General features: G+C 41.3%; 1 protein-coding gene and 1 non-coding gene across 2 annotated transcripts; one reads left to right on the top strand and one right to left on the bottom strand.

Moving 5' to 3' along the window:
- The first annotated feature begins 1,256 nt into the window (after nt 1-1,256).
- LOC121149548 lies at nt 1,257-1,363 on the top strand. Its single transcript, XR_005882704.1, has one exon. It is a non-coding gene; the product is annotated as a U6 spliceosomal RNA (small nuclear RNA).
- Nucleotides 1,364-23,818: 22,455 nt separating this feature from the next.
- On the bottom strand, nt 23,819-54,014 carry LOC121148961 (aromatase). The gene is made up of 9 exons (XM_040969346.1): nt 53,835-54,014; nt 47,706-47,856; nt 39,156-39,310; nt 35,870-36,046; nt 34,256-34,370; nt 32,014-32,128; nt 30,209-30,371; nt 27,037-27,278; nt 23,819-25,269 (listed from the first exon to the last, which is right to left on the bottom strand). Exons 1-9 carry the CDS (start codon nt 53,983-53,985, stop codon nt 25,021-25,023), a joined length of 1,518 nt encoding a protein of 505 aa, XP_040825280.1. The 5' UTR covers nt 53,986-54,014; the 3' UTR covers nt 23,819-25,020.
- Between the last annotated feature and the right edge of the window lie 18,075 nt (nt 54,015-72,089).

Genomic DNA, 72,089 nt, shown 5'->3' on the forward strand with positions numbered 1-72,089 from the left:
CTCTGCTTCCAAATCAGCTCCTTGCTTAGAGACTGGGAAGGCAACAGAGGATGGCTTAAGTTCTTGGGCCCATGCACCCATGTGAGAGACTCTGAGGAAACTCCAGGCTCCTTGTTTTGGCATGGCTTGGTTGTGGCCATTTGCAGCCATTTGGGGAGTGATTCAGTGGATGAAAGTCATCCATCTCCTCTACCATGCCTTTTAAAGAATTAAATAAATCTTTTTTTTAAAGATTTATTTATTTATTGGAAAGTCAGATATACAGAGAGGAGGAGAGACAGAGAGGAAGATCTTCCGTCCAATGATTCACTCCCCAAATGAGTGCAACGGCTGATCTGAAGCCAGGAGCCAGGAACTTCTTCCAGGTATTCCAAACGGGTGCAGGGTCCCAAAGCTTTGGGCCATCCTCGACTGCTTTCCCAGGTCACAAGCAGGGAGCTGGATGGGAAGTGGAGCTGCCGGGGTTAGAACCGGTGCCTGTATGGGATCCTGGCGTGTTCAAGGCGAGGACTGTAGCCACTAGGCCACGCTGCCGGGCCCATTAACTAAATTTTGAGGGAAAAAAAGTCTCCTCATCTGGCCTCTGAAGGCAGAGGGTTAGAAAATGGTAATGGAAGGACAGCAAAGGCTGAGAGAAAGCTAAGGAAAAATATGTGGTACATGGTTCATTTCCTCCCCTGGGAAAAGAGATTGAGCACTGGCAGCAAGACTGCAAACATTTCTTACTACTGAAGTTCTTCAGCATGCATGGGTGCTGAGCTGATTTTCTATTAAAAAATAATTTTCTGAAATGGTAAAACTGAATGATTTTTTTAAAAAGCTGAAATGGTAAAAATGAATGTATAGGGTTGAGACAGACTTTCTTAACTTGGCCAACAACACTAAAAGTCATTTAGCAACATTTTTTACAAATATTAAGCATGCATGTCCCTTTTCTCTGGTTCTGCAGTTAGGAATTTATCTTGAAGAAATTATATGATTACAGATTTTTTTAAAAATAAGGAACCTTTAAAATTACTTCCTAAATGTCCAACAACAGGGAAATTTTTACTCATGTTAAATGCCTGAATATTAGTGTTCATTTCTAGGTGTGATACGGAAACACAGTCTCTAACTTAGAGCCTGTTAAGCCCAGTGTGGTTTTAGAATTCAGAAATGTTTGGAGGTTAGAAAAGTCATGTTCACTAGTGGGATAGGGAAAAGTACCCTGTTTTCAGACATCTTAAAATTTTTTTCTTTAAAAAAAAAAAGACTTAGTACTTGCTTTGGTAGCACATATATTAAAATTGGAATGATACGGAGAAGATTAACATGGCGCCCATGCAAGGATGATACTCAAATTTGTGAAGTGTTTCGTATTTTAAAAATAAAAGATTTTTTTTAAATTAGAAAGGAAAATTTACAGACAGAAGGAGAGAAAGAAAAATCTTCCATCCCACTGGTTAATTTTCCAAATGGTCACAACAGCTGGAGCGGAGTCACTCCAAAGCCAGGAGCCTCTTGCAGATCTGCCATGGGTGCAGGGTCCCAAGGCTTTGGACCGTCCTCTACTGCTTTCCCAGGCCACAGCAGACAGCTGAATTGGAAATGGGGCAGCTACGACACAAACTGGCACCCATATGAGATGCCAGCACTTGCAGATAAAGGATTGGCCTGTTGAGCTACCACGCTGACCCAGACATCTTAATATTTTTGCAGTGAAGTGGTTGATATTTACATTGAGTAGGATGTCTTAATCCACTTTGTGCTGCTGTAAGAGACACTTAAAACTGAGTAGTTGTTCAAGAACAGACATTGTTCTTACAGGTCTGGAGACAGAAATCCCAGAGCAAGACAGTGGCCTCTGCTGAGGTAGAAGGGGAGGGAGGAGGAGGCCAAACACATTGCTTTGTGAGAAACCTACTCTCCTGACGATGGCATGGATCCATTCATGAGGGCTAAGTCGTCATGCCCTGATCATCTCTAACGTCCCACCTCTCTGCGTGGTTACATTGGGATTGAGTTTTCAGGACATGAACTCTGGGGAACACATCCAAGCCACAGCCTGGGGCAAATCAAAGTGACAGACACATCAGCGCAGGCGCAGTTCTGCAACAAGTTCTTCATCTTCAGAGTTCTTGCGTTTCCCAGCCTGTGTAAGAGGCACACCCCAGGCCAGGCCTCTGTAGCCACCCGCCTCGGCATGTATACTATACAAGCTGTCAGTCAGGAGACTGACGGTCTTTTCTGGAGCCCAGGTCTGGCAGGTTTTGGGAAACGACGTGAAACACAAAGAAAGGGAACTGGTTCATTTCACATTTAGGGTGTTATCTGGAATTGGTGGTTCTTTCAGGGGAGAACCCCGGAGGGGACAATCTGAGTGCTCATCCCAAACTCCCATAGACCTTTTGGTTAATTTTTATGAAGGCTTGTTTTGGGTGCTTGCTCAATATAATTTGTTAGTTTTTCATCAGACCACTATCTAGAAACACCGGCTCTTTTGCTTCCTCTATTTCTCCACCCTCCGCCCCCGCACATGGGTCACTGTTACCATCTGCCATTATTGTGCTTTACTCACTAGGTCATCCTGCCCTGAACATGTTTCCCTGACACATATACACATTGCGCCTCAGTCTAATTTGGTCTCGTTTTCACATTTGTCTGTGGTAGAATTGTTCCTAGAATAGAGTTCACTTGCCTTCTCTAGGAGAAGGTGATTCTGTTGAACTTACTGTTTATAGTCATTAAGGTGCAGGATTTATAGAATTTAAATATTAGATGCTTGCTTGGTAGAGAAGGTGACCTCAGGAGGGGTGGTTTTGTTGCTTTAGGGGGCTTTGCTTAGTTTTATGTGTAATTTGATCATCTTATTCCCTTGTTCTTTTTATCTGGCTCTCTCTGTATGGAATTTTCCAATCTTATCCTTTGAGCCTGCTTTTTCATCCCTTTTCCCTCATTAATGAATTATGCAAACAATTTTATGCATTCTCCTAATATATTTGTGTGAAAATTGTATTTTTAGCATTTTGAAAATTATACTTTGATAACACCAAATGTGGCAGAGATTGAATCTCTCACTAATAGTCATCAAATGATAAAAGTGAGGTACTATAAAGTTCTTGCTCCTCAGCCTGGGGGCTTAAGCACCAGCTTTAGCAGAAGAAAGCATCAGGCTAGATAGTATTTCTCTAAATATCACTTGAGATAAATCTTTACACCTTAAGAAAATTAAGCATGGGAATGGTGCTGTGGGGTAGTAGGTTAAACTGCTTGCAGGACTGGCGTCCCATATCAGTGCAAATTTGACTCCTGGCTGCTCCACTTCTGATCCAGTGCCCTGCTTATATGCCTGGTTAAGTGGAAGATGGCCCAATTCCTTGGGCCCGTTGGCTTCAGACTAGCCCAGCTTTGTCTGTCTCTCTTTCTTCCTATAACTTTGCTTTTCAAATAAAAATGAATGAATAAATGGGTCTTCTAAAGAGCATAAGCTGTTTTGATAAGAATATGAAATGGAATAGATAAGGTAGTGCATAGCATATGTCCATTCATTTGTTCAGTAAATCATCTATTCTTCCAGCACACATTTATTGAGCATCTGCTATTTTCTAGACATCACAGTAGGCTCTAGGTGATGGGATTGGGAATACAGAAGTATCAGGGGAGTATACTGGAGTATGCAAAACTTCTGCCTTCAGAAGCCCTTGGAGTAATGAGCGTTGATGAATAAAGAGTGAGCCATGGTTGCTCACTCACAGTGTTCCAGAAAAATTGCACAGTGTTCCAGAAAAATTGCACAGTGTTCCAGAGTGGGTAAGAGCATGGGACATTGTGGAAGTATCCAGAGGTTATTGCTACTGACCTGAGAGATTATTCCAATTGAATATTTGAATTATTTTTTAAAATTTGACAGTTTATTTGAGAGATGCAGGGAGTAAGGGAAAGAAGGAGAGAAGTTTGAGAGAGAGTGACCTCATTTGCTTGCTCCCTCTGCAGATACCCACAACTGCTGCAACTGGGCTGAATCTGGGAGCCAGGAACTCAACCTAGGTCTCCCTCCTATGTGGGTGGCAGAAGCCCAGTTACTGGAGTCATAACCTGCTACTTGACAGGGTCTCTGTTGACAGGAATCTGGAGGCAGAAGTGGAGTTGGGTGTCAAAGCCAGGAACTTGGATACACAAGCAGCGTATTAACTGCTAGGCCAAATTCATGTCCCTAAATGAGTCTTACTGGATCAGGAGTCCTGAGCCAGATATGGCAGTAAGAAAGATCACTCTGGGCAAGAGAGCATGGGAGAAGAGGAAGCATGGTTTGTGTAGAGAGGTCCTTGTCCCCAGAACACCACATGATAGACAGAGAGTGACATGTGCTCCATAGCCAAGCTTTATTTGATCATTAATTTTATGTTGTAACTGGACTGGGCAGGGGGACACTCATTAGATAGTTAAATGGTATTTCTGGGTATATCTCTAAGGGTGTTTCCAGATGAGTTTAATATTGAATTGATTGACCTTAAAAGGCAGTGGATGTCATCCCATCCATTGAAGGCCAAAGTAAAACAGAATATTGGAGGAAAGTTGAATGCTCTGTCTTCTTTTCTGTGGAGCTGAGAGGTTGATCTGCCCATGGACTGGGACTTAAACTGCCAGTGCTCCTAGTTCCCAGGGCTCTTGGTTCTTAGAGCTTTGGACTTGGACTAAAAAGTCTTTTTCAAGATTTATTTTATTGGAAAGGCAGATTTACAGAGAGAAGGAGAGACAGAAAGATCTTCCATTTACTGGTTCTCTCCCCAACAGCTCAACAGCTGGAGCTGAGCTTTTTCAAAGCTAGGAGCAGGGGCCAGGAGCTTCTTCTGGGCCTCCCATGTGAGTGCAGGGCCCAAGCTTTGGACCATCCTCCTTTGCTTTCACAGACCACAGGCAGGGAGCTAGACGGGAAGCAGAGCAACTGGGATGCTGGCACTTGTAGGCAGAGGATTGGCTAGTTGAGGCATTGCACCAGCCTCTTGGACTAAAATTTAAGCTACTGTTTTTCTAGGTCTTCAGCTTGAAGAGAGCAGGCTTAACTTTCAGAACTATGTGAGGGAACTCCTTATATTAATCACTTTTCTAAATGATCTATCTGTCTATCTATCTATCCATCCATCCATCCATCCATCCATCCATCCATCCATCCATCTATTGTCTACTTTATCCTGGTTCTGTTTCTTTGGAGTGCCTCTGCCAATATAATTTGTGTTTACAATATGAATTGACCTTTACCCCTACTTTTACCCTGTGTGCGTCACTTCTCTGCCCAAAAGTAAAAAGAGAAGAATTAGCTTTCTCTTTGAGGGGAAGTTATTACAGACTCAGAGGAGAAGCAATAATAAATTTCTGGTCATCACCTTCAAAGATATCAATTTGTAAGAGAATATTTTTCAAACATTGTGTGAACACATTTTTCTTTCCTTAAGATTGGAAACAATTTCCATGGTTTTGGGAAGAACAACTGGAATAAAAACATCAAGAAAGTCCTGAGAAGCCTATTTTTCCCAGCTTGTTTTCTCAGGTTCCAGGAATAGGGAGGGAGCCAGTTTTCATGAGCATGTCTAGGTGTCGACTGATGAGGCCAGAAAGTCCAGTCCACCAGTGACAGTCAGCTCTAGGACACCCTTTGGTTGGTGAAGAAGAAAAGGAGATTATGTGCAGAGGATTCCTATTTTGCTGCCCTACTACTTTCAGCCCTTGCCTAGGTCTTGGATATCACAGGTCCCCTCCTGCTATCAATCCTCCTCTCTCAGGGTGCTTGCTGTAGACTCAGAGCTCAGTGATGCTTACCTAGCTCCTAAATCCATGTTGCTAGCTATAGTTTGGATGTGACCTGACAAGAGTATTGCCTTTTGGAATCTTCTGGTTTGGCTGCCGAACTGTAGAATCTGGGAGCTGGAAGTTCCCTCATTTAGTCATCATTACATTTGCACCTGGGGGATGCCATTGGCCTTATTTTCCAAATAAGGAAGGAGACTTTCATCTGGATAAGTGTGAGCCAGAACTTAACTCTGGTCCTTTCTGGCTCCAAAAGAGGTGCCCATCCCACAGCAGTAATCTCTGGACTGGAATGGTTCCTTCCAGAGCGGCACATGGGCAGTGGCTAAGAGGTGGTCACAAGCTTGCCATCATGTAGTCTGCATGGTTGGAGTACAGTCAGTCTGTTAAGCAGGCTTTTATAATAGTCTTTTCCCAGATTTTAATAGATTTATACTGAGCTATTCCAAAAGTTTTTCTATTTTACTTTCTTCAATGGAAATTTGCTGGTTCGACCTGATTGTGACAGACTCAAAGCAGAGATGCAGAGCTGCCTGAACACTGCCTGAACACTGAACCTGAACTCTGGACTGAACACTAACCATAATGGCATAGTTGGAGCTGGTTTGGCTATCGGATGACAGGGAGAACATAGTCAGGACATTGCTTCTTGGCAGGAGCCGGCTTGAGTTATCAAGCTATATAGGAAAAGGCTTGGGGTCGGGGAGAAGTGAGGTGGTATTTCTGGAGTAAACAAATGCATACTGTTTTATGTATTACTGTTTACAAACCATTTTTTAAAAAGCAATACCAATAAATAGATAAAATTACTATGTGATTTTGGAAATGGTTCCTGGCCTCAAGGAGTTCACAGTTGCTTCTTCCCTTCTCTGGCGCTTCTACTGGCTACTTAGGTCCCTCTCTGGTGCTTCTGAGTTCCAGGTGGCATAATCAGAATATTCTTGGAGAAACAAGGTCTTCCAATATTGTCCATCCCACCACCAATTCTGTGTATGCTTGTCTAGTTTTCTCACTCATCTGGCATTATTTTCAGACATGGTGATTCTGTTGTTTGAAAGAGATGGAGAGAAGTACTTGATCTTGCCCAATGAGACCCAGATGGATGCCTGGTAAAGTGAGTTCTGATGGGGGGTGGTGCAGGCTCAGCACCTAGGAGCACTTACCTTGTGCTCACTTCTACGATTGGGTCATGGATATCATCCATCTGGGTGTGTCCTGCTCCTGCCCCTCCTCAGACGCACCCCAGGGCTGGCAGAGATAGCTTTGCCATAGCTGTCTGCCTGCTTTCTCCTCAGATAGCCCTGGCCTATGTATAACCTCTCCTTGTGATTGTGGTTCCAAAGGTCTGCGTGTACCAGCTGCTCCAGGGCTCACAAAGTTCTCTGTGTTAGAGCCTGCTTTTCCCTTTGGCTCCTGCATCCATATGAGGTTGACCGGGCTGGTCCCCTGAGACACTGTCTTGTTGGCAGCTGGGCTTTCTGGTAACTTTCCACATGGTCTCCTGCTGTCACAGCCAGCCACCCAGAGCTCACCATGCTGCTCTTTCCTTCAATATGATTAGCTCCTTGATGAGAGATCCCTGTTGGGTTCTCTAAAAGTCATCCCTCTCCTAAGACCCAGAGTGACAATCCTGGAACCAGTTGTTGTTAGCCCCTATTTCTTAGTGTTACAAACCACAGTTGCGTTCCTGCACTGGAAATAGGAGTTGCCATTTAGAGGAGCCTGTGATGCATCAGGCACTAGTATTTCCATGTTCTTATAATCTTCAAGTTAACCGTAGGAAGCAGGAGCTGCTATTTACAGTTGGGGAGATTGAAGATCAGAGAGGTTAAATGAATTATTGAGTAGCAGTTAGTAAGTGATTGGCTAGGAAGCTCAGTGTTTCCTGACTGCTGCCAGGCCCCTTGCCATGCTGTGCAGCTGCTGCCGCACGTGACGTTGTCACAAGCACAATGCATCCTCTGTAACAAGAAGCCCAGGAACAGTGATACTGAGAGTCCTCCTCAGGACCTTAGGCAGCAGCTGGTCTGAGCACCTTTTTACATTGCCCTCCTTTCTCACCATATTGGACCTCGGGAGAATGTATGACAGGGAAGCTGTGAATGAAAGCTGGCCTTTCTGCCTCCCTTGAAACATCACTGAAGGTTTTCAGGTCCTTGTGTGGGCACAGTCATCATGTGTTTAGTGGGTGGGACAGGGGAGAGAAAGAAGCCATTTGATTCTCTTGATTTCCTCAAGGGATGGAAGATGGTGTTGATCCCACCTCAGAAACAGCCTCTGTCTCTAGTGTTTTCCTATCAGCCTGGCCACCAGTCAACACAGGTAGATGTCACATAGCCACTTAAGGACAAGGCCTGTCAATACAAAGATATTATTCCAAGTTGCTTGCACTTTAAAGTCCAACATATATTTGATTATGCTAGTTTCTGATTCTGTCTTTACTAGAGGAAGAAGGGAGGTTTGTCAAACTTTCTCAAGAGCTGAATTGCAGCCCAGAGTTCTGCTGACCTGGGTTCAGTTCTCTCTTGAAAATACTAGGCTGTCAAAAGCAGGCAGCTTTTCCAACCCAGCTGCGTTGCCCCCAGCAGCAGGACAACAATAACTCCCCGCCACCCTGCCTGCACAGGCGTTGCTTGCGGAGTCTTTGTATGTGTATTTCTTATTCTATTTTTCCATCTGGTGACTTTTGTTTTCTTCTAAATGGTGCTGTTTAAATGCTTTTCACAAACGCAATCTTGAAAATAAACACAGTGAATGGAGAAGAATAAAAGGGAACCCGTTCTTGCTGCTGAGCACTGTGGGGCGAGGGGGGTGAGGCAGGGTGCTGTCGGGATTGAAATTCACGCAGAATGGCGTTAATGGTGTCCTGACCCCTGTTCCTGCTGCAGGCCTCAACAGTGGGGTCCTCACAGGGAGCAATGGGCCGTGAAAACCCAGGAGCCCCACCGCCCTCATCCCCATTTGGTGCTTCACAACCACCCCAGGCACCTGCCTTTCAGAGCTTGCAAAAGAGAAGACAGTGGCCGGATTGTTGCTTCAGCCCTCACACATCCCCTCTGCTCGCTGTTTGAGTTGACGCCACCATGCCACCTTGTCAACCTCTGTCACTAAGCTGTGGGTTGGTATTTAATACAACACTAGAAGCTGGGCCACTGCTTCTTGTGGCTCTTAGAGAAGAATCTAAGCAGAAATCGAAAGGGCTTGTGATGTTTGGTACCTCCACATCTCAGAGAGACAGGCTCAGAACCCCTAGGGGACAGAGAAACGGCAGACACGGGAATGCTGCTTCCCACTGGATCGTCCTCTGCTATCCAGGAGACACTCAAAGACTACTCTCCCAAGAAGCCGCATTAGCATATTCCTCACTGGAGAGTCTTCAGACAATTCAAATATCTTTTTTTTTTAAAGATTTATTTTTATTATTTTTTCATTGGAAAGGCGGATATACAGAGAGGAGAGACAGAGAGGAAGATCTTCCATCCAATGATTCATTCCCCAAATGAGCGCAACAGTCGATACTATGCCGATCCGAAGCCTGGAGCCTCTTCCGGGTCTCCCATGCGGGTGCAGGGTCCCAAAGCTTTGGGCCGTCCTCGAGTGCTATCCTGGGCCACAGGCAGGGAGCTGGATGGGAAGCGGGGCTGCCGGGATTAGAACCGGTGCCCATATGGGATCCCGGGCGCGCAAGGTGAGGACCTTAACCACTTGCGCCACCGCGCCGGGCCCAATTAAAATATCTTTTTGACTTTACCTTCAAAATATGTCCAGAATCTGATCACTTTTCAAAATATGCACAGCACCACTGTGCTAGAACTGCTGTGTTACCTCTTGCTGGAATTACCTCAACTGCTACTTGGCAGTCTCCCTACTTCTTCCCAGTCCCATGACGTGCCCAGGGAAGTTCTTCGACATGAATCAGATCTTGGTCTGCTCAGTACCCTCCCCATCTCACTTGCATAAGAAGCAATTCTTGGGGAAGAGGGTGTTGGCATGCCGGCACATCAGAAAGATTCTGTGCCTGTGGCATCAGCATCCCCAGGTCTCTGATTTGTGCCCCGGCTACTCCACTTTCCATCCAGGTCCCTGCTTATGGTCTGGGAAAGCAGCGGAGCATTTCTCAAGTCTTTGAGCCCCTACACCCACATTGAAGATCCAAAAATGAAGCTCCTCACTCCTGGCTTCCAATTGGTTCAGCTCTAGCTGTTGTGGCCATTTAGGGAGTGAACCAGTAGATGGAAGATCTTTTCTGTGTCTCTTCTTCATTCTGTAAATCTGATCTACCTTCCCAATAAAAATAAATAAATCTTTCTTTTTTGAAGATCTCAATCTGTCTCTAATTCTGTCTGTAACCCCCTTTCAATGGAAAATAAATAAATATTTGAAAAGCAGAACAAACAAGCAGCTCTACTGGATCTGTGGTTCTGACACTTTCAGTTGTGTCGCTGACAGGCTTGCCCTGGCCCATTCTGCTCCGGCTGCCATGGCCTCCTTTTGTTCCTGCCTTTTGTCAACTGCTCTCTTGCCTTTGTACCTTTGTTCTGTCATCCAGCTCGCTGTTCCCTCAGAGGGTTACACTGCACACTGCCTCTCCTCCTTCAGGTTTTACACAGGTGCAGCTTGGCGGGCTTTACCTGACTGCCCTGAACGCTTTTACCCTACCCCACCCACCCCGAGGTCTCTGCACCTTTTCTCCCGTTTTCTCTATGGAACTTTCCTTTTCTGACAAACTGTATTTTTCAGTTATTAATGTTTAGCCTTCAACTGCTCCACTAGACCTTCAACTCTGTAAAATACTGATTTTTGCCTGTTTTATTTTTTTTTTCCAAACTAGAACATTGCCTGATACCTAGTAGGCAGCTCTAAAATATTTGCTGAATGATAAAGTATCTGTCCCCTCTTTTAATATCAGTCCTACATTTCAACTCCTGGCTAGAGAGCGCCACCTGGTGGTCCTGCCAGCACCTCAGACCATCATTCTAGAACAGACTCGACACCTTGGGAGTTAGGTTTTGGCTTCTAAGGATTCTCCATACAAAGCGGTTTGATTGGTTTGGCCTGGGTTTAATTCTGCTGCACTTTCTAAACTGAAGGGGTGCTCATACTTCCCACCTCTCCTGGTAAAATTTGTGACACGTGAGAAATGAAAATGACAGGGCACACTGAGCCCTGTGGAATGTGCCTGGCTGAAAACAAATGTTCAGTAAATGATATCCGTTATTATTGTCCTCAAAAGCGATTTTTTTTCCTCTCAAAATAAATCCTTTGTGTGGTTAAGAGTTGATTGATTTCTTGTTTTCATAAATTGATGGGAATTCAACTTGTTTTAGGATGGAGTTATATTTCATCTAGAAAGGATTACAGTGCCTCTTTTATTTTATTTTACTTTAAGGATTTATTTTTTATTGGAAAGGCATATATGCAAAGAGAATGAGAAACACAAAAAAGATCTTCCACTGATTCATTCCCAAAATGGCCGCAATTCCAGAGCTGAGCCAACCTAAAATCAGGAGCCAGGAGCTTCCCTAGGTCTCCCAAGGCTCTGGGCCATCCTCTACTGTTTTCCTAGGCCACAAGTAGGGAGCTGGCTGGGAAATGGAGCAGCTGGGACATGAATCAGTGACCATATGGGATCCTGGCATATACAAGGTGAGGATTTAGTCCTAGGCTATCACACTGGGCCCACCATACCTCTTTTAAAAACTTCCATTGAAAAAGAGGTGGGAGAGAGATCTTCCATCCACGGATTCACTTTCCAGATGCTTACAAAAGCAATGCCAAGATGATGATAATTTGCTGGCTTTACCTTCAGACCAGAGATGGTCTCACCAAGAAATCGTTGAAACCACTAGGATAATAAGACGCTGGACTTTATGCTTGGTAAATACTTCCAATGAAAGAACCTCAGCTGAATTTGAACTGTGGTAACGCAGCAAGGTGGAGAAATCCGCCATGGGGAGAGAGTTTGGGGAGGGGTGGGGGGAATCCCAGTGCCCATAACACTGTGTCACATAATGCAATGTAATTAATTAAAACAATTTTTTTAAAAGAAATAACTTGAAAAATGAAAAAAATATGTGATTTTTTTCTAAAATATTAATGACAGATGTACTATTTTGTGATGTTATTTTTTCTTTAACAATAAGTATGTTATAAGGATGTTATCCCTATCAGTAGCCACCTAACTTCATTCTTTAGCCCATCACAAGTTTTATTTAGGTTGTATTTCTTTAACTCAATTGAGGTATGCTTCATACTTTTGATGTAACATAAAATATGTGCCTCTAATAAATATAGTATTTCTACTTAAAAAAAAAAAAAGCAATGCCAAGCCTACAACAGGAATGCTAAGGATCCAAGTAGTTGAGCTATCATCTGGTCCCTTCCAGGATGTGTATTAAAAGAGAGCCAAAATTGGAATTGGAGCCAGGATTTGAATTCAGGCACTTTGATATGGGATGTGGGTATCCAAGTGAGATCTTAACTGTTGTGCCAAACACCTGCCCCAGAATGCTTCTTTTATGTCAAAGGAAAATAATAGTAATAAATAATGCTCCATTGACCAAAAACCCTGAGAACTACAAGCATTTACTCTGTATCTTTCAACAAAAGATTGAGTCTCCACTGAAAATAACGATGAAATTCGCCATTTATCACTGGCTGAGGGCAGCAAAGATCCTGAAAACTTTACATATTCATCTAACTTAATTGCCACAGGCCCTCACCCCCAGAGAGATGCTGCAGTATGATTGATATTTTAAATGAAACTTGGGAAATTGCATACTTTTCCAAGACTATAGAAAGTCTATAGAAAGTCTATAGAAATGGGTAGAGAAAGCATTTAAATCTCGGTACTGTGTGATTCAGTGTTATGTCTCTCTAGGTAGATCCATTGTTTTCCTAATGATGCAGTCTGGTCCATGAGCCACTGGACTGTCTGAGAAGATGCTGTTATTTTGATTCCCATATTTTTCAGAGTTGTTTGGATTCTTGTTGTTTCTGCTTCATCTTCTTTCCCCTCAGGCCCATTAATTACATCCTTACTCATGTTTCCCCACCTTGGTTAGACACCCATCCCTGCTCTCATCAAAGAGGCTTCCCATAAGGAAGGCAATAAGCAGAGACTCTGAGCAGAGCAGGTCTGGTCAAAGATCTATTCAGTGACTTAGTAAGAGTGTAAACAGAGCATGGAAACAAACAGAAAAGAGGAAGGCAAGTCCACTGGCCCTAAAGGTTGGAACAGTAGCAAAGACTGGCTTTCAGATTTGGCACTGGCTTCCTCATAACCAAGATAGTCAAAGAAATAAAAGATCCTAGTGCTATTATGAAGATAGAGTTTTAATATTTTTGAAAGAATGTCTTATTCATTATACTATCTCTTAAATACAGGACCTTAAGCATAGCAGGTGCCCCCAACAAGTAGTTATTTAAAGGCAAAATCAACAAAGCAAAAAAAAAAAGAAAAATCACTGGGGCAAGTGTGTAGAACAGTGAATTAAGCCACTGCTTGAAATTCCTGCATCCAATATTGGAGCACCTGTTCCCATCTCTGCTCCTCTGCTTCCATTTCAGCTTCCTAATGATATATACTGTGAGGCAGGCCACATGAGGCCTCCCCTACCACCCATGTGGGAGACCTGGATGGGGTTCTAGGGTCCTAGCTTCCATCTTGGCTGAAGTAAGCGCTGACAATTGGCTGACTTCCTTTCTTTCTCTCTCTTTCTTTCTCTTTCATCTTTATTTTCAAGTACATGAACAAATAAACATTTTCAAAAGCAAACTTATTATTGTTGACTGTGAGTGCTTACCAATATATGGGCACTATAATTTAGCCCATTTTCAAAGGTGGAAACCAAAGCATTGAGAGCAACTTCCTTCAGATCCCAGCTCTTCAACAACCAAATTGTGTTTTAAACTCAAATGCTTTGATTGGTGTCAGTCATTGAAGAATCTTAAATGATGGAGAAAATGGACATTTAGGGGCGTTTTCATTGTCCCAAGAGTGCTGGCTAGACTGGCTTTTACTGGTGGATCCTGCATAGTTTGTGTCCTTTGTTGACAGGAGTGGCCAGCCTTCAAAACTGGTAAATCCTTTCTATGTCTGCCCCCTTCTGGCAGATGTGAAAATGGCAAGGTTCTCTTGGTTAAATAGAGCACCTGCAAAAGGAAATGAGACTAAGTTGAGTACTGCCTGGCCCTTTCAGCATTTTAGGTTAGTGCCCAAACCACAAACTGGGACCCATGAAATGACCAAGAGAAATGTCCTAGGTTGGAACATTTAAAATTGATTGCTGTCCTGGCAAGACAGCAAGATTTATTTATTTACTTGAAAAGCAGAGTTAAAGAAAGAGAGGAAGAGACAGAGAAAGAGATATTCCACCCTCTGGTTCACTCCCCAAATGGCCACAACAGCCAGGTAGAAGTCAGGAACCCAGAACTTCATCCAGCTTTTCCATGTGGTTAACAGGGGTCCAAGCACTTGGATTATCTTCTGCTGTTTTTCACAGGTGCAATAACAAGGAGCTAGATCAGAAGTGGAGCTGCCAAGACTGGTGCTGGCTCTGTATGTGGTAGTTTAATCCACGGAACCACAGTACAGGCCACAAATCCAGTCTGCTTGATGGAGGATCTGTAGTTCACATTTAAAGATCTGGAGCAAGCTTCAGGAGACTTAAGTTGCAGGCCCAACCGGGCCACCTACCCAAGTACCAGGTGTCCTCTCTGTGCCTCCTTTTTCACGTGCAAAAATGATTCAGCAGTGCTGAATGTCCAGTTATAAACTCTTTAAAGATTGCCCACTATCAGGTCTACTCTATAGATCTTACTTCACTCTGAGTCTCCACTGTAAACCCCATCCCTCTGTCTGCCTCTGCTGACCTGCAACCCTCTATAATCAGACAACTTGCTTACTTGAGGTGCTGTTCATTGTTTCCAGAGCTGGGCCACATAGGTGTGAAGTCTCCAGGCTCACATCAGACAAGAATGGAAACCTTGTAGTTCAGAACACAATATGTGCTGCACATCTTGGCTGTGGCCAGCTTGCCTCTCACTCCCAGCAACACCAAACCCAGGATGGAGAAAGACAAGTGAACACCAGCCATTTATAATGGAGTTTTGTTGAGTACTGAAGATGAAGCCCTATGTAATAACTACCTTTTATATAAAGTGAGAATTTATAAAGCCTAGGCCAGAGCCTTCTCCTTAAGAAATATGCAGGGTGTGAAGACTTGCAAACACTGGCAATTTGGTCCCCTAGTCATTGAGAAGGTGCTCTGACTGAAGATGAGCTGGCTTCTTTCTCCTTGCTTGGAGCACCTGTCCTTCTAGAACAATTTCAAACTTGTTTATTAGGTCCTGGTTTTCTCTGCACAGACCTGGTGTGTTCCTGTGTGGTATATTTAGAGTTGGGCTTTGAACAAATCTCATCTTCCTGGACCCTTTATTTGTGAGATGAAGGTAGTAATTCCCACCGCACAGTATGGGGCTATTATGGCAACAAGCTACAAGTGAAATTGTCTAGGATACAAGTTCAGCCAACAGGAGCCCACTTGACACTAGGTGGTGTTCAGAGGCTCTGCTCTTAGGCACTGGCCTGCTTGAAGGGACTCTTAGGGTCTGCCAGTATTGGGTTCTGGCAGCCTGGCACTGAGTCCCAAGACACAGTCCTTAGTTCCTTGATGTCAGCTCAGGCTTGGGGGTTGTTGGGGACATAAAAAGGCATCTTCTCAGCTGTCCAAGCTGACACTAAACTGAGTCTTGCAATTACTTGCCCTGGTACAGTCTCAGAGATGCATATGAGGCCCTTGTGAAGTTGATGGTGATATGCAGCAAAACAAACAAAAGAAGACCTGCCTCAGCAGGGCTCAGGTCTCTGCCTGATTCCAGGGCAACACTAGAGGGCCTGTCTGCAATGCTAACTTAGAGCTAGAGGTCTTGGCACTTGAGTAGATCCTGGGTCTCACCATGGCAGACTTGGTTCTGAGTTTCAAGGCCAAGTCCTAACTTCCCTTCTCAGTCCTTCTGGACACCCAATAGGCACAAAACCTCCAAGCGTGAAAATCAAGGGAGAATGAAACTTCAGAAAAAGGAGCTACAGTGTGCGGGCCCAAAGTAGCACCCATACCAGTTGTGGTTTGGCAAGGGCTCAGAGTGAATGCCCATGCAGACTGAGTCAACTATTCAAATCAGATAGAATCCAATCTACTTCCTGCTTCTGAGACAAAGGCTGTATTTTTTTGATGGTATCACTTGAGCTAACGGAGCAGATAGAAGCTTCAAGAAATTCCTTGCCTGATTTCTTTCCATAGAAGATCAAGTGTGTACATAGAGTGGAGAGAATGAATGCAAGTGGAGAATTTGGATTAAAAGTAGATGAACTAGAAAGGGCTACGAGCTGGAGAGAAGATAATGAAGAAATTAAAAGCCTGTGTACTACTAGGGAGAAGAATGCAAATTTATATAGTCATTACAGAAAACAATGTGGAATTTCCTAAGAAAACAAAAAACAGAATTACCTTATGATCCTGCAATTCCACTACTTATTATACTCATATACTTAGAAGAATTGAGGAAGAGACTTGAGAAGTTTGTTTACTCACGTCTGTAACAGTATCATAATAATACCCAGAAGATGAAACTAATCGTGCTCAATGAGAAATTTCTCATTGAATGAATAAATAAAATATGATCTCACCATCAATGCAATACTATTAATCCATAAAAAGATGGGAATATGGACACAAGCTATAACATGGACAAAGCTGGAGGACATTATGCCAAGTGAAACAAGTCAATAAGGACAAATGTGATATGATTTAACTTCTGTGAAGTTTCTAGAATAATCAGGTTCATGGAGACAGCAGGATCATGACTGTCATTCATTTGAGCAAATGAAGAGTTTGAGCAAATGAAGAGTTTTGATGAGGTTTGTGATCCAGCATGAATCTACTACCTATCCCTGTGCAATATACTGAAAATAGCTACAAGCATATATTTTTTACAGAGAGGGAAAAAATGGAATTTTCAACCCACATCTCTTAATCTGTGCCTCTTGGAGCTGTTTTTACCACAGAGCTTCAAATGCAAAGATGACTTTAAAACTATGCGCCAATTCATTTCTCCCAATTCTCCTGTAATATATAGAACCATAGTTCATTAGTAACTTGTATGTGGGCCAATTAGACCAAGGCTGAGAGACATCCAGGCCTAGGTGGAAGGAAGCAATTAGCTACACTCATCAGTGGACAAAATATGTGTCACTGGACTCTTCCCCCTACACAGTGAGGCTGAGTTGTAGCTTTGTTTTATGATTCAGGTGGAGAGGGCAGCAGAGGGTAACGCCTCTGTGCTGGGAGCTAGAATCCAGGTCTGACGTGACATTTGGATCCCATCACAGCAGAGGCAGCCAACAGTCTCATACACTGGCAGAGCATAGCCTGAGCTTGCAGAATTAGGAGACTTGGTTGCTTGTCATGATATTGCTGCTCAAGAGCTGTGAGACTTTAGGTGCAGTGTCTCTAACTTCTAAGTGTTCAGGGTGAGAATGGTACAATGTGTTCACTTAAGCTTCAAAATCTGTGGAAACAGTAAAAGTGAGGGCTGGTGTTGTGGAACAGGAGGTTAAGATGCTGCACGTGATACCAGCATCCCAATTTGGAACACTGCTTTTAGTTCCGAGCTATTCAGCTTCTTAACCAATTCCATGTTAATGTGCTGGCAGTGCAGAAAAAGATGGTTGAAGTGCCAGGGTTCTTGCTACCCATATGGAATACCTACATGGAGTTCTTGACTTGGCCCAGTCCTGTAAATTGCAGCCATGTGGGGAGTGAACCAGTGGATGGAAGATGTCTACCATCCAAGTACTAACCAGGCCTGACCCTGCTTAGCTTCTGAGATCAGACAAGATCAGGCACGTTCAAGGTGGTATGGCCGTAGACATAGATATATGTTTCTCATTATCACTCTGTCACCCTACCTTGTAAATAAATAAAATAAATATATGAAAATAGTAAGCAGTAAAGTCATATGAAAAATTTCCTGTGAGGAGCCAATGTTGTAATATAGCAAATTAAACTGCTTCTTGCAATGTGGATAATCCCATACTGGAGCCCCAGCTTTAGTTCTGGCTGCTCTGCTTCCAATTCAGCTTCCTGCTGGTGTGTTTAGGAGGTGGCAGAATATGGCTTGGGTACTTGGGCCCTGCACCCACATGGGAGACCCAGATGGAGTTCCAGTGTCCTGGATCCTGCCTGGCTCAGCCCAGAGTTGTGGCAACTGGGGAGTGAATTAGTGAATGAAAGATTCTTTTTTTTCCCCTCCACCTCTCTATCTTTCCCTCTCTGTGTCACTCTGCCTTTCAAATAAATAAATAAATAATTTTTGGTGTAAAAAATCCTGCCAGCTTAAAAAGTAAATGAAAAAAGCATTAAAACTGTAATTTTCCTTGAAATCCTGATATGTGATTAATTTCTAACGTGGAAAGATGTAATTATTTCATCCTAGTGAACTTAAGTCACCTTTACTTCCATGATCTACAATTGCAAAGTATTTTTTGAAGAAAGTCGGTTGGTTAACTTATCTTCTTGTTTTATTTTCTTGTAATAAAAGAGTGAAAGGGGTTAGTGTTTGGTACAAATGCTAAGACACAGCTTGGGATGCCTGCCTCTGATGTTGGAATGCTTGGGCTTCAGTTCCAGCTCTGCTTCCAACTCTAGCTTCCTTATGAAAATTCTGGGAGCAACAGATTATTGCAAGCACTTGGGTCCTTGCCACCTGTGCAAAACCTCAGACTGAATTTTAGGCTCCTGACTTTGGCCTGGCTCAGCCCCAAATTGTTGGCAGACATTTGAGGAATAAATCAGCACATAGAAGATCTTAAAAAACTATTACAGGGAAGGAAGAGATGCATCTCACCTAGCAGAGCCTGTTGTAATAAAAGGAGGGTGGATTGCCTGAATGGTCACCATGAATCTTATGAAGCCACTTAATAGGTAGCCCCTGCCCAGAGCAATTCAGAGAGGTGACTAAGGATTTTAAGAGGGAAAGGGCCCAATAGTTTGGCACACTGGCTAGTCATCCCCTTGCAAGTGCCAGGATACCATATGGGTGTCAGTTCATGTCCAGGCTTCATTTCCCATCGATTTCCCTGTTTATACCCTGGGAAAGCAGTGGAGGATGGCTCAAGTCCTTAGGACCCAACATCCATGTGGAGACCAGGAAGAAGCTCCTGGCTCCTGGCTTTGAGTCAGCTCAGCTCTACTATTGTGGTCATTTGGGGGAGTGAACCAGCAGATGGAAGATCTTTTTCTCTTTCTCTTCTTCTCTCTGTAAATCTGCCTTTAGAAAAAAAAATCTTGAGAGAGAGAGAGAGAAAATAGATAACTGGAGGGGAAACATGGAAGGTGGAACAGCAGAAGTTGGGGAAAGAAAAGGACTAGAAGAGAACATGCAGCTAGCTTGCAGGGAAAGGACAGAGAACCTCGGGCTGGTAGATAGGCTAGGGCTTCCCCATAATCCAGGCAACAGGACCAGTGAGTTGCTTCTGAGACAGACCGATGAGAACTACAGAAGAAAAGAGTTCCCAAGAGGACTCATTACGAAAGGATCTGCCAAGATGTGTGAGAAACAGGAGTACAGGCTGTGGACAGAAACTAGGATAAGATCCAAGCAGGGAGAACCAGGAATAATTGCACCAGAATAGAATGGTTTTCAAAGATTTATTTAGATGTAAGTTAGATTTGTAAATAGGCGTGGTATTTCCTATTCTGGTAACCAGTGGGTATAAAATGTGATCATTAAGCATAAAATATCACGCATTTATAATCCTTATGGCTAAGGGCTGGTTATTAAGCTAAGAGAAGTTCTTCTAAAGATGGCATCTTCAAAGCTATGTGTTTCTTAGGACCAGCTCTTTGGTTTCTTTTTGTTTTTTTAAAGATTTATTTTATTTTTATTGGAAAGGCGGATATACAGAGAGGAGAGACAGAGAGGAAGATCTTCCGTCCGATGATTCACTCCCCAAGTGAGCACAACGGCCGATACTATGCCGATCCGAAGCCAGGAGCCTCTTCCGGGTCTCCCACACAGGTGCAGGGTCCCAAAGCTTTGGGCCGTCCTCGACTGCTTTCCCAGGCCACAGGCAGGGAGCTGGATTGGAAGCAGGGCCTCTGGGATTAGAACCGGCGCCCACATGGGATCCCGGCACGTGCAAGGGAAGGATCTTAACCACTGCGCCACCGCGCCGGGCCCAGCCCTTTGGTTTCTATTAGAATATGTTTAAACCTTATCATTTGGTAGTAGGGAGAATCCCCAAACCATAGACTTAAGGAGTCTTAAGTTGCAAAAATTCTAAAGTGTATCTACTTTAACCCATAGGGGCAGGATCCCTGGCCTAGATCTGTCCAGTGTCCCCTGCTTGACTATGCTTTTGTTGTATTGAATGAACACTGAAACCCCTCAGTGTCTGTCTCAAGATGGTATAGTGGCATTTAGTAGATTGCAAAGACCACATTCTAGAATTTATACATTGGCTCCTATTATTCTTATAAATCTAAGAGAACTGGCTGCTCTTTATTAATTCATTGTCTCACTCTTTTACCAGAAGCCTATTGAAGGCATGCTGTGTGCAGGACACAAAGGATGAATAAACTGCACATTATATATAGAGAAAGCACATTAAGTGGTTTGCTTTGTCTGCTTGCTAGATCCAAATCAATATACCTGGTTTGATCCACGCATGGCTGGTGCTTGGTGAGACAGGCTGAAGTTTCCAATCAATGTTTTTGAACTTATTCTCATGGTGGAATGACTGGTTTGAACAAAACCAGAAGCTAGATTTTTAAAACTCAATCAATCAATTAAATTCTTAAAGAAGATTTATTTATTTTTATTGGAAAGTCAGATATACAGAGAAGAGGAGAGAGAGAAAGGAAGATTTTCCATCCACTGATTCACTCCCCAAGTGGCCACAATGGCTGGAGCTGAGTTGATCCAAAGTCAGGAACCCGGAGTCTTTTCCAGGTCTTCTGCATGGATCCCAAGGCTTTGGGCTGTCTTCTCCTGCTTTCCCAGGCTACAAGCAGGGAGCTAGACAGGAAGCTGGGCCACTGGGATACAAACCGGTGCCCATATGGGATCTGGCAAGGATTTCAGCCACTAGGCTACCATGCTGAACCAAAAAATTAATTTATTTTTATTCGAAAGGCAGAATCATATAGAAGCAAAGAGACAGAAAGAGTGAAGGAGAAAGAGAGAGAAGAGAATGTTTACATCCATTGCTTCACTCCCCAAATGGCTGCTAGATGGAGCTGAGCTGAAGCCAGGAACTAGAGCTTCTTTTAGAGGCCTCCAACGTGGGTTCAGGGTCCCAAGGACTTGGGCCATCCTCTACTACTTTTTCAGGCCATAAGCAGGGAGCTGAATGGAAAGTGAAACAGCTGGGACATGAATGATACCCAAATTGGATGCTGGAACTTACAGGTATATGGTTAGCCTATTGAACCACAATGCCAGCCCCATAATCTTTAAAAATGGTTTCACAGAAGTTTGAATTGGTGAAAAGGCACACAAATAGTTATAATGTTATGCACTGCTGCGATAGGAAGTTAGGCTTGTAAAATGAAATGAGTCTTAGACATGGAGATTCCTGGAAGGAAGGAGTCTTGCATCTGGCACTTACTATGCGGCTTTGGGCAAACCACTCAGCTTCCTGGCATTCTCTGCTTCTGTTTTGATAACAGTGAAATAGAAACTTCTCTGCATTCCTTACTGAGGTAAAGAATTGGTTGGATAGAGATGCTAATAAATGTGGATGTGAATGAGTTTGACATTAGACAGTTTGAACCATTGGCCCAATCCAGCTCAAGGACCAGCTCAAGGACCAATATGGCTTGACTAACTGTGTTTAAGACATTGGCTCGAATGCCATTAGGTGTGACATTGTTTCACAGACTATCTGCAGTTGGCATGATCATCCAATTTATTTTGCCTGCCTGGTTCCTAGACACTCTGCTTTGGGAACCATTATGACTCAACTGCCTATGTATATGTAGGAGCAGCTTCTCAGGCAGGTGAAGTCTTTTTTGGGGCACCTGGATGGCACTACCTCCTGCTCTTTTCACAAGTGGTTTGTTGATGTCTATCACTCTTTTGTGTGATTCTCTAGAGAAACAAGGATAACATTTTGAGCCTTAGCTATGCTGTAACTGAGATTGATAAGTTCAGTACATTAAAATAAATTTTCTCAGAGCACTTTTTGGTAATAGAACCTCAGTGGCCATGAATGTTTAATGTGTTAGTGAGAGAGAGAAATTCCAGCAAGTAGCAGGGGGATAAAAATGTAGGGATGAAAGGCATCTTTACCTATAAAATGGGAATAATACCTAAATCATAGTGTTGTTGGAAGAGTTCAATGAAATCAGTGTGTAAAAGGGCTTAATACAATAAGAAAGTGATTACAGTTGTTTTCCTGTTCTGAAAGAATGAACTTGCTTTTCCCAACTATTTAGTTGGGAAACAAAATAACTATTCATTTGAATAGTAAGAGGCAGACTGTGATGTATTCTAATTGTTCAGTCTAAACTCAGCTTAAAGAAGACACCATGCCCAGGGGGTCTGACTGGGTCTTCTCTGCATCAAACATTTGGATGTTTGGAAATAACTATGTATAGGACTGAATATTTCGTTTATATCTTAAATCTTTGCCTGATGAGAATATTGCATAGCAGCCATCTATAGAACAGGCTTCACAGCACTTAACAATTTGGCTAAATTGGAGTATTTGTTAACCATCCTGATGTCTCATTTGCCCATGTTCTTATAGCAAGTTATCTTAATGTAGTACATCTGAAATGAACTGAAACTGTACGAAATTAGAAATATAGGCATGGTTACTATGACGTTATAGTAAAGGAACCTTTGCACTATTTTTTCATTTTGGATAAAGATTCTCCAAACATGTGTGAAAAGTAAAGAATGCAAGTTTGGCCATTAGTATTCTGTGGACAAAGCAACTAAGATATTCACTGGGCAACAAAATGGAAATAGTCAGGCGTTTAAGGAAAGTCACCTGACATTACATTGCTGAGCTGGGAAGCTGGAAGTAGATGCCCCAGCCTGACATCGGTTTGTTGTGTTACAACAAAGTGGCATATGAGGGATGGATTAGGATCCATGTTCCTCCTTTACTACTTCAGGGGCAAGTTCCTGTAAATCTTTGTACCTATGTCTTTCAAGCAATACAGTTTGAGATGTTGGGTGGGACAAAAAAAAAAAGTGACAGAAAAAAAAAAGTGACAATAGTCACAAAGTATAAAATGAGAACATGGAAACATTCAGCATGTCTTCTGGTTTTTTTTTTATTCTTTAAAATATTTATTTTTATTGGAAAGGCAGATTTACAGATAGTAGGAGAGTCAGAGAGAAAGATTTTTCATCCACTGGTTCACTCCCAAAAGGCCACAATGGCCAGAACTGAGCTGATTTGAAGCCACAAGCTTCTTACTGATCTTCCACATGGATACAGGGTCCCTAGGACTTGAGCCATTCTCCACTGCTTTCCCAGGCCACAAGTAGGGAATAGGACAGGAATTGGAGCAGCCAGGAAACAGACTGGTGCCCATATGGGATGGAACACTTGGAGGTGGAAGATTGGCTAGTTGAGCCATTGTGCTGTCCCCTTCTTCTGGCATGTCTCCTCTCCCTTAATACCATGAAAAGACATATGCAGGTATCATAAATCAGAATAATTACTAAGTGACATCATTGTCAAACCCAGGGTTTAGTGAATGGTTGCCGTGTACCAGACCCACTGCTGAGGAACTCCGTGTTAATCGTCTCCTATAATCCTCACAGCCACTTCCCAAAGTGTGCAATACTCAGATTGGATTAGTGCAAAAGCAGCATTACAGAGAGTTGAAGCTGTTGATCCCAAGTGTATTTTAGAAAGGCTGAATTTATAAATGCATTTAATTTCTCAATTATGGGATGATATTCAGTAATAGATACAATAATTATTAGTCATAAGATATGAGGAAAACTGTTTGGAAAATCAATCCATTTATTTGATTCCATCTACAGAGCTAATTCCAAGGTGTACTACATATTGTAATTCAGTGAACCAAATGAAGTGCGCACATTTTACCAATGGCTACATACAGTGATTGATTCAATGTACTAGCTGTTACAATATCTAAGGTAACTATTACATTTGAGGTAGGAAAGAGAAATGATTTGAAGAAGTTCTACCCTATATTTTTTTAATTGTTCCATAAAAAAAACAAAAACAAAAACATAGTTTTGGGGTCATAGAAAGAAAGGGAGAGAGAAAGTGTTGAGGACAGTGCGATAAGAGCACTCTTTAGAATTTTGAACCGCTTGTGTTAGAGATTTAGGTATGGATTTATAAGATTTCCCCCTCCTCCCAAGTAGTGAACTCTATTTTAAGAGATGCATCATGGTTTCAAACTTTTTATTTATATTTCAAATGCGATATGTGATTTTTTTTTCCCCTCTGTGGAAGATGCAGGATCCTAATTGTATTTTGCTCAGGCTACTATGATGCTAAATCAGCTTGTATTAACTCAGACTCTGTCTGTGGTATCAGAAGTAAGTGGCTGAGGCATGAATTAGAGAAAATAGGAAAGGACATCCTTTTCCAGAAAGAGATAACACATGGATATATAGGAATTAACTGGGCATAATTCATGAGGAAAAAATCAAATGCTGAATTTGTAAATATTTCTCCAATGAACGTGAATCTTGCTGTACCATCCTCACCCAAAACCAAATTGAAACTCCTCTGTCTAAATTAGCAGGTGTGTTTATCCCTGGGTACTCCAGTATTAGCCTGACTTGTCAAATTAACTTGAGTATTTGTTCACCAGATATTAAATGCCCTTGGGACAGGGCAAAGAAGATCCAGTAGGAAAACAGACATAGATGTTATTGATGACTTATCCTTTCCAAAGCACGTTGTATGAAGTTGGGTCTTCAGAGCTGCAGTTTTCTTCACCAGCCACTTCTCACAAGCTCTTGGCCTTTGTCTTTTTTCTTGCAGCCTGGTTCTCTTTGGTTGGGACAAGAGCAGACCACTGATGGAGCTCCCATCTTGCTGATCACCCATAAAAAGTAAGCCTAAGTTAAAACTCATGGGCCACCAAATGTTCACTTGGCAAAGGATGGATGGTTTCAATGTGAACTATTGACATAGAATGCTCCAGGGTAGGTACTGACCAGGCTTCTTTACTGTTTCAGGCAGTTGTCTGAATTTCTTGGCATAAAAATCATTTCCAAAAAGTCACTAGTCTCGTCTGGATGCAAGGACAGGTCATTTTTTTTCTGCATGTTTTCAACACTCCTTCCTTTCAATGCCCTCACTTGGAACCGCCTCAAAAGTGTAACCAGGATGGTTTTCATCATCACCATGGCTATGTACTTTCCCGCACAACCACGGGGTCCGAAACCAAATGGTTGAAAATACCTGTATGGAACCTATGAAAACGAACAGGTGGTTAGGCAGAGTGCTAAGGGCTGATGGACCACTCTAACTCTCCACTTAGTTTGTTTGCTCGTGTTACAGCCCCAACGTTAGATGAGCCTCAGTTGTATTTTTCCTGTGGCTGTGTTGGGTTAATAAGTCAATGCAAATGATCTTACTATAGGAAATGTTAGCCTAAGGGAACTTCGCAAAATTTGCAGAACATGTGTATTTTGAATAAACTATGCCTGAATGTCAAACTATGCATGCTACACGGGATCTTTTGACATTTCCTTAAATATTCAACTAGTTTTATGGGTGAATCACAGTGTTACTGCTTTCTCAAGTAACCAATATAAAGTTTGTTTCTGTGTAATGCTATATATCTGATGAAAAGGGACAAATGTAGGCCAAAATATGGATCCCTGACTTGCGAGCACTACATCCCTAGCTTTTTAGTTGTTTGGAAAATCAATGAGGACCACACATATCTGTCTTGTCTGCATTTAGACTTAGGCATCTACTATGAATGCCTATGTGAACATCTACTGTATGTGCCTAGTACACCTATGTTGACAAATTGAGTGATTTCTGTAGCATTATCTGGATTACCGGACAAGAAGCAAGATAATTTAGTATTGCATTAATACTGGGATTCTACAACATGTGAAATGGGAAGGGGCACTGAGGGAACTGTCTGGATAATTCAGGTTTAAAACCATTGCTGCCTAAAATTTGACACAATTAAGGCAGAATCTTCAGAACACACCAATTCTGTTTATTGAGTTCTTTTTAGAATAGAACCTATTCTCATGTGTCCATATGATAATCAAAGGAAGCCTGCAAAAATGGAAATTTTTGATCTTGCTTGTTTTCCACCTAAAGCAGAAGCAGATGTTCCCTTTCTTAGATGGAGGTACAGCTGAATCTAAATGGTAACAGAGTTATCAGTTTAAATACAAAAGTGGGTTGGTTGAGTTAAACAAAATTTGCCTCAATTTGGCCAAAATTGAGCCCGTGCTTTTCACTGTTCACCATGAAAATATTTGCTAGAGATAGAGATCTAGCATCATTGGCTTGAGGATAAATATGATATCATGTTCCAAGCTATGAGGCCAGGTGGAGGGGAATGAATAGAAATAATCAAGTGTACATGGGAGAGCAAGATTTAATAGATGATGTGAGAAGTGACTTGAATATCCACCACAAAGATTGAAAAGACCCCACCATTTTGGACCCAGCACTGTTTTAAATACCTGCTTCTACTAGGTCTCATCCTCTTTCCTGCGGTTCATGTCTGCCCTTTAGGTTCAAATATGGTTGTCTGCCGATTTGCTGTAGCCTTGTAACCTTGTTCCCATCAATCCACTCTAACCTCATGGCACTGTACCTGATGACCTATCCACTAATCCCTTGCTGACCCTACCCATAGTCCTCGCCCATGGTCCCACCTATCCATTCCCTGTGGGCCGACAGTCTTATCTACCAACCCCTCCTGGCCCATCAAAGGCCCTACCTGCCAATCCCTCCTGGTCCCACACTACCAATACCTGTCCTGTGGCCATAAAATTGTAGGTTCCTGTGTGCACACACTCTCTCTGTCTCTGCTTCTGCTCCCATTCCAGAGGCCATCTTCCCTGCTGGATTAAAACCTCCTGCATGACTCCCTGCATCTGGTGTTTCGGGTTTGTGCTGACAAACCAAAACGAGCTAACACCAAAAAGAGCCAACAGATGACATTGTCAAGAGTGGCATATTCAGTTTTAAGAAAGGGCTCTTACGTTTTTTGCGAAGTTCTCAAGAGTAAATTCATTGGGCTTGGGGAAAAACTCAAGTCTATGCATTCTTCCAATATTCAGAATAATGTTAGTTCCCTTTTTCACTGGATAACCATCAATTACATCATCTTCTAAGGCTTTGCGCATGACTAAGTCCACAACAGGCTGGTACCGCATGCTCTCATAGATGAAGTTTTCCACCACTTTTAATTTTTGCATATCATCAATCCTTATATCTCTTTCACCTGTAAGGACAGATTAAAAAGGACAAAGAAGATAGTTTCAATATTTGACTGGCATTAAGACTCCTGTTTTCCCACAGAATAATTCGCCTTGGTTGAAAAACAAAATCTACTTCTGTAATTTTAATATATACTAGCAACTGGGGCCAAATATGTTTGGTCCACGTAATCTGTTTTTTTTTAAAAGATTTATTTATTTTTTGGAAAGTCAGATATACAGAGAGGAGGAGAGATAGAGAGGAAGATCTTCCCTCCGATGACACACTCCCCAAGTGAGCGCAACGGCCAATGCTATGCTGGTCCGAAGCCAGGATCCAGGAACTTCTTCCGAGTCTCCCACATGGATGCAGGGTCCCAAAGCTTTGGGCCGTCCTCGACTGCTTTCCCAGGCCACAAGCAGGGAGCTGGATGGGAAGTGGAGCTGCCAGGATTAGAACTGGCGCCCACATGGGATCCTGGTGCGTTTAAGGCGAGGACTTTAGCCGCTAGGCCACGCCGCCGGGCCCGGTCCAAATAATCTTTTTAAAAATTCAGATATTTAATCTGAGACAGCGAATACACACAATACAGAAAATATGATCTGTGAGTGAGATTGGCATAATGGGAAATAACTTCTGTTCAGAGTCTGTGTCTGTTTTGAATAACAGGAAGATACCCATTTTATTCTTATTTTCCTTTACTTGCTAAGTCATGATATTTTTACATATTGGCATGTTAAGCCTGTCACTGGGATGCAAATGAATATGCCACTGTAATAACTGGCAGGGAAAATAAGGGGAGACGGGCAAAGAAAAAGGGGAAGTTTTTAAAGGGGGAAGGTAGGTGCCCCTGTGCTTCCAAATCTGTATCAGCAAAACATGAAATCTACTCATTTTAAATAAATACATGAATAAGTTCAAATATGTGGCCAATTATCCTAGAAACTTTGGAGATTTCATAGAGAGTCCTGCATAGAAAAAAAGTTGGTAAGGCTGGACCCACATTCCCCCATGGCAACATTGGTTTGAAGTTGAGTGGCAGATCACACTCCATGGTTCCATAATTGGCCATACTTAGTCTATTTCACACATTTTCATCTGACTGGCCTCTGAAATCTTTGGGATGTTGGCTCCTCTACTCTAATTTGTAGGGGAGATACATTCCCTCTCTTAACTTGTTAACAAACTAACATATCAATCATCATAAAGTTGAGTGCTCAGGTTGCTGCATGATCAAAGTGAAGACTGTAGATTGGATATATTTCTGTGAATTTTTCTGCTGTGTTTGCCTGTGCAATCATTTGCCTACACTGTTACTGATAGTTGCTTAGCATCTCATCAAGAGCAACCTGCTGCCTAGGGTGGTAAGAACACCTTTTCCCCAGGACAGAATAGGTGCCCCAGGTCAATTCCAGGATCTGGGATTTGGTAGATACTTCCCGTGTCTCAAATTGGCCTGATTGCAGAGGCTCAGACATTTTCAAACAGGTTGCCACATTTGCAGAATCAAAGACAACTTAGAATGGGGATGGGTGGGAGAGAGGTGGAGTTCTGGGATCCTGGCTTGGGTATGACCCAGCTCTGGCCGTTGTGGCCATTTTGGGGGAATGAACCAGTGGCCAGAAGATCTCTCTTTCTCTGTCTCCCAGTACTCCATTGAACTGTTCATGTCTCTTTCTTCTTTCAGCTCAATGAGCCCCGTGAGTGCAGTGCAAGAATGGTTCTGACTTGTTCACTGTGTACCCCTACACCTGACACTGAGCCTGATAACCTAATGATGGGAGGCATTTGAGAAAACCTTTTGGAATTTGGAGCTGAGACATTATTCTGCTCCTTGTTATCTACATGGCCATAATGTTTCCCAGATATGTGATGAATCTATAGACAGCTTCTCTCCCATGCTTAATCGTTAGCGTCAACCATTTCAAGCAGTGTTCAAATGAGTTTTAAAAGATGGTATCCTTCCATAACTGAGTAACTTGTTTCACAGGATTCCTGTAAAGTCAAGAGAAAAAAGTTTACCTCATGTGCCATCTCTTCACTTCTATAAGAAACATGTTCCTAAAAAGATTACCCATGTAGGAAATTCTCAATAAGGAATTCTATTTTCTCCCAGAAGACACCTACTCTGGATTTCTTACAGGTGTGGCTATGGTTCTGTGGAAGATTTGGTAAATAATGTGTTGAAGCAGAGGCAGAGTAGGGCAGGATAGGGCAGAGGTAGATGGGGAAGGGCTGAGTGGGACCCAGAAGCTTCTGTGCATGGGAGAAGGGGAGGGTGGGGAAAGACGAGACTGGCACCCCTAGGTCAGAGCAGGGAGGAGAGCTTATCACTCTCCCACCTTTATTGCAGTTGTCTTCTCCCCCCTCATTCACCAAATGGAACTTTATTTGTGGTTGGGTTTCTTAAAACCCAAACTGCTGTAAATGAGTTTCCTGGTGCAAACTCAGACACCTTTTATAACTGATCAAGTAGGCAGGATATTGTAAAAGACCCCATGTTTTTATAAAAATAGACATTAAAACATAGAAGGAGGCCTCAAAATGATTATGAAAAAATGGAATTAAAAGATGATGCACATTTTGATGAACTTTTATGTGCTTTCCTGTGTGTGTGAGTATACACAGAAAAAGACTTTGAAGAATACTCTGTAAACTACTAGCCTGAGGAGTGGGAAATGCAATGGATTGGGGATGTCATCTTGTGCTTGATACAGCTCTTTGTTACTGCATTTTTTACAGCCTTCATATGTATATGATTTTAACATGCAGAAAAAATCATCTTTTCAACCAGCCTATCTGACATAATCATTGTGTGTCAGAATGACTTGCTTCATTGTTCTCTGGGTGGGTTGTAAAAGATCTTGTGTTTGACATCAGATTCTTAAAACACAGAAGCTGAAATTCAGAATGAATTGTGTTTTAAGCCATAGTGTTTATTTGAAAGGTCCTTACCAACAACAGTCTGGATTTCCTCCATTATTGCATTTTCAACGTTAGGGTGCTTTGCAATGAGAAACAGCATGAAGAACACAGTGACAGACATGGTGTCAGGTGCTGCAATGAGCATTTCCAATACACATTGGTTCACATTCTCTCTTGTCAGGTCACCACGTTTCTGGACAGTGGAAAAGGGGTTGGTCAAATTGGCAAAATGAATCAAGGTTTTTAAAAGTGAGAGGAATTGACATTCAAGAATCGGCAACCTCAACTAAATGAAATAATGGAATGCTTCTGTAATTGACTATGATCATTTCACATGATAATATTAAGCTGAAAGATAAAATATTTAATTATCATGGTACAGTCAAATTCCCATGTTGTCAGGTTCTGCACCTGTGAATTCAAATAACTACAGATGAAAACTATCTGGGAAAAACTGTGCTGAACATGTACCAATTTTTCTCCTTGCCATTATTTCTACCCAATACAATGCCCATTTCCATAGCATTTATATTATATTAAATATTATAATCTAGAGATGTTTTAGAGTATATGAAAATGTGTGAATGAGTTATATCCAAGTGCTATTTCATTTTTGTAGCAGTGGCTTTAAGACCCTGTCATCCTGGGTCAGTACATCCTTAAATATCTTGAGTACCTGCTTGCCCAGCACTACCACAAATTCCCTAGGTCTCAGTCCCCTTAAGGCCCACTCGCCTAGGGAAGCTTCCTGACCTTCGGGTTTAAACCATGTCCTCCACCAGTCCCTGTACTTTATGACCCCATACCTGATGGCCCTGCTCCACCAATCTCCTGAGGCATTTACAACCCCAGTGTCCACCTACAGCTGCATCTGCCAATCCCTGGCCTGCACTCCCACACCCCACCTTGAGGCTATAAAGATGTTTCTGTCCTTTGCTCTCTGCCTGTCCTTTTTTTTTTTTTTTTAAAGATTTATTTATTTTTATTGGAAGGTCAGATTTACAGAGAGGAGAGACTGAGAGAAAGATCTTCCATCTGCTGATTCACTCCCAAAGTAGGTGCAGTGGCTGGAGCTAAGCCAGTCTGGAGCCAGGAGCTTCTGAGCCTCCAAATGGATGCAGGGTCCCAAGGGTTTGGGTTGTCTTTGACTGCTTTCCCAGACCACAAGCAGGGAACTGAATGGGAAGTGGTGCAGCCAGGATATGAACTGGCACTAATATGGGATCCTGGTGCAGCCAAGGCAAGGACTTTGGCCACTAGGCTACCACGCCAGGCCCCCTCTGTCTGTTCTTTGTATCTTTCTGCTCTCTGCTCTCCCACCCCCTTTCTTCTCTCACTCTCTTCTCTCCTTACCCCAACCCTGTACTCTCTCACTGCTCCCACTTTCTCTGAAGCTGTTGCCCTCGCCGAAATAAAGGACCTCTCTCGTGATTCACTTGCTGTTCTGTTGTCTTGGGTTTGTAGCAAAAAAGCTAATAATTTTAGGTAAGGAATTTTAGCATGTATGTATTTTGTTATCTGTGAGAGGGAGGAGAGTGGAATTTCTGGAACCAGACTATTGTAGATACAAAGATCTAAAGTACTTAGTGTCTCTTGTTTCCCTTCTTTATTTTTCCATATTTCACATTTTATATTGTGACAAAATATAGTTTCAGTTTTCATGGCCAGTCTTACTGGAATTTCTAATGTATGGGCAATTTGGGTTGAACATTACAGAATGACTAGAGCAAACACTTAAGTGGAGAAGTTTGCAACAATTATAAAAGGAAATCTTTACACATTTATATAGTCATAACATGTATTGTGAGGAGGTATGGTTAATCCAGGTCAAGTACCTCAGCAAAAATCAAATCAGTGGCAAAATCCATATGATCCTCCAGTTTCTCTGCTGTGGAGATCCTGCGTCTTTTTTCCTCCACCAGAACATCTATGACATCCTTCAAATCCTTGCTGCGAAAGAAAATCAAAGCATGATCTATTTATACTCAGCCTAGATGTGAGCAAAAATGACTCACTTGCCATTTTTCAACATACAGTCTCCTTTGATTGAAGCCACTTCTGCTCATAAATAATTAATATTTTATTTTTATAAATATAATCAAATTCCACATTATTGCTATTGTTATTATTATTGCTGTTGTTACCTATAGTTAGCTAATATTTCTAGATACTGGTAACAAAATAAAACATGACCTGTAGATACTGGCTAAAAGCTGATAATCAAAACTAAAACCACCCATGCATTTTTGTTTCTGATTTGGCAACCTCAAGCGTTAAAAAAAAAAATCTCTAAATGCCACTAGTAAAGGCATTCACTCTTCAGTTTACCACAGGCACTTGCATTTCTTATTGTTTTCCATCCGAGATAGCCCACTTTTATTTGCCTACTCTTGCAGAAAACACTGAGTATGAGATTCCTCTTCTAGACAGTAAACTCAAGTAACTGTTATTCTTGATATTTATTCTTACACCTTATGTAGTTTCTGCCACTTTGTAAACACTAGGTAAATATCTGTTGAATGAGTGACTAGCTTCATAAACATGTATATCCAGGCTGACTCCGTGGTAGGATGGAAAAGCACCCTAGACAGAGAGTAAGTTTTAGTGTGATTATTTTCTGTATAACTACTTTAAATCTCTAGCTTTGTGTGTCTTTTAAAGTGGAGAGATTAGACTAAATGAACAATAAGGTCACCTGAAGATCTGAATTCTGTTGTTCTTGCATCTGTCTCTACATGTTTCTGAGTAAATGTACTGTTTTCTGATCCTAGGGTATAATATTCTGTATTACATTAAATGTACAATAAACTACATTTGTAAATTTGTATCCTGCAGTAAATTTCAGTGGGACTAATGGCCAAGACCAAAACCAAACTAGTGACCAAAAGTATACAATGAGACTCTTCAGATGGTTATCACCACCACCACCACCAAATCTGACCCCAAGGAAGAGATCAGTCCTTTCTATAACTGGTTCAAGTCATGTTAATCTCTGGTGTTATTAAAATGCATAAAGAACGAAGTATCTAGGTCATTCACCTAACATTCCTTTACCACATGACAATGGACAAAGCAATGACAAGTTGGCTTCTCTGGACACTTGTATCATTGAATTTCAGAATCCACCAATAGGCTATAGCTGGATCTTCAAACATATTTGGGGATTTTCCAAGATGGAGAATTTAATATGGCTAGGGACATCTGTAGAAGACAGGAATGCAGGGGAAAGAGGAAACTAATATATTTAGTGCCACCATGTTCCAGGCTGTATATGTTCAGTGCTCTATGTAAATTGTCTCATTACCCTATACCCTCACTCTAGAAGGAAGGTTATGTTTTACTTTAAATAACTTCTGTAGATCATTTAGGGTCTAAGTGGTGGAGTCAATACACAAACCAGGTCTTTCTGCGTCTAGATCCGATGGGCTTTCCACTAATGTTACATGAAACAGGGTTTAGAGTTTGGTTATTTGTACTATAAAACCCATGGAGTAGTCTACAGGGCACTTGTTAGTTTCTACTAGAATAGTCTAAACCAAAACAGGATGATTTAATGACAGTTTCAGGACTCCCAAAACACGTGCTATGTAACAAATCCCCCAAAAACATTTCATTGGAGTTCAGTAAATTCATAATAAAAGTTCTTTGGGGATTACTATTAATTCTTGCAAGCAGAGTTATGTTAAATTAATTCAAAGATAAGGCAACTGATGAATTATTCTGTTTCCAGTTTTCTAGAAATGCAGAAACAGTTTTAACAGTTCTAATGGTAGGACCAGTCAACCCTTTTCTTCAAATCAAAGCATACTGCAATGCCTAATTCCAGAGAGGAAGCTCTTAGACCACACAGTACCTCCACACCCCCCACCTTGATAAGATTCTGCCAAGCCAAAGTCGTCTTTTACTACTTGATCTGGTGAAATACAGCCAGTTCTTATAGGAAACATTCATCAGCAACTTAACAGCTTCCTGTGTGCCCTGGAGAGCAGGAAACTTACCAAAAAGTCCAGCAATGGCAAACACAATGAGGAAAAAAACTGATGGTATTCATAAATCTTCCAATCTTGTGCTACTTACACAGACTTTTCATACTTTTTGTATAACCAGGAAATCTTGAAAAAGATGTTTGGTTTCAGAAGGAGAGCTTGCCAGGCATCGAAATAACCCTGGATTTTAACTACGATGGTATTTTCTGTTGGGGGTGGGGAGAATAAAGGCACGGGGAGGGGCGGAGAAAGAAAAGAAAATAACAGTTGAGCAAAGCATGATCTGAAGAAGGGTGTTCTGAGCCTTGATAATTCTCTGGTGATTCTGCTCCCAGTCTGGGGTTCCAATATTTGATGGGCATTTTAGTCACATTGGTGCCACTAGACAGATTACGTTCTAACTTTTTCTGCTTGGTGTCTAAAGCGACCAGGTTAACCAGTGTTTTGCCAGTTTTCAAGTTTATGCTTGAGACATAGCCTAGAATTTCTCATATCCATCTTTAGTGGGACCACTCTCTCCTATTTTTTTTTTTTTAAAGATTTATTTTTATTATTTTTTCATTGGAAAGGCGGATATACAGAGAGGAGAGACAGAGAGGAAGATCTTCCGTCCGATGATTCACTCCCCAAGTGAGCGCAACGGGCCGATACTATGCCGATCCGAAGCCAGGAGCCTCTTCCGGGTCTCCCACGCGGGTGCAGGTTCCCAAAGCTTTGGGCTGTCCTCGACTGCTTTCCCAGGCCACAGGCAGGGAGCTGGAAGGGAAGCGGGGCTGCCGGGATTAGAACCGGCGCCCATATGGGATCCCGGGCGTGCAAGGTGAGGACCTTTAACCACTTGCGCCACCGCTCCGGGCCCTCCTATTTTTTTTTAAAAGGACTATTATGACTAGTATGCCCTTGACTAAATGTCTTGTATTCCTCACTGTGATACAGAAATGCATATTAAAGTGTGTGTGCAAATCTAATACCATTGAAAGACAATTAACTTCATTCTGATGTTGACATTAAATAGATCTAGTATAATGTGACTTTCTTCAATTAATTTACATTTCATACTATTTGACACATTGTAGACACTAAATTAATCTTAGCTTTCACCATCATTTCCACTAGCAGCAACCCTATTTCTTTTTATCATGTAGCCAGGGTCAAAGTTTTCAATTTGGTAACTTTGAGGGACAGGTATATGTATGTGTATCTTGAAGGATCTTAAAAATGTTCATAAAATAAGTATGCATATCTTGAAGGATCTTCAAAAAGTTCATAAAGTACCTGTGCTATAAAAAAAAGTGCATGAATTTCAACATTTTTTTACAAAATAAACTTATCATTAAATTCCATTTTCCACAAACATTTTAATTGGAAATGGTCAACTATACCAGTCTGGTTTATATAGAATATATTAATGACGAATGAACTGATCACATTTGTCAAGGTGTATGGAGAGTGGTAGAATTTTATTTCTTAGAGTAATAAAGAGAAATAGAAAAGACAGAGAAGCTGGTCCCTACTTATTAGGAACTTGTGTTTTATAAACAAAGAAGGCAAAAACACTAGGTAAAAAATGACCTATGAGTAGTTGGCTATATTTTAGAAAAGGCAACATACAAGACAAAGTAAATGTACTTTGGTCTAGTATCCTCCAATCCCTTTGTTTAATAAAAGGGTAAAGGTCAAATCAAGAGAATGAGAATTTCAGTACCGTCCAAAGGGATCCCCAAGAAGAGTGTGTTAGAGGTGTCCAGCATGATGCGCCGTAAGAGGGTCAGCACGTCTACACAGCCCGACTGAGTGGTAACCTCCTCCAACCTGTCCAGATGCTGTATAATGGAACCAACGCAGATCGCCACCATCTGAACAAGGCCAGGACCTGTCAAAGCTGAAGGGAACACAACAGAGAATCATCTGTCACTGCAGGGCACACGAAATCAGGCCACTTGGCCCCCCTTTCTTTAGAGCTTAATTGTTTGGCAGTTTTATTCACTAATTTTCTATGTGTTCCTCATGTTCCACAGGCATATATTATCTTTATGGTTAAGAATGAATGAATGGATATTGTTTTAAACAAACTACGTAAAATTAAACCTTTCTTCATGGTCTCTAAATAATTTGTGATCATAAGTCATAAATCAGTGATTTTTCATGTATATTGTATACATTTCCTGAAAAAGATTATTTGGATTTTGGCCAGGGTCATATCTAGTTTATGCTTCACCAAGAGGTGTAGGATATTATAACAGAATTAGTCAGATTTGGAGTGTAACTATTTAATCTAAGGTGTTTCCTTTTTAACTGGTTATAGGTATAAAGTGTTGGTCTTTGAAACTAAAAGAACATGTTTCACAACTTATAAGACCAACATTTTATACCTTCAAACCACGCTTTCTTCAAAAACACTTCCAGGTATGTTTTATTCCATCAGTGGTCTCACAGCTAAGCAACTCATTGTTTAGCCAAATTCCTCACAAACTGGGAATGGTTTAAGGGTAGTGATAGCCACTCACCAGCATTGTGCAGGCCAGTGCCTGAGGGCTCTTGATACGTATTTTGCCAAACAGAGGAATGATTAGAAACAGGAAAGAGTGATCTGGCTCTGGTCTTTACTTGCTCTTTTTCTATCTGGGCATTGGCTAATGGATCTAGATAGAAAGTGATTTTATTATGAAAGTTCAACTCTTCATGTTCCTCTCTTCTTCCTTATTCTAAGTTTATTTAGATTTCCACTAGGAATAATCATTCTTCTTATTTTTTTAATGTCTTTTCTTATTCAGGCTTATTCTAAAAGAAAAACTCATAAAGATGTCATGGTTGATTTGCTCTCCAACCACTGTAGATTTTGTATTCTTTTAGCATTTCATACCAGTGGTGTCCCTCTGTGTACCCTGCATCCATGTAGTAGCTCTTCATCATTCTCCCTGTTTACAATCATGCCTGGTTCTCTAACTGGGGCTATTTCCCTTCACTCTGTTACCTGAGGGATTTTTTCCACCTAAACACAAATATGCTTATGTCCATGTGCTTAAAATCCTTAAGGGTGGCCTATTGACCATCATAATAGTCCACGTGTGTTATTAGCAGCTCTGTGCACCAAGTCCATCACTGCAGGACAGCAAACACATGGTGCCTGTGAACAGGGACTTGAAAGAAAATAGAAAGTACGACAGAAACCCCACAGAAAGAGGGGCTAATGTTTACTCTGACAAAGGTTTGAACCTGACATTTTTCACATCTAAACTCTACAGATATGCTAGCTTGGGAGAAATTATAATTATGTTTTTATAATTTAGACTTCAACAAAGAGAAACCTACAAGCAGTACTTCAGACACCTGATGACTTCTACCTTCTGCCGAGGACCTCTAGATCGATCCCTTGGAGCATGCCCAGCTACTGTTGTCCTTCTTTCTGCCCCTTTTCAGCATGAAGCAGCCTGATGAGACCTGTCAGCCCCTATCCTGACAGCAGCTAGAGTCCATTCTCCTAGGGGGATGTGAGGAGTCAGATGGGATAATAGGCAGTTAGGGTCTCTGGTCCCTGGTGAAGTTATCTTTACATAATATAAAAAATTGCTTCTCCCTGTTTGCTGCTGTTCCAAGAACATGTTCTCCCTAGCAACATTCCTCAAGCCTAATTTACAACATAGAGAAGAGGGATTTGTAGGACAATTGATTGGATATCATTTGTATGAAACCAACTGATTGGATATTATTTGAGTGTGAACAATGGATTCTGTATACAAAGCAAAAGAGATCCTTTCAGACAGAGAGATCTATAGACAGGTTTATGGGAACTATGTAAGCTCCTCAGTACCTCCTCCCTTATGCTATGTGACTCTCTGTCTATAAAAGCCTGAAGCCACTAATAAACTTCACCTATTGATCATCAAAAAAAAATCTTTAAGAGTGCCTTATCACTTGTGAGTTAAGCTCATCTCCTTGACTTTAGAGAGGGGTCTTTGGCAATCTGGCCCTACACTCCCAGTAGCCTCATTCATGTATATTTCTGTGCCAGACAAAGGGCCTACTGACAGATCCCTTGACATGAACACATTGATCCTTCCTTCCATGTATTCAAATGCCTTGTTCTTTACTCTTATCTTTGTTGGTCACATTTCCTTAACTAGGTAATTTTTAACTTCTTCTAAGATTCATTGTAATTATTCTGAGCTCCCAGGGGTTTTGGATGGCCCATTGCCTATGCTCCGAAGGGCTGTGTGCTCCTCTAGCATTCCCATCATCTAGCTCAGTATATGGTGACTCTTCCTGATTCTCTCTTCTTCCCCTCAAATGCAAGAGCAACACCTTGTTCGTTGTATTTTTGGAACCTAGTACGATGGAAAGAATGGTAGTTTGTCAAGTGGATGCCTTTCAAGATTCTATTAACTATTGCACATCAGGATATAGGATGTTGTATGAAAGGTAACTACTCCTAACTAACTAACCCACTAACTAGCTCTTTCAGATAGCACAGAGTCCTAAATCCTCTTTCATTCACCATTTTCTTTCTGCTAAAGCAACTGGGCTATTAATCTATGACTCAGCAAACACACGGATTAATTATATTTAAATCAAATATATATCTGACACTAAAATTCTAATTGAATCAATCCCAACTATACAGCTCAAATTGATTTTCATATTCATAAAATGACTTCATGCATCAACAGGAAGAAAAGAATTTGTGGTAGCTAAAAATTTGTGGTAGGCTTTGCGGTTGTTTCTTGGGCCACTATTTACCAATGTTGGAACCTTGGCCAAGTTCTTTAACCTCTTTATGCCTTGACTCTTCTCATCTGAAAAATGCAGGCAGTAACATACAAGATCTGTGGGGTTAGAATATCAAGTGTTTAAAGCAGTGCTTATGATGTAGTAAAGATATGCTAACTCCTCTTCCATTATTTCAGAACTCTGAAGCAGCAAAACTTAACAATATGATCTTTTACAAAATGGGAAAATATAAGACAGAAAAATACAGCTGGGTACTTGTTTACCTTTCATGAAGTATGGTCGAACTACTTTCCAAAGAGCTGGATTATTATTAAATATGAGACCATTCTCATGCATACCAATGCACTGTAACCCAGGTTTGCTGCCGAATCGAGAGACATAATGACTATGCTTCATCACATGGAACATGCTTGAGGACCTGAACAGAAAACAAACCTTGGTCTTAATTCACCAGGAGTTCTACATTTGGAACTCGAAGTAGTTCTTTTAACAAATACGTGTTGATCTAAACATAATCCCTGATTTTTGGTAATCAGGTTGAAAAAGTACTTCCATCATGAGAACATCCTCTAATTGAATCATTTTTGCCTACTGACTCCTTTTTTTGAGCATCACAAAAGCTGGAAAACACACACTCACACACATGCATCTTAGTTCTTATTTCCCTTTCTCCTCTAATCTCAAGTTTCCAAAAAAATATAGCTACTTGTAAGGGCTGCAATGCTGTTTACAAGCTGAGTGCTTCATACCATAGAAGTCCTGAGAGCATCCAGCTTCCAAGGTCCCATCCAGTCCTACTCCCGATGGCCCCACTGGCTGCAAGGGTAAGCCAAGAACAGAGTTACTAGAATGGCCAGGATCTGGCTTTGCAGTCTGGAAGCAACAGTCTTCCTGGTGCTACCCATTCCCTGGAGTGTGTCATCAAGCCTCGCCCTTCTCAGTGGGGTCATTCTGGGCTTGAAGGATGTCTTCTTGAGCACTTATTTCAGGGCTGCCCAGGAAGATTCATGTTGGTGATTACAGAAGCTACCACAAGGCCCTTTTTCTGCATTCTGTCATGATTCATCAAGATCTTCAAGGTCACAGAATTCTCCCATGACATACAATGTGGTGAACCACTAGAGAGTGTAATTTGAAATGTACCAAATAGTGCAAACTCAAGATTTGTGAATAGTAATTGACATTATAAGTTAAGGGTTCCTAATCTGGAATTTGGGGGAGTAGAAATATTCTAAATTTCATATTTGTTTTATTTTTGTTTGGAATATTTATACATATGTACTGAGATTTCTGGAGGTGATAACCAACTCTAAACACAAAATCCAATTATTTCATGTATACCTTATACATGATAGTCTGAAGGGAATTTTATAGCATATTTAAAAAAATTATTTATTTATTGGAAAGTCAGATATACAAAGAGGAGGAGAGACAGAGAGGAAGATCTTCCCTCTGATGATTCACTCCCCAAGTGAGCGCAACGGCTGATGCTATGCCAATCCAAAGCCAGGATCCAGGAACTTCCTCCAGGCATCCCACACAGGTGCAGGGTCCCAAAGCTTTGGGCCGTCCTCGACTGCTTTCCCAGGCCACAAGCAGGGAGTTGGATGGGAAGTGGAGCTGCTGGGATTAGAACCGGCGACACACATATGGGATCCCGGGCAGGTTCAAGGTGAGGACTTAAACCGCTGCTAGGCCACGCCGCCGTGCCCTATAGTGTATTTTTAATAGTTTTATGTATGAGACAAAAGTTTCATGGTTGGGAGTTTTCCACTTGTGATGTCATGCTGGTAATCTAATACTTTCAAATTTTTAAAAATTTTGACTTTCAGAATTTCATATTAAAGTTGTAAAAACGTTCCTTTTCTTGGTTATAACTTTATTTTTGGTGAGTCTAGTAATTACCTAAGTTTCCAAGTACCTACAAGTACCTCCCTCCTTATGTGTTCCTGAAATTTTGTTTCTCTTCCTGTGGAGGTTTTCAGGTCATGTGGATACTGTGCCATACCCAACTGGTTCTCAAACTCGCTTGGAGAAACTCTCTTAAAACTTGATCCTTCCTCTCAAGTTTTGTATTTAGTTCTTCAAAGGCTGATTTTGCTTTAGTGACATTCTGTTAATGACTGCTAAAATACAAGACATTAGGCCAAGATGGCTCTGTTCAGAATTATCATTATGTGAAAATCTTATTTACTTGGTATTTATTTTAGAAAAAACATCCTCCTGCTTTCCAATCATAAATATGCTCTTGATTTGATTTCAGATAATGTTTGTAAGATGATATCAAGTTTGAGCCAAGGTATCCTCTTCCTAGCACCAAAAGTAAAACAAAAAATCCAGATGCTTCAATTTACCCTTCATGGACTGATAGCTCAAATTTTGTCCTGTTTGGAAAAATCATGCTACAGAAAGGGCTGAAGTTTTTATTTATTAAAATATTTGAAAACTAGCTTCCAATCTCCCCCTACTTCATTATATAGTTAAAGCAGAAACTAAGTACATTTTGCCTGTTTTTTTTTTTTAACAAATTTGTGTCTACAATTTGTTAAGTCTTAAATATTAGCAGATAAGCAGAACACTGTAATTCTGTTCAGACCCCTAGGGCATTTGTACACTGAAATAATATTAGTATACCCCTTTCTTTTAAAGTAGTGTAAATCAGTTGAAAAGCGAGACAAAGCTCCCAACTTAGAACTGTAAATGTTGTGGAGCTAACTTTTAAACTCCATGTGTCCTTTAGGGGGCACCAACATCTCAGCTTTCCCAAACCTGGGAAGTAAAAGGCTCAGTTTCACAAGAGACAAAGCCCAAAAAGCAAAGCAATAGAGCAAAAGTGTACATCACAGAACAGCAACGTAAGACAAACGTGTTTATCAAGTTGGGAATTGTAGAGATTATCTAGCCAGAGTAAATTGCAGAAAGTCAACAAGGGAAAGGTGAGGAGCTAGAGATCCAGTGAGGATTCCTCCCACCAGTCAAAGGCCAGCGGAGGGAGACGTCATGCTCATAGGGAAAATGATGATTTCTCCACACTTAGAAGACACCAACCGAGTCTCCAAGCTCAGAAGGGAGAGTGAGCGTTGTAAGGGGCCTGGTAACTGGAGTTATTATTCTTCCTTAAGCCTGACTCTAGACAAAAGACATCTCAAAAGACAGCAAACCCATTGTCTGCTCCAAATGAGAAGTAACCAGGGAGTAAGCTCATTGGCACTAAAGAGAAAGCCATTTAAGTCTGAGGTGTCACAGTTCATAACCTGCTGCCAGGTTCAATATAGAGGAGCACTGGAAATAAAAAGGAAGCCACAATGGAAGAATTGGTATCAAACATTTTGAAAAAACAGTTGCCTTGCATATATTTATTATGAACCCAAGACTTATATTCCATTAACCTATCACTTTTCCACTGTTCCTTGCTCCTCTAATATCCTCACACATACAGCTTATGTGCTGTGGTCATTGCCAATCTAATGGTAAAAGTCTTTGCATCCTGTTTTTTAAGAGAATGGAAATGACTAGAAGAAAATATCCGTAAGTTCAAACTACCATCTATCCAATCCTCCCTCCAGATATTATAGATGAAATTCTTTATTCCTTTTCAAGCATAAGCCTTCTCTGGTTCCTAGGACCCTTCACTTCTCCACCTAGCATACTCTTCTTTCTCCTACATCAACAGCTTTCTGCCTAACAGACCATTCTCACCATGATTCATATGTTTCAATTTATTCTTTCTGAAAAACCAACATTCCTTTGACTACACATTCCTCTCCAGCTACTGTACCGTCTCCTACTTCCTTTGGTTGCCCACACTCACTGTTTCTGATCCTCCCCTCCATACTGCAATTCCCTACTCTAGTCAGAGTCCCACCCCCACCATTCCATTGAAACAGCTCATATTGAAGTCACCCAAGAAATCTCTCTCTCTCTCTCTCTCTCTCTCTCTCTCTCTCTCTCTCTCACTCTCAATGCAATACTCACTTCTCCATCCAGTTCCCTGGCACATCTGTACTATTTGACATGCTTGGCAGTTTCCTCCTCTCAGGGATGTATTCTTCACCTGGCTACTAACCAGCCATATTCCTCTGGTTTTCGCTTGTCTGTCTACTTGTTGCTTCATTCTAATCACTTTACACTGGTGGATCTCAAGCATCATTCCTCCCCACTGAACATCCCACTGAGATCTCTACTGAACATGCCAAGTCCCACATGACTGAAGTTAGACATGATGTTAATTCTGAACTCTCCCTAACCCAAATTGGACAATTTTTGCCTCAAAGTATCTGAAGAGGGAGAACATGGTTGCCTGAGATAGGTGGAGTAAATTTGGGATACAGTGGTACTGTATTTTGGAAATACGAGTCAGCGAAAAAATCCTGCCTTTGTAGAGTAATATACTGTTCATGTGTTAGTAATGAAAAAATGAAACAGATGATATAGGAGCAGGGTAACCAACTATCTGAGTCTTATCTCTGAGACTGAGAGTTTCCTTGGTGTAGGACTTTCAGTGCTAAAACTAAGACAGTCTCAGGTAAATCAGGATGATTAGTCACACTATTTTCAGGAGGTTTGTGCTAAATTAAAAGAAATGAGAAGGAAACGGTAGGTGAGGACCAGTTGTATGAATGGGGATGCAATTATGAATAGTTTAAGATGGGCCTCATTTAGAAGAGAGCATTTGAATAAAAATCTAAAGAAACTGGCGATGTGAGCCGGGCAGAGATCTAGAGAGAAAGCAGTCCCCTGAGACAAGAACCTGTCAGAAATGTTCAGGGGACAACAAGGATACCAGAGTAGATGAGCGGAAGAATATTGGAGATGATAAATTGATTTAAAAAAAAATAGCAATAATTTTTAAATGGGTACAACATAGTGGCATAACAAGTTAATCTTCTACCTGCAAGCACCAGAATCCTCTATGGGTGCCAGTTGGAGTCCCAGCTTCTCCACTTTTTTCTTTTATTTTTAAAGATTTATTATTATTATTATTATTATTTTTTGGAAAGTCAGATATACAGAGAAGAGAAGAGACAGAGAGGAAGAGCTTCTGTCTGATGATTCACTCCCCAAGCGGTCGCAATAGCCAGAGCTGAGATTATGTGAATCCAGGAACCAGGAGCTTCTTTCAGTTCTCTCACGTAGGTGCAGGGTCCCAAGGCTCTGGGTCATCCTTGACTGCTTTCCCAGGCCACAAGCAGGGAGCTGGTTGGGAAATGGGGCTGCTAGGACATGAACTGGTGTCCATATGGGATCCCAGTGCATGTGAGGCAAGGACTTTAGCTGTTAGGCTACCGCATTGGCCTGGGCCCTCCACTTTCAATCTAGTTCTTTGCATATGGTCTGGGGAAAGCCATTAGGATGGCCCAAGGCCTTGGACACTGGCAGTCATGTGGGAGACCAGGAAGAAGCTCCCAACTCCCAGCTTCAGATCCACTTTGCTCAGGCTATTATGGCCATTTGGGGAGTGAACCTACAGATGAAGATCTCTTTCTGTTAAAAAAAAATCTGCCTTTCCAATAAAGATAAATCTTTATGAAAGAAAAAAAAAGGAAGAAGAACATTGGAAATGAAAGATAAGGGATCCTAGGATACCTATCTTACATCAGGACTTAGAGCCCATTGTAACAAGTCTGTATGTGACTCTGCATGAAATGGGAAGCCACTGAACAGTTTGAGCAATATAGCCAACTCATTCATAATTCAGAAGAATCATTTCAGCTGCTCTATTGAGGATAAGTGAAAAGGGCAGAAGGGTCGGGAACAGAAAGAGCACCTAAGCAAGAGATGAAGGTAGTTGGCTCAGGTGAGAACAGCATAGGCGATAAGATGAAGAGATGGTATCTTGGGTATTTTTGATGGACAAGTTGATACAACTTCTGACAGTTTGGATGTTGTATGTGAGAGAAAGAAAGCTTCCAGTAAACATTAGTTTAATGAATGAAAGGAGAGTGAGTAACGACTATTATAACTTAACACTTATCTGAAGCTTAATATATAAATGTATGCTGAAACAGTAACTGAATGAATCCTTTATAAGTTTATACATGATTAAGGTATGTAAATAGAGACCTAATTAGCATGTTAATTGGTGACTCTCCTTTTCCGATGCTTCTTGCTGTTTTTCATATTTATGGCAAAGCTAACACACAGATAAAGAACATGCAGGTAGTGTACGGCAGAACATCTGAAGACTCATCAATTTAGAGTGTGGCTACTTGTAGGAACTGTGTATTTTATCAACAGGTAACCAGCAGGAACTTCCCCACCAGCTCCTAGGTTGTTCAGGCAGCATTGCCGTGGCACTAGTGCCTGCCTTCCTCCCCCGAGGAAGTAAGGCAGTGCCTACCGCTCTGGAACTAAGCTTGTTGGAAAATGTGGACTATAACCCTACACAGTTACAATTAAAGGCCTCAAACTTAAAAAAAAAATCTGGCAAACTCTTCAAATAAAAATAAAAAGCTTCCCGAGGGTCAACAGGGTCTTTTCAAGAGGTACAGGTAGTTCTGGAAGGGATTTGAAGAGCAGACAAGGCAAGGAGATAGGGACAAACATGTCCTATTCCGGCGGGGAGCCCAGCCCTTAACAACAAAATTGAGTGCCTCTGAGGCAATTAAGGAGAACACAAAGACTCCAACAAGTGAAAAACCTGAGAGGGCAGGACAAGAAAAGAACTGGAAGAGCTGGGTGAAGGGCGAGACGTGTGCACATCTGTGTGTGTATCAGTGCCTGATGGCGCTTTCCTAATTAAGATGAGTGAAGTGATCAGATGCCACTCTGTCACTGGCATCCAGGGAGTTTATCTGGTGACCTCAGTATCTAATACCTAATTGTGTAGTATCGAAGAGGGAGTTCTCTGCTGGTACTCTGATTCTTGCTCAAATCCATTGTTCTTCACTTTAATTTTAGTTGTGCCACCATCGCCTTAGCTAAAAATCAAGGGCAGTGCAGTAAGACAAAACCACTCCAACTCTGCACAGCTGTTTTTCCTTAACCCTAAGGAAACATCTTCCTGCCTCAGACATTCCTTATCCCTCCTGTCTCTCCAAAAGGGAGGTTCTCCAACTCTTGTAGGGCACTACTACCCAGATTGATTGCTATCTAGCCAAGTGGGAATCATTGGTGTAGTTCTGGGGTGCAAGTGGGTATCTTTGAAGCTAACTATGCTGAGGATCATTTCACCTGTCTGCTGTAAGAAGCAGGTGATAAAGACAGTAAGACAGCCTGCTGTGCTGGGGAATAAAAAAGCAAACACAAATAACATCTGTTCTAAGATATTTTTGAGGACATAGTTTTAAAAAATGATAAAATTCTGATTTCTTAAAGTGAGAACAGATGTGTCAAGAATGTATCCAAATTTGCTTAAATTTGACTGACCAGAGCACTTCAGACCAGGAAAAGTAAGACCAAAGTGTTATTACAATTGTCAGATCAGTGATTCGCACCCTAACGAGAGGATCAGCATTGCCTATACAGCATGTTAAAAGCACAGGCTATGGAGCCTTGCCCCAAACTTGCTTAGTAGGTCAAGGCAGAGCCCAGGAAAATGCATTGCTTGTGAGTGTCCCAGTCTGGTGCTTGTTGCTGATGCAGAGCACTGCTGCATTCACATGTTCCACATGACTTACTGAAAAGACATTTCTGTCTGCACACCTTATGCTTAGTTGCATAAACATGTTGTCCTTAGTCTTAAAAATACCACAACACCAAACTGAACAAAATGAGAACACCAAGCAAAAAACTGAGGTATTGGATGGATCCAGAATAACATTGCTGGATAGTTTCAAATATTTGAAAGCATTACATGATCTTCTCCCCTGCTTCATTTTTTTTCCATATTAGCTTCAAAGAATTGAGCCTTGAGGATACCATAGTGTTGTATGACATGATGCATAAAATCTTGGCCCGAAAAAAAGTCATTTCCAGAAATGCTCCAATGACATATTTGTATATACATGTATCTGAATGGATACAAATCAGTAAAACACCTTGATTGGTTTTGTTTGTGGGTAGAGTTCTGTCTGAAACTACAAATATCAAAACCCATTAATAAGACAAACTCTGCAGGCATTCTACTAAAGTCTCATGAAGATAGCTGGTGAAGTATGCCTTCTTTGAAGTGTTCCAGCTTCTGAAATCAATACTCAATGGACAAATCAGCTAATATTTTGTAAGGCAACTTCTTGATAGTTGATACAAATTTGGGTACCCCTAAAGTTATCCAGAAATTATGGCTATACAGGAAAGAAGGATCTCACTTTCCCCTCCAGTTTTTTTAAAGTGAGCCAGGACACTGGTTTACAGTCATAAACAGGATGACAGTATCAGCTGGCTTCTCTTTTGAAGGTGCTCTGTGGCTAATATTAGTAATAAATTGGGAGCCACAGAACTTTGTCACAAGTTTTAGATCTCTGTCTCTCTCTCTCTCTCAGTGTGTATGTGTGTATTTAATGCTTACTTTATAGAGTTGAGACCAAAATTTTGGGAAGGCAGGAAAGATACCACTCCACACGTAAAGCATGTTTTGTCATAACCACGCTATCTAGGTGCTAAGTTTCACATTTATTACTTGGAAAAAATGTTGACTGATTTCTCAACTTTCCAGAGTTCTTGATCCATGTGTCACTGACCTCAATTCAAGCAAAACTTAACTATTTTGTTTGTTTGCTATGTTTTATTTATTTTTTTTACCTGGGTTCTGTTTACCTTCATTTTGGGAGTAAAAAACATTGCCTTAGAAACTGTTGAAACAAATTGGGAGAAAAAAGAGCAGACCCCAAGCCATTACTTTAAAAGCATGTCTTCAATGATTATAGACTCACTTGCTTATAATGAGTGTTTCCTCGCCACATATCCAGACTCTCATGAATTCTCCATACATCTTGTTGTAATAGTTGCAGGCACTGCCAATTCCCATCCATAAGAATCGGGCATAGGAAATAAGGGGTCCAATTCCCAAACAATAGCCAGGACCTAGAAAAAGCCATCACATCGCAGTCAGCATCTTAGCCACATCAGAAATAACTACTCTAAGATATCAGGGATTTTGTTCTTTTCTAAATGCTCTTTGCAAATTCTCATGTATACATATGGATCACTAAATGCAGTGCTTTACCTCCAAACAAAATAGAGCTTAATGCAAAACTCTTTACTCCTCCATGAGTGAAAAGTAGTGAGTGTGCACATCACCTAGTTCTACTTAGTCTGTCACTTTAATCTAAATGAATTTTAGTACATGTGTTGATCTCCTCCTATCTTAAAAGGTGTCAATGAGTTTCAAATACATGTCAGTTGGTCTATCCAACAACAAGCGTGGAAACTGTGAGAGGATAGATCTGTTTGCCTGCCTGATTTTGTCTGAAAATTCTTGCTTGAATGGTAGCTAAAAGAGAAAAGTCTGCAAAGATAGTGTCCCATTTATGATTATTCATTTCATTGTTTCCCTTTAAAAGAACTCAGCTTAAGCACAATCTTGAGCTAAATTTCACTAGCAAAGTTGAGCAATTTGAGTTAACATGTATCTATGCTTACATAGATGAGGGCAGAATTGTAACAAGCAAACTCAGAGAACAATGGGGGGAATTTGATGTTGCTTATAGTCAGAAAACCAGTAGCTTGATTTTACTTATGATAAACCATAGGTAAATTGTTTGTTTTATTAATTCTAATGGTTTAAGAAACCGTGTTGTAAAGTTGTAGTTTTTCTTAGTCTTTTTTCCTTTAATTCCATTCTGTCAGTGAGATGGTTACCAAGTCTAAACACAACAGACTGTATGAGCCAACACACTCCCACTATGGACAAAAGCTAGGAAGTCTAAGCTTTTACTCAGGTCATCTAAATGAGATGTTTAATCCCAAAGTGAGCAATATTGTTTTTTACTTCATAAAACTAAGCTGATATGATCAAGACTATTGACTGTATTTTTTTTTAATTAGAGCAGATCTTTGTCAATATCTTTAGAGCCAAAGTATTATCAAAGAGCTATTCATCTTATGATTATTTTAGTAACACTATTTTATATTTTAGATAACAGGTTATACTTTAAAACAATTCACAGAAGTTTTTAAAAAGATTTGAACAGGCAGATATGGTTATGAATGTATTTCCTTAAAATGTCACCAGATACTCCAACCTTTAATCAACTGAAATATGCATAATAACAAACTATCTTACAGGGTATTTATAGGTTGGCACATTATAAATGCTCAAATAGTTTCTTGAATGAATTTCAAGAAGTTTATATGCATATAATATCGAGGGTGAAGTTTAAAATGCTATTCTTAGAGTATTTTAGGCTTTATTTGCATTTCAATACAAAGCAGAAAAAATATTGTATGCTATATATTTAATCTACACGCGATCAAACATCTGATTATATTTGAGAATAGACTTAATTCAATGAACGCTCACTTATTCAATATGCTAAGCCAGTGAAAAACAAAAATGTACAAGTGAAAGAATGTAGATTTGATCTTTCACCTAAAAGTTTAGTGCTATGTAGAAATCTTAATATTTGGTAAACAACTTAAATTTATGATATAACAGTGGAAAACGCTAACTAAAACAGGAAGAACACAGTGAACCCAGTGCTTAGGTGGAGAAACTGAGTACTAACTGGAAGAGAACCAGAGCTGTGGGTCCTTAGAGCAACTGAATATCAACTTAGCTTACACAACCAATGCTTACTGAGAAACTAGTGCCCAGTTAGGTATAGCAATATTTTAAGAATGATGATCCCCACTAGAGTCCCAGTACAGGAGAGAGAGAGGGTGGGAAAAATAAGTACACAAGCAAAGTGGAAAAATAATTACATAACAAAATACGCAACGTGATATGATCCTTTCACTTGCATCACATCATAGACCCTCTGGATGGAGAGAAGAATGCTTCAAAAGGGGAGAAATGTTGGTAGGATATTAGGGAAATGTTTGGATTGCATCCTAATTAAGCTGCTCCTGCTTCTTAGATTTGGAAATGCCTATTATCTAGGCATGCCTTGATTATGGGTGCCTCTATCACACCCTTGGAGGGGCAATGAATACTTCATTTTTTAAAATACTTCAGTGCATTTTTAAAAAATACTTTTTATTGGAAAGTCAGATATACAGAGAAGAAGACAGAGAGGAAGACCTCCCATCCAATGGTTCACTCCCCAAGTGGCCACAACAGCTGCAGTTGAGCCAATCCGAGCCAGGAACCAGGAGCCTCTTCTAGGTCTCCCACACGGGTGCAAGGTCCCAAGGCTCTGGGCTGTCCTCAACTGCTTTCTCAGGCCACAAGCAGGGAGCTGGATGGGAAGCGGGGCTGCTGGTATTAGAACCGGCACCCATATGGGATCCTGGCGCATTCAAGGCAAGGACTTTAGCCACTATGCTATTGTGTCGGGCTCTTCAGTGCATTTTTATTCAAAAGCAGCCTTCCTGAAGCCAACATCTGGGACTTCTCAAACTATTGCATTCCCCACTGAGGAATACACTCTAAAGAAACCCATGGACAGCTGTTGTTCACAGGTGCACCCAACTTGAGACACCCTAAACACCCATCACGTGCAAAATTGGTAATTAAACCATCCATAGCATAAATGATTCTTACAAATTTTCTATCAAACAAAAAGAAGCAAGATAGAAGAATAAATAACAGATGATTCAATTGCTAACATGTTCAAAATCAAGCAAAATTAAACTATAATGGTCTCAGGGTGTGAAAGTAGGTGGCAAATCTCTAAAACAGCATGAGAGTTATTGGCATAAAACAGGAAAGTTGACTTCCATGGGTGAAGGATGCCAGACTGGGGGATTGTGAAGCTGCTACAGCCCTGATTCTTGGGCTGGATGGCAATACAAGATTTATCACTGCATTGTGCACTTATCCACGAGATATATTCTTACTGGGAAGAAGAGGAATGTGTTTCCCTGTTTTTCTCCCAGTGCTCTGCTTTAGAGAGAGAGGACCAAGGTTGGGATAGCTCTGTCCTTGGGGAGGGGAGAGCTGCCAGGTGCCAGGTAATAGTAAGTTCTGGACAGAGATCAGTCGAATTGAAACAGTTTCTCAGAACTGAAGTTATAACTCGTCCTCCTCCTCCTCCCACCCCTCCAATGACTCTTTCCTCCCCCAAACTCCTGCAGCCCCTTCCTGGCACTAAGCCATCTGCCAATGTCTGCCTCTGCTTCTTTGTTTGATCCATGTTATTCCCACCAGGACAGAAACCACATCTCATTTCTCTTCACAACCATCTCTCCCCTAGAACCTGATGTGGTAGAACTTCTCGTGAAGCAGGGATGAAGACGTTTAGTTTTGAGTCCTAATTTTTTTTTTCTACAAAATAGAGATAAGTACACCAGTCTCACCAGAGGGAATGGACAAGAAGTTGTTTTGCAAATACCTTCTTAACTCCCTTTGGCTTTCACTAACCCTAAGCCTTCCCCTAACTTGCAGAATCAAGGACCCCAAGAGCCAAGCATTGGAGGAAGTGGCAGAGTTCAGGCATGTTGGGCAACCAAAACACCAGATCAGGGTCAATTTTCTCATTTTCCTGCTGGAATCACAAGAGCTCACAGCCTGTGCCACTGGAGAAGACTGGGGACAGCATAACATTAGCAACTAATTTAGCTAACTCTGGTTAGCAAAATTGAAGACTTCTGACTTGTCTGTTTGCACTCCTCCCAGTCAGGGAGCTGAGGAACCATTTCCTTTCACTGAGATTAAATCCCCTACGTATAAATGAGGAGTTTGAACTCCACCATTTCTCAGGCTTGTTGTAACATTGACTCAGCACAGCAGATTACATTTTTGAGCCTCAGTCTCCCTTTCTATTAAGTGGAAAGGTTGAGCCCCTGTCTTTGGCTCTCAACCTTGGCTGCTCATGAAAAATCACCTGAGGATCACACACACACACACACACACACACACCCTGTGGCCCTCCCTGAGACGGGGCTGAGGATCATGCTATCATGGATGTAACTCCTGGTATATGGCAGCACCATGTCCCCGATCCAGAAGTGGTGCAGAGTTGAATGTTACCCAGGCTCCTGACCAAATACTTCAGGGATACCAATTACCATGCTTTATCCAGCCTTATCCAAGGGGCCAAGGGAATTCCACAACTGCTTTCAGCATAAGCATCCAGGCTGGAAGAGGGGAGAGTGTGTGTTTTTCTTTCTTCTTTCCTTCCTTTTTGTTTTAAAGATTTATTTATTTATTTATTTTTACTGGAAAATCAGATTTACACAGAGGAGGAGAGACAAAGAGGAAGATCTCCTGTCTGCTGATTCACTCCCCAAGTGGCCACAATGGCCAAAACTGAGCTGATCAGAAGCCAGGAGCTTCTTCTAGATCTCCCACGCAGGTGCAGGGTCTCAAGGCTTTGGGTTGTTCTTGACTGCTTTCCCAGGCCACAGGCAGGGAGCTGGATGGGAAGTGGAGAAACTGAGATACAAACCTGGTGTCTATATGGGATCCCAGCATATCCCAGGCGAGGACTTTAGCCACTAGGCTACCATGCTAGGCCCATGCTTTGCTTGCTTGCTTTCTTTCATTCTTTCTTTCATTCTTTCTTTCTTTCTTTCTTTCTTTTTTCTTTCTTTCGTAAATGCATGTTTCTAGGCCTGTAGCATCTGATCTTAAATGTCTGGGACAGGTCCCAGGAATCTGGAACCTTATCAAGCTCCCACTTCCTGGATGATTCTTACGTATGTGAAAGGTTTGAGAACCTGCAACTTACTGGATGGGCAATGACGAATTCTCTCCTGAGACTGATCACATGGATGTGTTGGACTATAACACCTGAAAGGAAGAGGAGGGAGAGTATTCCATTCTCCCTCCTGCCTAATCATCACATCCTTATCAGACATTGACCCTGACCAAGGAGGGAAAGAAACTCAGCGAGGAAGGGGCAGCTCTGGAGGAAGAGAGTTCAAATTAACCATGAGTCTTCCCTCAGCTCTGAGCCCGCCTCCCCTGAAGATAACCCCATCAGAGAGCAGGGAACAAAATTAACTAAATGTTCCATTAAATTGGACATTAAAGCAGTCTAAAATATCAAGCTGAACCAGAGAGGCAGGCAATTACCTGGAAAATTTTGAAGATCCAGACACAGAGCATTCTGTCCCTGCCCCATGTTCCCATTCTCAATCACACTGTGATGAGATTCAGCACACTTGAAAGTGTGTAATTAGCATGCTCTTGAAAGGCAGGCTTACTGTATACCTTACAGAATTGGAAGTGGATGCTCATGGGAGGAGCTTTCACTGAAAACTAAAGAGTCTGAGATGTCTGATAATTCTGAGTTGTCTAATATTTATCAAATATCATTCAGTAGTAATAGAATAATAGCATTTTTAAAGTTAGAATTATCTGTATAACAATGTTATACCTTACTTTTTATTGGTCCACAGACCTTGTTGGAGATTCTATCAGGGGTCTTTTTCCAAAGGAATCACAGTGGTCTTCATTCTTCTCCCACTGCCCATCATCACTCCCTCACCCATGAAAGAAAAGGCAGAGTAGGATGAAGAGAAAAGACATATGTAAGAAAGGGTGTGGATGAAACAAAGTGGGAAGGAGAGAAGGAGACATTCCAGAGACATTTTTTACCTGCAGAGCAAAATTGGAATGAACTTGAATCTGCTTTTTAAAAAGTCAACCAAAATCCCTGGAATTTTGCCATGCTCTACCCCATATCAAGCTTGTTTTAAAGAGCACACATGGCAAGACTACTTTACCAAAGCAGATTACAACCTGAAAAGAATTATTTAAGATATTTAAAGAATTATTTCATTTAAATATGCAGGTAATGAGGGTAGACATGGTCGCCTGAAGTCCTTGTTTGCTAACATAACAGTGGTCTTTGATATCTTTCTGAGTGTACTGTTTGTCCTTTTGCATAATTTTCCTTGCCATCATAGAACAAGTGAGTAGTCTCCTCAGATTCAAACATAAATAACTGCCTTACCTGGTATTGAGGATGTGCCCTCATAATTCCATATCAAGAGGAGAAAGCAAGTGAGCAGCAGGATTGGCACAGTGGCAGCAGGCATGGCATCAGGCACCATGCTGGTGATGTTATAGTTATAGTGTATTGGGTTCAGCATTTCCAAAATCATCTTGACTCCGTTGGCCTCAGATGAAGCAAATTAAATCCCTGTGGAAATCAAAGGGGCATTAAAATTAGAGAATCTCCTCAAAGGTACATCTATGTCTTCTGTTGTCTCAGAGGATACTATACTATAGGGATTGCTGCTTTATTTTATAATGCAATTGGACAGTCAGACAAGACAAATTTGTGGTTACAAGTCAAAACAAGCAAGCCTACGAGAGATCTTTTGGCTTGAAGTGCAGCATTTCTGACCTTGGTAGAATCTCAGGTTCGTTTAGACACTTGTTCTGATAGAACCTTATCTTGCCCTTGAGTGGGTAGAGTGACGTGCATTCCCAATTGAGAGCCAAACTTCTAACCAAAATACAAGAAAATGAAGCTTGTTTCAGAGGTGGAATCATTTTGTGACTTCATTGGTAGGTTTTGTTTAGGCAATCTTCTTTCCTTGGAGCCAAATTGACTTTAAAAAAAAAAGTAACTTCCCAAACTCCTTTGCTTGTCCAAAATTCACAAAATTAGCTTCCCCCCAAAAGGTAAGTTTCTACAGCAAGAACCTATTTCCTGGGCATCGTTGATGTATTCCTGCAGCCTCCAATTAAGCTGTCTGTTGAATTCAAAGGGACTCGGTTAATTCAGTCTTTCTCTGTTGCTTTGATGAGGATCTGAAACCTCTTGTACCACAGGCTGGATGAAGCCGTGTCCACAGGGCTGGCACTGGATGTAATGGGGGATAAAAGAACAAAGGAGGAACAATAACGGGAGAGAAGAAAGAAGCAGTATGGGAGATGAGAAAGCAGGAGGGAACAGGCAGAACAGGATGCCACTGTCAATAGGCTCAGGTGCTCCTCAGCAGCCTCCTCCCCATAGCAGCCAACAGCCTGTGCAGGGCAACCAGTTCTCAGTTTGATTTGCTGGCTTTGCTTTTTTTTTTTTTTTTAATTTAAATTAAAGAAAAAATTTCCCCACAATACATTTTTGTAGGTATAGGGACTCATCCCTTCCCCACTTTTCCTCCCTCCCCTTTTTTTTTTCTTTGCTGACATTTCCCCATTTTATTGCAATAGTATAGTACATGTTACCAGTTTAACATTCTGACGTTTAAATGTACCATGACATGATATATACAAGCAAATGAAGAAAACCTAGTATTGTATTTTAGAAGCATATTCAAAAGTTTCATGGGAATCTCACTTTTATTTTGCATAGTACTTTTACTTCTCAAAATGCTAGTCTCCCTTGTACAGTTCATATGTGTGTATGTAATATGTAATATATAATATAGTTATATAAATTTGTATACATATATGTAGACAAATAGTATACAAATAGTACTTTGCATATTGTTTGTTCTAGAGAGAACATATGATATTTGTCCTTTCAGGACTGGCTTACTTTACTAAGCATAATGATTTCCAGCTGGGACCATTCTGCTCCAAATGGCAAGCTTTCATTCCTCCTTAAGGATGAGAAGTATTCTATTCAGTGGATGTACCACAGTTTCTTTCAACAGGCATCTGGGTTGTTTCTGTATCTTTGCTGTTGTGAATTGTGCTGCTATAAATGTAGAGTTGCAGTTCACTCTCTCAAATGCAGATCCCAATTCCTTGGATATATTCCCAGGAGTGGGATGGCTGGGTCATATTGCAGATCAATTTTCAGTTGCCTGAGCACTCTCTATACTGACTCCCATAGTGGCTGCACTAGCCTACACTCTCACTAGCAATGGAGTAGTTCCCCACATTCTTACCAGCAATTGTTGTTTGTTGATTTCTGTATGTAGGCCATTCTTGCTGGAGTTAGGTGGAACTTCATTGTAGTTTTAATTTGCATTTCCTTAATAGCTAGGGAATCTGAGCATTTTTCATATGGCTATTAGCCCTTTTGAGTTTCATCTGTTGAGAAAGCTCTGTTCATGTCCTTTGCCCATTTCTTAACATGGTTGTTTGTTTTGCTACTATTGTGTTTGTGAAACTCTTTATAGATCTTTGATATCAGTCTTCTGTCACATAGAGTGCAAAGATTCTCTCCCATTATGTTAATTGCCTCCTGATTTTATGGACTGTTTCCCTTGCTGTACAAAGCTTCTTAATTTGATGTAGCCCCTTTATTTATTTTGGCTGTGACTGCCTGTGCTTTTGGTATCTTTTCTAAGAAGTCTTTGCCTACACCTTACTTCTTACAGAGTGTTCTGTATGTTTTCCTCTAGCAGTGAGATGGTGTCTGGGTGTTGGTTTAGATCCTTGATCCATTTTAGAGCTGATTTTTTTTTTTTTATAAAGTGAAAGGTGGGATGTCTTGCTTCTTACTTCTGCAAGCTGATATCCGATTGTCCCAACATCATTTGTTAAAGCGACTGTGCTTTCTACTTGGATTTTTGTTGTTGTTATCTTGTCCAATATTAGTTGGCTGTAGGTGTTTGGGCTCATTTAAGAGCTTTCTATTCTGTTTCATTGATCTTCTTCCCTATCCTTATACCATTGTCAGGCTGTTTGGACTACTGCTACCCTTGTAGTACAGCTTAGTATTGTGATTCCTCCAAGTATGTTTTTATGGCTTGTTTTATTGTTTAAGATGGTTGGCTATTTGGAGTCTCTTGTATTTCCGTATGAATTTTTCATCATGATTTCTAGCTCTAAGAAGAATGTTATTTAACCATCTTTCCAGCCAGATTTTTAATACCGTTAATCTCGGATAGCATTTGGGGAATGGTAGTTTGCAGCTGATGAGGCCTGGGTTGGCCAAAGTTGTGCAGGAGATAAAAGTCATCATTGTACACATTCTCTGATGACAGGTAACAGGTTCTGAGGTTGGCCTGCTCTTAGAAAGTGACCAAAGTTGAGGGCTTATAGTGGCTCCAAAGCAGACTTTGGCTAGATTTTATCCTTTAAGTAATAAAAGTTTAGATTCACAGCCAGGACTTCTATCTGGATTTTATAGGCTATGTAAAATGTTACATAAAATGTACATTTTATTATGTGTGCTTTTGAAGGGAATGAGATCATAACTTTCACTAGATGCTTAAGGGATGTTTTCTGCCTACAATATGTGAGATCTTAAACATCTAAGCAAATACCAATTTCTGGAAAGTACAGAATTTCACAAATAAATGTTGTGAAATGTTACTTCATCATTTTGTTGATCCATTTCACTAATTACATAATCATTAACACTTAACTGCAGGCTACTGAAAATGCCCACACCCATGTTGGGCAATTTTACTGTTTTTTTGTTTTGTTTTGTTTTGGTTTTTTACTGTATGACAGGTCTTCAAAAAATTATTATGAAAAAAAGCATAGATTTCAAAAACTTTGGTACCAAAGTAAACTTCTTTTACACTTGATCTTAGTCAAAAGACTGAGAAGTGATAAACTTGTCTTTTAATTCCAGTCTCTACAAACTTTTTGAGGTGGCATGTATGTATATAAGTTGAAACTGAACATCAGAGTTCTCTGGGTTACAATCTGTTTTCATTATTAATAAGTAGCTACTTTGAACAAGTTGAGTTTTTCTGTTAGGTTTCTAATTTCCAGAGTGGCATTTAATGTCATTCTGAGTAGGTTTGGACAGCTAGGATCCTTATAGTTTCTATTTGCTGCTGCAAACTGAAACCAACTTAAAAACACATGAGGAAAGTTGTTATCACAAAACGGATGAAGATGTCCAAAAGAAGTAATGCCAGCAGAAAATATCACAGTACAGGAACTCAGAGACATTTTACAACATTGAAAGTGTTGAAAATGGATTCAAATTTATAAAGCAATACAACAATTCACTGAAGCATAAAGATGTTCCCTCAGTGTCCTAGATTATCCAAAGAGAAGCCAGAACAACTTCTTTGTAAACAGTTCAGATAACATGTTTTTTTTTTTATACGAAGCAAAAGCACTTTAGGATTTGGACTATTTGGGCCCAGTATGGTAGCCTAGCAGATAAAGTCATCACCTTGTCTGCACCCAGATCCCATATGAGCACCAGTTCTAATCCTGGCTGCCCCAGTTCCCATCCAGCTCCCTGGCTTGTGGCCTGGGAAAGCAATTGAGGACAGCCCAAAGTTTTGGGACCCTGTACCCACATGGGAGACTCAGAGGGGCCTCCTGACTCCTGGCTTTGGATCAGCTCAGCTGTGGCTGTTGTGGCCACTTGGGGAGTGAATTTATGGAAGGAAGATATTTCTATCTCTCCCCGTCTCTGTATGTCTGACTTTTCAATTAAATAAAAATTTTTTAAAAATTTGCACTATTTCTAATGCTTTAATTGTGCGTGAATGTATTGATTTACTATTAAATTTGAATTTTAAATTAAATTATTTTAAATTTCACTATCCTGTGCCTACACTTATGGAAAACAACTTTAAGTTTTAATTTTTTGGCAAAAATTTTAGAAGTCATAATCATAATTTTTTCTTTGCTTCTAAGATTGATTTGCAGTTTCAGCTTGCATAGTCATTTTTACTGTCCTGCATTACCATGCCAAGTGAGATCCTATATCTAAATTTTTTTTCTAAATATTTATTTTTATTATTTTTTATTGGAAAGGCAGATATACAGGGAGGAGAGACAGAGAGGAAGATCTTCCGTGCGATGATTCACTCCCCAAGTGACCACAATGACCGATACTATGCCGATCCGAAGCCAGGAGCCTCTTCTGGTTCTCCCATGCGGGTGCAGGGTCCCAAAGCTTTGGGCCGTCCTCGACTGCTTTCCCGGGCCACAGGCAGGGAGCTGGAAGGGAAGCGGGGCTGCCGGGGATAGAACCAGCACCCATATGGGATCCCGGGCGTGCAAGGCGAGGACCTTTAACCACTTGCGCCACCGCGCCGGGCCCTATCTAAATGTTTTTAGAAGAGTTTAAATTTTTTTATTTGGTAAGTAAAGTTTATTTGAAAAGAGATAGGGAAGAGACAGAGATCTTATTTCCTCTGGTTCACTCCCCAAATGTCCACAGCAGCCAGAGTTGGGCTGATCTGAAGCTGCGAACCATGAACTTCTTCCAGGTCTCATATCGGTGCAGGGGCTGTCCTCTATTGCTTTCCCAGGCCATTAGCAGAGAGTGGGATTAGAAGTGAAAAGCTGAGACTCAAATCAGTACCCACACTGGAGACTGGAGCCATAGATGGAGGCCTGCAATGCCATGGCATCAGCCCTTTTATGTCTGTATGTTTAATGGGAGTAAATAGCCTGATTTCTCATCTTCCTCAAAAGCATGTAATACAAATCATCCCCCTGGCCACTACCAGCACGCACACACACACACACACACACACACACACACACACACACACACACACAAAAGAGCATAATTTAAAGATTCAAAGAGATAAAACTTTTTACACATACAACGAATTTGCTACATATCAGACATTCTTCTAAGTACTTTGTAAGTATTAAAAAATAGTCATCCTCACAACAGCTTTATGAGCTAAGTACAACTGTCCCCATTTTATAGATGGGAAAACAAAGATAGGGAGTTTTTATTGTGTACAACAGAGCTGAGACTTTTTATTACGTACAACAGTTTTTATTGTATACAGCAGAGCTGAGATTGAACTGTCTTCAAAGTCCATGCTCTTTAATTAGACCATTCTGTTGCCCATTATTAAATTGGTTTTTGGCATACATGCAGAAAGCATATCCAGCAGAGAGCTAGATGCAAAGTTTATCATTTGGAATACAAACCAGTGCCCATATGAGATGCTAGCATTATAGATGGCAAATTTTATGCCCACTGTAGGCCCCCAGCTATCCATTTTTAATTTGAAAGACAGACAGGCAGAGAGGATTTCTATCTGCTGGTTTTCTGCTCAGATACCTCCAACAGCGAGAGCTGGGGTAGGCTGAAGCCACTTTGGTTCTCCTTGCTGTACCTATTGCTTTAGATCCCCATGGGGTGACTCCTGAAGCTGCCTCTAGGAAGATTATGGAGTCATAATCCAAAAAAAATGCAATCTTGAACATCATAATCTCAAATGTCAAAACCCCAAAAGATCAAAATTCTCAAAAATAATTTTAAATTCTTTAAAAGACATTAACATTTTTAGATTCAAAAAATATAAAAATGCAACAAACACTTCTCGTTCAGTTTACATGATTAAATAAGCAGTGATAACATATGCAGAATAAACACCCAGGTTCACACACATCCATCACAAGAGGGTAATAGTTATGAGCAGAGAAACCATGTTCGTACACAGATCAGAGAAGTATGCATAAATGCTTATCACAGTAGTTGATAACTGTGTGCAGCTTGCTTTTTTAACTGTGGGCATCTGAAATATTGTGAAATACAATCCAAAGCTTTTACCAAGATCAATCAAAAACTGCTGTAGGTTACCAGTCTGTATGCATTACCCAAATGGCAGATATCTTGAGAAATTTTATCTTTCACAAACACAAATATGCAAAAAGAACATCTCCTCATTTATTTAGGAAGTTTCCATGTTTTTACAAGCATGTTCGATACTTACAATGTTCATGTTGTGACAATATGGTTTCACAGAGTCAAATTTGCAAGAAAAAAAGCGTAAAGCGAGTTAAAGCTCTGTAAGTCTTCATTGCATCTCTCTCAATATTGGGAATGATGCAGACATGACATGTATAGCATATCAAGTTGTGAAAAATAAGTTTAGAATAGTGGGGAAAACCAAGCATAGCATTAAAAAAAACAAAAAATAATTTTAAGGGGAAAATTCATCATAGAAGAAAGTATAATACAGAGATAGTTATGGTCAGTTTTATGAAAATAGTGTTTAAGAATTGTCTGAAATTCACAATATTTAGCTATGCTTTGAAATCTTACATTTGACAGGTTTTTTTTTTTAATTTTGGTAGGTCAAATTATCTCAGAAAATAGGCTTACATTTATTTTCTTTGTGTAGCTGCTGTTTTTGAAACTGTTACTCAGTATGCACCTACATAAGCATTCCTGATAGATTTTTTCCATCTTCTGTGCTGTGCTTTAGTGTTGTTTTGAGTACAGAGGAATCCATCCTTTATGCACTTATGCAGAGCACAGACTTGGTGGGAACAATTCTGGTGATGAAAGAGCATCATTGGATGGAATACCATTAGGTACCTGCTTCTCTTCCATGCACATAATTATTTTCAAAACAAAGAATACCCTTCAGGCAAAATATGGCTTATATTTGTGAAAAGCTCTTGGAATCGCTTCCTGATACCAAAGCAGGCTAATGTTATACTTTTAAACCAGAGTTCTCATTATTGGTTTATCATATGGCCAAGCTCTTCCTCAGAATTTGATTTTCTGCTTTTCCTAGGAGCTCTGTATGTTTCCATTGGAATTGCAGTTTTGGGGATTTCACAACTCAGTATTTCAATATATGAGATCTTAAACTTTGAGATTATGATACTGAGTTTTCAGGATTTTGGTGTTCTAGATTGTAGTGTTTGGTGTTTGGGATTATGTCACTTAGGCTTGTAATCAACACTGCACTAAAAACTGGTGTGACCTGAGCTCTCAGGCATTGGGAGGGTCTTGGAGAGGAATGTAGACACCTGTTTTGTTTCCTGAGCAAGGGAAAACATCTAGGCAGGAAGGCCTGCAACTCAAGCATTCTCAGAATAAGTGGGGTGGGGAGCTGCCAGATGGCACAGCAGAGTGGGGGGAGTGGGGTGGCAATAGGTGTGAGTGTGATGTTAATAAACAGAAAGGCCCACAGTGAAGGGAAGAAAGACCGATGACTGGGGACTCCAAAGCATGGTGGTGTTTGTGGCAGCTTGGGGCTGTAGACAGTGTGAGCGGACATCTGTATGATACCTTGTAGAACACAGTTAGATATTAGCATTTGTCCTAAGAGACATGAGAAGTCACTGAAGTTGGGGGTCAAAGCAATCCATTCTGAAAATCATACTCTAAGGCACTGAGGATATGGGAGTGGGCATTGTTAGACTGAGAGAAGTGCTGAGTCTCTATAGTTTTTTTAGGATAGTGATAGGGCTACCTTGGGCTCAGTTGGGGGGTATGAATCTGGACAGGTCTAGACACACCAAGAGCTTCAATTGACACGATCAGGTCATAGTTTAAACCCAATTATATAGAGAGGGAGAGAAAGTGTTAAATGTGACTTCTAAGTATCTATACTTTTCAGCTGGAGGGGAATTGGTGTCATTCTCTGAACTAGGATAGGATTTTGAGGTATGAGAGGCTCCCTGAGGTCTTTGAAACCTTTGAAGAAGTGTTGAACATCCAAGAGTTTGTGCTTCATGGGCTACTTGGCTGAAAGCCAGTAATTCATCAGGGAGATCTGGGCTGACCATCTTTGACTTATGGAAAGAGATTAAGTCCTGGCTATGGAAAGCATTACTCAGGGAGATTGGATGGCTTGAGAGGGTGTCTTGAGGGCTGCCCTAATCTAATGACAAAGTAAACTGGGATAAACCTGTGTAGAAAAGATGACTTTACAAAAAAGGCCAGAAAGGCATGTCTCAAAGGATAGCAGAAGACATAGATGGTGGCTAAGTACATCTTTGATGGACAAGGAAGCATGACTAGAATGTTAAAATTAGAAGACAGAGAAAGGTGGAAGTCTGAATCCAAAAAGCATGAACCTCCAAAACAGACTATTTCTTTTAAAAGATTTTATTCAAAGGCAGAGAGAAACAGAGAGGAAGAGACGAATATCTTTTTATCTGCTGATTTACTCCCCAAATGCCCTCAATAGCCAGAGTTGGGCCAGGCTGAAGCCAGGAGTCCAGTACTCCATCTCAGTCTCCCACGTGGGTGTTAGGGACTCAGGTACTTGGGCCTATTGCTTCCCTGGGCACATTAGCAGAAAGCTGTAAAGGAAGAGGAATAGCCAGAACTCAAAATTGGCACTCTAATGTGGGATGTAGCCATCCCCATGGAGGCTTAATTGACCATGGCACATGCCTGTCTTAGCTATTTATTTTTTAAATATTACAATAGTTGTTGTACAAGAAGGGCAAACAATGTGAATACAGTATCACTGGTCCCTTGAAGACAGTGGACAAGGTCTGTTATTTGCCGTACTTGTCTTACTCTCTGCTAGAATGTTCCACCAAAGAACAGTGTAGTGCAATACATGCATTACTATTTATTCACCACAATAGGTTTTGTTTTTAGTAAGTTCAACACTATACCTTCATTTTACATGCAATCTGATAGTCAAATGTTTCTCATGAACTTCTGTTGTGAAAACTCTATGGAGCTTCCTGGTGGATCCTCAGCCCTCTCTTGGAAGTCCTAAGCTCCTGTGCTTTAAAGGGCTGCACAGGTGACACCATGTGGAAGGTGGTGTACAGAGCATGGCCCATTAAAGGCACTTCCTCTTAAAAGTATTATGTATAGGTGTCAAACAAAGCATCTCACCATGGGCCCAATCTAGATTCCAGCCAATTTGCAACCTCTACTCAGTGTCTGAATCAAACTTCCTGATCTGCAAGGAACTGCACCTTGGGACCTAGTTATCATTTTTGCAATAGTTTTTGTTTAGTCATGCTTTGCTTTCAGATCCAAACCTGACTTTGTAAGATCGGTGATGTTGGGCTCAACATTTTATCTAAAGGAGGAGTGCTGTCAAGGACAATAGATGAGATCATTGGTGTTCACTTTTCTGAGTTAAGTATATATCTGCAAGTTTCCATAAGTTCCTTATAGAACATAATAGAAAGTAAATTTCCCAAGAATGTGAATTATGTGTCTCTTCTTTACAAACAAATCCCATCTTTAAAAGACATTCATTTCAAAGGCAGAGTGAGCAAGAGACAGACAGACCCAGGTCTTATCTTGCATCTGCTGATTCACTTCCCAAATGCCCATAATGGCCAGAACTAGGTCAGACCAAGGCTTGGAACCAGGAATTCCATTCAGGTCTCCCTTGTAAGTGATAGGGACCCAAATACCTAGTCCATGATCCACTACCTTCCCAGGTACTGTAACATCAAGCTGAATTGGAAACAAAGTAACAGGTTTAAACCAGCATCCCTAGTGATGGCTTAATCTAATGTGCCACAACACCTATCTCTGGATCTCACTTCTGAAACAATGTCCAGGCCTTCGTACATGCTAACCATAAGCCCATTGTCTGTGTCTGCACTGTTTTCACCTGTGATCACAATGTACTCCCCATCATATTCTTCTGAGGCTCTTTCCAACCTTCTTTTCATTCTGTCCTGCACACTGCTCTTAAGGCTCAGCTCCTCTTTCCATGCAGTTGCTTGGAAAGTATCCAAACTCATCCTCATGCAACTCTGTTTCTTGGACTTCTTCAAAGTCTTGACTCCTCAATGATCCACAAACACCTTACCTTGCCCTACCTTGCTCATTCTGGTAAGCCCACCAGCTCCCAGAGAGATCGGCTTCTCCTTCATTCGGCCTGTTCTTACCTGGTTTGAATACCCTTCTTCCTTTTCTCTTTGACATGGAACACTGGTCCTTTTGCCTTTGACTGCCAAGGCACTACATAAATAAAGTCTTTGAGCCTTTAGTTAAACAAATATTCATCAAAGACTTCTGAGCAAAGTCCTACATTAAATAGGCGTGACAATAGTAAGGAAAAAAAAACCCTGAAAATTCTATAAGTTGGGACATTTGTGAGAATCAGAGTTTTCTGGAATTAGAGACAAAGCTATTCATGAACTTCTATGTCAAGAAATCAGAGCGTATCAGAACTGAAAAGAAATACCACAAGATCTGCTAATACAGTTCTCTCCCTTTAAAAAAATGAACCATCTGTAAGGAAGGAAGGCTACTTGTTAATGATAACTTGAAAGTGGAGATTTACCTGTATGCATATTCTCCAGTGTGCTTCTCATACCGATACTAGGGTCATAATACCAGAGGTTCTAGTTGTTCTTCCGACTGAGTCCCTGTGAATCCTTGCTGTGGTGTAGGAGATAAGACTAAAGGAACCAAGAAGGAAAAGTGGATAAACATTGGATACCTTCAGGTGTCTTGCCCGACAAATCCTAAGGGTTGGAGTGAGTGAAAAGCCCAGCAGGTGTCGCCGGGAGGCTTCAACCTCAAGGGTTTCCTCAACATGGACAAGACTCTTGACAGTGCATGATACATGCTGAATGTTTCAAACATATATACAGACCCAAAACTCTTAGGTAGCTGCCAGGCAGGCCCAGGGGTTTCTACTCATCCTTGAGATCCCCTGACTTGCAGCACAATACCCAGGATAGTGGGTGTACAATGCTCGTTCATAAATACACTCGTTTTTTTTTTTTTTTCATGATAGCTTACTGGCCAACCACCAGAAGGTGTGGAACTTAGGCAAGTTATCCCTGATGTCCTTTTACCTACGTTTTCATCTTTTGTCTTCATATGGTGCCTCTTAGCCTTCAGATACATAATCCATTATTTCCTGATTGGCAGTATCTGATGCCGTCTCCCAGGAGAGTTTGACTAGAAACACAGCCAACAACAACTGCCTTAAAAAGCCATTTGGATCTTGAACATCAAAGGTGTATCAAGCCATGAGACAAGGCATGGGGAAGTACTTTGGGACTGTAGGCTCCCCTGGGCCTGGGGATCCTGTTGTACCCACACCACACTTTTCCTCACTAGCTTTCCAAGCCTGTGTGACAGGTTGAGAAAGGGGCAGGGCAGGGATAGATATAGCAAATGGTTCATTTCTCCAAGGTGTTTTCGATCACTTTTCAATTCATTTCACAAGACCTAATGTGTTCTCCAGACCCAGAAGGTAGAAGGTAGTACAATTGTTGTCATCAAATCTTATCTTTTAACCTGAAGAGGACAAGAGCAGCAGAAACAGCATCCCAAGAGCAGAGCTGAGGGGCCAGAAGACCTAAGCTCAAGCCTCTGCTCTGTAAGTGACCATCCTTGAATGAGGAGGTAGCTTCTACCTCAGAGCCCTGAGGCAAGGGGAAAAAAAAAACGAAACCTTAGAGGCCAGGCAGATGATCATCCATCAGGCTTTTAGGTCTCTTATCACCACAGGGAGTTACATGATTCTATGATTGTGGGGGCGTTCTGGAAGGTTCCCAGGTGGATACCAAATCCTCAGGGCATTCTAGCCACCACCAGATACTAATGACCTGCTTTCCGAGGAAACACCCAGGGCCACACTTGAGGCTTGGTCACTAAGATTTAAACTGCTGTGAGGTCCAAGTGGAGTTGCTTCTGCTGCACTACCTGGATGGGATATAAGCTCTTGTAAGGGCAGAAACACACCCCCTACTCCTCTCGCAGAGCCAGTTGCCTCTGGAGTCAAGGGATCGTGTCTCATACTTCACCCTGGTCCCTGTGGAGTTCCACTGTGAGAGCATTTTTCCTAAGCAGATGCTCAGTAAGTGTCAGCAAAATGAGTAATGAATGGTTAGCATCATAAGCTCTTTTAAGCTTAGAATCATCAAAGAGTGATACATTCACACATCCTGGGAGGAATGTTTTCTTTAGCCTATCTGGTGATTTCAAATGCCAAGTCCCAGCAATGCAGTGGCCCACAGCCACCACCCAAACAGTAGCGATAACAGCAGCCCTACTGGCCTTTCTTTGTGAGCTTATCTGTGTTTAATGAACAAACTGTGAGGCCAGAGAGATGTCCTAGAGCATGGCCACTCTCTGGCAAGGAAGCCACTGGCTGACCCCAAAGTGTTGGGGTTACCTAACCTCCAGACCTCCGTTTCCTTATCTAGAGAACAAGGGATTTGGCCATATGACCCCTTTTAGCCCTGGGTCTGAGGCCTAACATGCCCTTCCCTTCTAACCCTTCCCCAGAGTCTTTGCTCCCCCACCACATCTTTCTGATTTTTTCTTTTACATCCCTTTTCAGCCTAGCCAGGGATACCTATAAACCCAGGTGCCCAGACATAATATGGGCAGGTCACAGAAGCCAAGGAGCAGTTGGTCAGCTTTGGTCTCCTTCTCTAGCTCTTCTCATTCTCTTTAGAGCCCAGACTCAATCTAAGAATTTAACAAAAATGTGGAAACTCAGGAGAAATGCACTAACAAATGCACATGCAATACGCCAAACCCAGTGTTGGATCCTTGGGATTCTAAAGCCTTGGGATTCTAAAGCCTTCTTACGGGCCTCTACTGCACAAGTACTGGGTTCAGTTCCTTTTGCCAGCTCCTTCCTCAGCTACCCAGTGTCCCCTAAAGGCTCTTTTCAGATGAAAACCATCATCACTGATCAGTACACTATTGTCTGCAGGTCCTAAGTGAACACAGTTTCTCTTATTATTTCCTTGTTAACTGGAAAAATCTCCAAATCTACATATGCAGGTCTGATGATAAGGTGGTAGATTCTTTTTTTTTTTTTAAGATTGTTTATTTTTATTGGAAAGGCAGATATACAGAGAGGAGGAGAGACAGACCATCTTCCACCTGATGGTTCACTCCCCAAGCGACCTGATGGCTGGAGCTGAGCCAATCTGAAGCCAGGAGCCAGGAGCTTCCTCCAGGTCTCCCACACAGGTGCAGGGTCACAAAGCTTTGGGCTGTCCTCTGCTGCATTCCCAGGCCAAAGGCAGGGAGCTGGGTGGGAAGCGGAGCTGCCAGGATTAGAATTGGCACCCATATGGGATCCCGGCACATTCAAGGTGAGGACTTAAACCACTACGCTATTGCACCGGGCTGGTAGATTCTTCAGTCCACAGAATGAGTGAAAAAAGTATTAGAGGCATGGGAAGAAGCGTGAAATCCCAGCTGTGGCTTCCTTCTGGGTGACAGTTGGGCAGGACTATACACCAACCTTTCACAGGATCTCCAGGCTTCTGCCATGTAGGATCTCATGTAATGAATATTGTTTTAACTCAGAAAAGTTAATCTATAATGTCCTACCACATTGTTGTAAGCTTTGAGTAAGAAAGAGCCACCCATATGACTGTAAGTCAGATTGCAAAAGGGCTCAACCAAAAGTGTGAAACAGATTGTGGCTTGATGTACATTGCCTTAAAGAAAGAACACTGTTTTGTGAGGGATCAAGTTGGGAGAAGGACATTGTAGATTAAGAGAATAAGAACTGATGGAAAACTAAAGGCTGCTCCCTCAAGATTCCCTGTGTCATTTGCTTTCTTGGGTTCAGGTGCCACTTCTCTCCCTGCATCCACTGCTATGGCTCTGCCTCAGTTTCTTCACCAGAAAAAATGGCAGAAACAATTGTTTCTTGACTTGATTAGTATTAGGAGGAAATGAGATAAAATCAGGTTCAGGCCTTGTCAGAGGGCCCAGCACAGAATGAGAAGTCAGAGCAAGTTACTGTTAGTCATCCATCTCCCTCAAGCCCCTTGGGGGCTTGCTAAAAGGCTTTGTAATGTTGGGTGGATCACCAGGTGTCTCTCAGGTTCCCACAACAGCCTGTGAAGTGTGGTAATCTCTAACATCCCTTGGTTCTAGAGTTCTATGACTCTTGACCTTCTTTTTACTGTATCTTTGGGATCCTGTGAGGGACATTGAGATAGCCTGAACAGAATTAATGATTGACATGTGGCTCCAGGGCCCCTGCCAATGCACACTCCTTTCCTGAGTCATTTCCTCACATTTTTTATCCATTGACTTTTGTTTCCCAATAAAGGAAACTTTCTCACCATAATGTTTAGTATCCAGAGGTTAATCGTTTAACTTGCTCTCCCTCTGAGGAATATTTCCATTTGAACAAGTGTCTAGACCGAGTTCAAGGGAGGACACAAAGGAAATGTTTGGCATGCTGTCAGGGCAGCCTTCATTTTTAAGAAGAGAAATAAATGCAATATTACTGATGCATATGAAGAAATGGGAGCCTTAAGATGGGGTCTAGGAGGTTGCAGGTAAAAGGTGGGACTTGAAAAGTGGTTGAAACTTAGTTGGCAAATAGACCAGGGCCTGGTCTATTTCCAGAGGGCCTGGAAATTGCCAGGAGGTAGAAAAGAGCAAAACAGCTTGGAATAATGAAACTCAAGCAGCTGGATTCCTGTTAGGAAGGGTTACTATCAATGTGGGACCTGGAATAGTGTTGTAGAGAATAGAGGAAGACACAGGAAAAGCGCTGTTCTTTATTTGCTCATCCCAGGCTTCTGATTTGTTCATGTACTTGCATTCTGCACTACAAGTTAACCAGACAAAATGCTGAGAAAACAGAGCAAACACTTCTAGTAGGGCTGGCAAATTCAAAACCAGTTTCTAAGCCTTGCAAAATTTCACAAATATTCATTTAATTTAACTGATACCTCATTGCTCACCATCTTTTCCACAGTTCTTGGTTTCTGTTGTCCAAATCTATCGTCGTGGAGTCAAAGAATGGGTCCCCTCTATTTTCTCCTTGTCCCATGCTGTAGTTGATCGCTTGACTGGCTCTTCCCAGCTCATCAGTTAGTGTTTGTTTGGCTTTTCAGCCCGTCCACTCCAGGTTTAATTTTAAAAATAAAAATATTGATATCTACTGTGTGCTAGCATTTTTATAGATGCAGTACCTATTGGTATTTCTGACACCAGTCATTCAACACATTCTTGCATCCTATTTTGATTTACTGGATTCTTCTGTTTGTGACTTCCTTTCATGAGGTCAGTATTCATCAAACATTCGATTTTTCTTAACTGTCTGCTCATCTTTGGTGGTTGCAATTCGCTATTTGCCTGGTTGCTGTCTCTGTTTGCTTACTTTTTAGGAAAGGAGGACAAGAAGTAGACTGTTCTTCAGGAGGCAGGACCCCATCTATTCTAAGAAAGACTGTGCAAGGAGTGGTCTAGATCATTTGTCAGAACATCTCTGTAGTCAGGCTGTTGAGCTTGAGTATGTCCTGTGTTTCCAGCTCTAGTTCTCTATACCCAGAGCTTTTTTGCGGGGGGTGGGGGGGAGTTGGGGAAGAAACTACTTCACTACAAACACTGCTTTGCAAAGGAAGGACAGTATACAGGAATCCCTGAGGCCAGTTCTCTAACCTGCTAGTTGCCTCTAGTTTCCTCCTACTCTTGTGATCTAATAGTTGCAGATGTGGAGCCTGCTTGGGTTTTGGCACTGCTCCTCTAGACGTGCCCTTTTCTTATGGGTGCAATTTCACCTGCTTCATTACATTGACTCTATCAGCATTTATGTTTCCAGGATGTCTGGCCCAAGTAATTTTATAGTTTGGTTGTGGATTCTAAAAATCCTTGTGGTTAGCACCTCTTTGGGACTCTTGCATCCTGCATTTGATTCCCAGTTCTGCTTCCAATCCAACTTCCTTCCAACATGCACTATTGGAGATAGAAGATGATGGTCTAAGTACTTGGTTCCCTACCAACCACATGGGAGACTAGTTCCATACTAGTTTCAGGCCCCTGACTTCAGTCTGGTCTAGGCTGGCCTGCTGTGATCATTTGGGAATGTGAACTAGCAGGTGGAAGATCTCTATTTAAGTCTCTCTTCCTTTCAAATAAAATAATTTTTTAAACATTATTCCAGAGCTTTGGCTTGAGAATGCATCTGGAGCATGTTCTTAGTCTTTACCAGCTTAAAAATCTGTGGTACCACAGGTTTTTTACCACAATTCCAAACGAGGCACTCTGGTGTCATCAGAGGCATTTAGGTGTCATCATTAAATAGGCTGTTCAAGAAACCCATCTTTGACCATGTAATAATGTATGATGTTTTGGTTTCTCATCAGTCGCCTAGCCCTAAGGTCAGACCCTGTGACAAAAGAACACCATCACTGATGTCAGACCATGCTCTAGGCCTCACCTGAGAAAGGATGTGGAGCTGAGACCACTAGGAGGCGACAGCTGCTGAATAATGCAGGGAGACACACCTGGGACCTCAGAGTAATGGAGGCCAGCTCCAAAAACGGGAAGCCAACAAATGCAAATGTCCCACAGTGGTTTCCCAGAGAATAAGTAACATGGAGAGCATAGGAGATTTTAACCAACCACGAAAATTCTGATAAAATAGCCTACATGACTATATAAAGCAGGGTAAACTTGGAGAGGCAACAGGCACATTTTTACAGAGCAGGAATCAAAGTTTGACAGAAAGACTCCAAATGATCTGTGACCAATTAGAATTTGGAAGAAATAACATTGTTTATAGTTTTATGACATTATATTGTTAATGAAGTATTATCATGCAGGAAATGGTTCCCTATCCAGCTCTGCCTCCTACTGTGTAATTTAGGGCAAGTTACTGTATCAGTCTGAGACACCAGTTCCTTTATAAGTAAAATGGAGACAAAACTTGCCTGAGGAAAATAGCTATTCTAACTAGAGTGATACTATGCGATAGGTATAAGTTTTGCAGGAGATTTACTCTTAACTTTCCTGGGGTTTATGGAAATAGAATTTTCAGTCTAGTGTATCTTGAGAGAATTTACATTCCCAAGCAACCATCCCAGAGGTCCATGTAAGACCCCAAACTGCCACAGCCAGGAAACCAGCCCCTTCCTTCCATGGAATCCATCCCTTCACCAAGCGCTTTGTGTTAGTACCATACACGGTGGTGGGGGTAGATGGAGTGGGCGGAGAATGTGAAGAACTTGGTAGACCAAGCCCTTTCTTTAGTATAGACTGACCATGAACTAGGAATTGTAAATAAGATGAAATTTATCTACTGGAGCTATGGGTTTCACGTGAGTATACAAAACAAAGTCGTTCCCAGAACCCCAGGTGAGATTAGGTGTCCCTTCTGCAGAGGCTTGAAGGAAAGTTTGCAATGAGGAAAAATGGCAAAGGAGGGGTAGTGGTGGCTTATTTCAGGACGGAGGTACAGTGTGTACCAAGGCCCTGATTATGAGGAAGGGAATATGCTAACCAGAAATAGGAAAGCTCCCTCTTGACAAATGCAGCAGGCATTATTCCATTAGTGGAAGGTACACACTATTTTTCCCGAGGACAGTAGGCCAGCAAGTTCCCACATGCTTTCCTGATCCGTTGGGGAGGTGAGGGAAGGGAGCCTCATATGTAGATGGGCTCACCTGAATTAACCTTTTTATTAGTCCTCCTTAGAGTCACAGTATATAAACCAAAGAGTTATTCCTGACCCTATTAAAAACCCAGGTTAAAGGGATTTTCACAGAAATTTAGAGAGCAGATTGAATTTTCAGTTTGTTGTGCTTACAAGTAGTAGGGTAGGGTGGGTGGCAAAAGGAGAAGTTTTCCTGTCTGCTGCTCAGAACTTGGATCAACACCTGGTTTCCTGGAATGGAGTCATCCCTGATGCCT

The sequence above is a fragment of the Ochotona curzoniae genome, unplaced genomic scaffold, assembly GCF_017591425.1.
Source record: "Ochotona curzoniae isolate NIBS_2020 unplaced genomic scaffold, NIBS_Ocur_1.0 scaffold_4701, whole genome shotgun sequence".
NCBI lineage: Eukaryota > Metazoa > Chordata > Mammalia > Lagomorpha > Ochotonidae > Ochotona > Ochotona curzoniae.

Coding starts and splice junctions, on each gene's coding strand:
- LOC121148961 (XM_040969346.1), bottom strand. CDS start 53,985: ATGATTTTGGAAATGCTGAACCCAATACACTATAACTATAACATCACC. Junction 39,311..47,705: donor GAAACACTCATTATAAGCAA/GTGAGTCTATAA, acceptor TTTTCTGTTCAG/GTCCTCAAGCATGTTCCATG. Junction 34,371..35,869: donor CTTGGGGATCCCTTTGGACG/GTACTGAAATTC, acceptor CACCCCCAACAG/AAAATACCATCGTAGTTAAA.